Source organism: Eucyclogobius newberryi, unplaced genomic scaffold (assembly GCF_026437365.1).
Source record: "Eucyclogobius newberryi isolate DKJ021-1_F unplaced genomic scaffold, fEucNew1.0.hap1 SCAF_1, whole genome shotgun sequence".
Taxonomy (NCBI): Eukaryota; Metazoa; Chordata; class Actinopteri; order Gobiiformes; family Gobiidae; genus Eucyclogobius; species Eucyclogobius newberryi.
Genome location: NW_027315723.1, coordinates 14,656,836 through 14,728,924, shown reverse-complemented (window position 1 = coordinate 14,728,924; position 72,089 = coordinate 14,656,836). Strand labels below are relative to the sequence as shown.

Genomic DNA, 72,089 nt, shown 5'->3' with positions numbered 1-72,089 from the left:
TTATTGATTAGTTCATAAATAAATTCTTTCAAACAAAAAAAATAGTTGATTCATAAACGGTCTATTAAGGATCATGTTTTTCAAAATTAAGTCAAGTTAAGTCTTAGCTCAGTAAAGCTTAAATTTGCAGTTTTATTCATTTGGAATTTTCTATTCGTCCAGAAGAGAGAGTACATCAAGCATATTGATTGAAAGTTTTTGCTGCTGTTGCCACTTGCCACATACTTACTGTTTCTGATTAACTAGGAGCAATGCAAAAAAACAAACCTAAAAAAAATATTTTAGTACCTATTAATAATTAAATTAAATACACAATTGAGGAATGTGCTGCGTAATAGCAGGAAAGGCTATGCATCATTGATTAATAATAGGACATAGAAATAGTGTTATTTTTAAATCCTGGTTAACTCCTGTCTTTATTCTGCCTAAATGTTGTTTCCTTGATCTTGGTTCAGTAGTGGTCCATTTGTCTCTCCTCCCATTTACTCCGAGTCCCTCCTTCTTGTTTCTCTTTCTTTTTTTCTTTCTTTCATTTAGGAACAGTTATTATTTTGGATCAGACTCAGAATGGAGCAGACGAGTGAAGAGCCCATGGTTTTCTCTGTAAAGGTTTACTGTTTACAAGAGGTAAGTCTAAAATACATACATTTATATCATTTGGGTAGAAATTTGTTACATTTACTTGAAGAAACTTTGAACAATCTGTACATCTCATGCAGTTTTACCATACTTTAAAGAAGAGCTGCATCAATCGCTTGTCTCCATGGAGATGTTATTGCTTTGCCTGGAATGTTCCACAATATGGTATTAAATTTGTCCCTTATAGAATCTCCATGGACACAAGCAAGTGACATTATGTACCTTTAAATTATGGTATTCTTGAATAAGTACAATTTTCTGCTACTCTACCCACATCTGGATACTTCTCTTGATATTGTCCTGAGCCCTGGTTTAGTCCTATTTGCTGTGAGAATATATTGATCGAAAATAGTTGTAGAATATTTTAAGATGCTATTAATTTTTTTGCAGGAGATGCCGGGCCAAACTGAAGAGAATTCAGAACTACATTTAAAAATAAACATGTTCCATGGCCAAGATTTATCCCTATGTTTTAAATCTACATCAGACAATGGACTTCTCTCTGTAGAAAGTGAGGATTACGTGTATTTTTTGCAGAAAATAACTCTTAATGAGGAGAAATGCCATGTGTTTTTAGTACTTAATAATAATCTATGACATAACATGTAGATCAGTATTTTACATTTTGTTAATTGTAAACTGCAAAATTAATAGAATACAGCTGAGTAACAGAAATGGGACTATTGATTTCCTGTTAAAAATGCACAATTGTTTGATTTCATCATAGCATAGCAAGCAGTGGATTTCTATTTACTTGCTTTTATTAGAGTAAATTTTCTGAATTAAACCTGTAAGTATATAAATGTGGGTGTTATAGGGGGTAGGTGGAAACTGATTTTCTGGCAAGCCTCCAATGCAGGACAATACAGGATTACGCAGGGTCAGGGTTAGGCAGATATCAATCTAAATACAACTTTTTGTGAACTAATGGAGGAAAACTGCTGTAACAAGGTTAAAAGCTCATAAATGTTGATTTAGCATAACATAACATTATATCTTTCAGGAAACAAAATCCCACTCTTCCAATTCTCTATTTCTGAGGACTTGGAATGCTGTCAGGTCGGGGGTCAGTCCTTCATTATCACTTTTGAAAAACACAGCTATATTCTTCAATTCAACACCAAAACAGGTTTTTACTAGCAGTTTATGCTCAATTTATAATGTAACTTTTCTGCTTGTGTCTCAGTAGTGATGTTATTGCTTTGCCTTGAATGTTTCACAGTATGGCATTAAACTTCTATCTCCATGGAAATATTCCAGCCAAAGCAACGCCATCTCCATGAGACAAGCTGGCAGAAAAGATACATTGTATAGCTTTAGAAATGATGTTTTGTTTGTTGTAGATATGAAGACATTTCAGCAGCTTCTCAAGGATAAAAGACTGAGAGAAGGAGACTTGAGAGGAAACAAGGAAATAGGACCCAGGAGACACTTCAGACCTGAGACCTCTCGTTCGAACTGTCACCAGGTAAAGCTAATTATTGTATTTTCCCCAAAATTATATGAAATTAAATTACAGTAAATACAGTTTTTGTCTATAAAGTGAACTGTTTTTTATAATAATGAAAAATAATGGCTTCCAATTTTCCAAGGGTGCGTTCACATTTTGGTTTGATATCAGTTCAGTCCTGATTTAGACACTATGTTTAAGTTTAGTTCTTGTGCTGGTTTAGTTCCAGTTTAGTCGCAGTTTTGCTGTGTGAACAAACCTTAACATTTCCTAACAATAAAGTGTACCTTAAACCCAGTGGCGGCTGGTGGTACAAATTATAGGGGGGGCTATTTGACATGACCGTGTTTTTGTTTTTTTTAAATGTCCAAAATAGAAATTTCTAACATTGACTGTATGGATACATATTTTAAATACACATTTACAACTGAATTAATTAAGTAAACACACTTTATTTCCACTTTTGTTAATGATAAGTTTGAAGTTAAGCGATACTCAATGCTTAGCGTTAGCCTTATGCAAGTAATAAACTAAAAAACACTGCGTGTTTGTTGTCATGGTAACGTAGCACCGGGTTTGACAGATCACATGTCTCGGCTCGTATTGATACGAAATCAGCCGCTTTCAACACGAATAAAGCCGGCAAACAGTTGAGCAGCTCATTCTGAGTCGTTTTGGATGTACCTTTTGTCACAGACGTCTGTAGATACAGTTTTAAGACGTAAACACGGAAAACACGGCGTGTGTGGCACTTCCGCATAGACGCGCGCACATGTCTGTGTCTCTAGCGTAAAAAGCGTAGCTCCATGGCGTAAACACTACGTTCAAAAGTCGCTATTTTCCTATGGAGAAAACCATAGTGACGTAGTCACTTTTGACTGTGATTTGATTGGCTAAAAATCCCCATTGATTTTCTATGAGGCTCTGGGGCGCTTTTTAAACCGCCCCACGTGAACGTAGAAAAGTGACGCAGGCTGCGCAGCAGACCACGCGGCGCACACACAAAGTATACATCTATATCTATTTATATATATGGATATATATTATTATTTTACACATTTACACTAATAAGAATATAAGATATTTTTGAATAAATTATATCGTTTTTAGACACAAAAGAAATTGACGTAGTTGGCAGATTGACAGGGGGGGGGGGGGGGGCGGCGCCCCAGCGCCCTTAATGGACCAGCCGCTGCTGCTTAAACCTTAAAACACAGTTATGGCCACATTCTGGAACATGTCCCCTTCTGATTGACTGACACAAAGCTATATTTCCTTTATTTTTCAAGTCGTAGGCTGTGATATGTTGGTCAAATAATAACCATTTTAGGCAATATTTTTGACCGTTGTTTGTTAAGGTGGTCTGTATTGATATAAGGTGGTATTTTTGTTTCAGTTCCACAGTTGTCTGTCGCAGAAGCAGAGTTTACTTCAGGACTACAGCCGAATTGCCACTTATCACAGAGCCATTCTCCTCAATGAAACAGACTTCAAGGACAAGGTACAGACTTTAAAATAAGAAAATATGGAATTGTAAAAGTAATATAGAATTGAAAAACTACAATATTTACTCTTGATATGAAATTAAGTAACATATATTCCATTAACGAAATGTGTTTTTTATAATAAACTACATTTTTTACCTTTGTGTTGGATTGGCAATCAGACAAATCACAAAAATAACCTATGTATGCAAGGATTTATGAATGTTTTTATTTGTATTTGCTTATGTATGCACTTATTTCCCCCTTAGGTAGTGTTAGATGTTGGTGGCTCAGGGATTTTGTCCTTCTTTGCCGTTCAGGCCGGAGCAGCTAAAGTCTACAGTGTGCAGTCTGGACCTATGGTTAAATACACACAGGTTAGATTCATAAGACTCTGCCCCTGTTTGAAATTATATTGTATTATTTATAATTGTATTATGTCAGTGTTTGGCTGAGGTGAGGGCAGGTAAAATGTGTGTTGTTCAGCAGTACATTTTAATATAGCGTGATAAAGACCTTGTTGCTCGTTGTCTTTCAAACAAGGACAAGATCATTTTACTGTCATTTACTGTGGCCTAAACTGGGACTAAACCAGGTCCTGACTTGGAATAAAACAGTACTAAATAAGGCTCAAACTGGTACTAAGTCAGGACTAAACCAGAACTTGTAAACTTATACAAAGCTTCAACATCTGTAGATTTCTATGATTCAATATTTTGTTTTAATTTAGGACTGTGTAATTCCTAATTAATAATTAATTAAATTAAATTATTGATACAATTACAAAAATCTTGCAACAAACAAAATTATATGTGCGTTCGCTGTGTCCCTTGAGCCAATATCTTTTTCTGCAGTGTCTTCAAAAAAGATTGCTAATAAATTATATTAGGTTAAAAATATGTCTTTTACCAGCTAGAGCTTAAATATGCTGACTGAAGGCTGCTAGAATGAGAATATTCATGAATAAAGTACATTATTGATAAACGGCATAAAATGCTGTCTGGTGGTTGAGTGGTTAAGGCAGCAGCACATATGCCAGGCTCCATGTGCCGCTGGCCACAGTGTTGTGAGTTTGAATCTCGGCTCCATTCTAAAGTCTGAAGACATTTAGTGAGAATGTTAGCGCTTATTCCACTTTTACTAGAACATCATTAACATTGTGAGATGGGGCCGATACTAAGAAATAAGTCCACAATTGTAGAATCTATAGCTTTCTTTGTCTTGTATTTGTTGGCTCCCTTTGGTCTGGGCCCCTGATTCGACTGTACCTCATGCTAGGAGCTGCATTCTACAGAGTTAATGGTTCACAGCCACATCTGGACCACAATGCACTGGGGCACAGGCCGAGGGGGAAGACAGATGTTTGGCTGTGAAACCTGCAGGATTAGTTCTGGAGAACAAAGTTACAATCCTACTATCCACATATCACAAATTTACAGTGACATTAGCAAAATATAATATTTTCATGTGGCCACAAGATATTATCACGTTCCCAAATGAACATATATATATAGAGGCAGGTATGGCAGGTACCAAATCCCCCCCAAAAAATAAATAAATATATAAATAAATAAATTCTCATAATATTTGCTTCTGTCAAGTTAAAGTAAAAGCTGTAACTAAAAATGATAGAACAATCATAGCAAAAATGTACATGTCGTCTCTTTCTCTCATAGTCCCTGGTCCGGTGCAACGGTCAGTCTGGTCGAATCCTGGTCCTAAATGGTGATCTGGACTCGGTGGTTTGTCCAGAGAAAGTGGACCTCCTCCTCTCAGAGCCGATGGGACACATGCTGCTGTCTGACCATCACATACAGAAAGTCCTGTCTGTGAAGAAGTGGCTCAAACCTGGAGGCAGGAATAATGGGCATGTCCTAACTGTGACCCGAGGGGCAATTTTTCATGATGTATCTGCTCAAATTTACCATCATACAGTATAGAAGTTATTTTACATGTTTAAAAATTCTATAAAACATAATTGTGTGAAACGGACCTCACATAAAGGTCCTAAAGTCTTAATTAAAGTGGTAACTCGGCCAAATGCAGGACTCAGCGATGTGGGGGGAAAAAATATATCTCATATTGATCGATCTGGATTTTTTTATTTGATTTTATTTGGTCTTTCCAAAAGAAAAGTAAAAAAAGGCTTTTAATAATTATTTGATGAACATAAACTATACAGACCCTTAATCTGTGCAATTTAACACCAAAATCCACCAAAATTGGACCTCAAAACCACATATTTTTACTGAGGATCAACTTGATTCAAAAATCCACCCAAATAATTGACAATTTCACATGAATTGATCTCGATCTGTGGATCTTTCGATTAATTTTCCAGCCCTATTTTATGATCTCAAAATAAGTTAAAATTACAAAATCCATCTTTTGTGAAACCCGAACACTAACGGTTTTACATCGTTTTTTACATTTTATGCATTTTTATGCTGCAGCACCAATGGACTGGCCACTACTGACGAGGTTTAAGATCACAATAATCTGTCCTGATATTTTTATAGATCCATGTGGTTTACCAACACTAATCCAGTTTGCACATAGATAAAGAATAGGAAAAGGATAAGGTTATGAAATTATTTGTTTACTCAGAGTTTCATGCCATTATATTTGTGCTTTAATATTGTTTTTCAGGTTTGACATTTCCCTCCTGGGCCGATCTCCACTTGTCTCCTTTTAGCGACGAACTGCTTTATTTTGAAAACTACGCAAGAGCTGCTTTCTGGTCTGAAATTGAATTTCTCTAACAGATGATGTATTTTACTCTCTTGTTATCTTATCACACTGAATATACATCAGCAGTTATAAAATCCTGGAGACATTAGTGTAAAAATAAACATGAAATCTTTTGGGACCAACATTAGTCCACGGTTGAAGACCAAAACACATTCAAATCCTGTCCCAGTTCTGGGTTGGTCTCTGGTCCGTGTTTCCTGACTGAGAGCTGTAAAACGGTCCATTTCACTCCAGACCTGACTCAGCAAAAGTCCAAGTGATATGGACTAGAACAACAGCTCAAGCCATTATTCGTATCTGAAGTTAGATTTGAGATAATAAACTAGTTCACAATATTAGACGTTATACACCGGTGCATTTCATGAACAATTGCCCCATTGTTGTGAGGTTGTTGTTCTGAATCGTGAGCGTGTGGTCAGGCTCGGTCAGCATCCAGGAATGAACTAAATCTTTGGGAATTCCTGAAAAAAACTATTGAACAAACAGCTTCAAAATCACGCACAATTGGCTTTGAACTATGTCTCAAGTTAAATGCCTACAAAGAAAATATCAAGATTTTCAAGTATTACATGTATTAAACTAAAATTTATCAATGTTTTAGCTGAATAAATTGCAAAATTAGCACCCAAAAATGTCATTGCCAAATATGAACTTAAGGTGCACTATCTATGTCACTTTTCTCATGGACCGATGGTCATCTCACAGTAAGACTGCATGTTTTTCAGTTTGTTCTTTAGCAATTGAAACACCTATAACCAGCAAGATCACCAGATCTAAACCAGGACAAATCAATGTCTAAATGCACTATTGGTCTGAATTTAAGGTTCAAGTTATAGGAAAAAAATATGTTACTGGAACTGTTTTTATTTGGAGATATGCTAAAAAGGTAACGTCAGGTAAATCATCTATAAGTAAATCCATTTTTTATCATCTGTAAAAAGAGCAAAACTTAAATTTAAAAAACTTGCAATGTAATCTTCTAAATAAGGTTTAAAGTGATACGTCTGCACGTTTGGGTTTATTTTTTTCTCTCACTACGTTTACTTTTAACCTCAACCAAGACATTTACAAGCATGCTTTAGCACATTTCTGATGGATTCATAATTGTCTGGATATTGTCATCTGGATAATACAAAATTGTTGTTTGTTGTTAGAATCATCCACTACTAATTTGAATATGTTTCTTCTTATTTTTAGGCAGCAGAGGAATTTTTATGGAATAAGCCTGAGTTCCTTGTACAACTCTGCAGTGGATGAGTTTTTCAGACAGCCAATAGTGGTAATATTATGCACTATTCACTATTTAACATTACAATTACTACAGTACATTTCTGGATTTTTGAATGTTTTTGTAATTTAGGACACATTTGATGTCCAAATCCTGATGTCTCGCTCTGTTAAACATCAAATTAACTTTAAGGAGGCAACACCAGAAGACCTCCACAGGTTATAATCAATATATTTATTCTTTTACATACCGGTAATATTGAACGAGTCTAAAAAGTAATTAAATATTCACTTTAAATAAATATCTATGTCTATATCTATTTTGTCACTTTTGTCAATGTAATACTTCATACCAACTGAATTAATGCATTTTAGGTTTCTAGAGACCAAAATTATTTTCTTTGTGTTAAATTCGAATTTTTCAAAGTGTCATAATTCATTTATTTGGAGGGGCACTATGTAACTTTAAAGTCAGCTTTGTTTTTCAGACTGGAGATTCCTTTTACGTTCACTCTTTCACAGTCTGGATTGGTTCATGGACTGGCCTTTTGGTTTGACGTGGCATTTCAAGGATCCAAGTACAAATCACACATTGCTCTAAAACAAAGTCAGTCATTAATGTGAATCTATGAATATTTTTCTTAATCTTTAGCGCGACCATTTGGATGTCTACCGCTCCTACAGAACCACTAACCAGATGGTTCCAGGTTCGATGCTTGTTCCAGACGCCACTCTTTGCCAAAATGGGACAAACGTTGACTGGGACTGTTTTATTGTCTGCAAATGAAAGGTAATTATTGTAGCAATAATTACTTCTATTTATGTCTTCTACACTTTTCATACGACATCACTCTTGATTTTCAATATCTATCAACATTTTGTTTTATTTGTTATACAAGTAATAGTAATTTTAGTAGACTTAGTTTTATGTATTTAGGTATGGTTCCACTTTATAATAACTATTCTTACACTTAATGCCTTACAACTAAATTTGAATTTGCTTAAACATGTTTTCATTTCTAGTCAAAGTTATGACATCCACATCACAGCTACAGTTGATCAATCAGGGTTCACTTCTGGAAATGTTTTGGATCTCAAAAACCCATTCTTTAGGTAATTTGTTTTATTTTTTTAGACAAATGAATGTTCGTATATGTGTTGTGTTTTAAGGATGCCCTCTTGGTTCCACAGTTAAGGACCAAAACAAGATGTCAGGACGTTTCCGTCTCATTTGAGGAAATATGAAAGCAAAAAAAGGTAAACAGATTATTATTATTGCATAGCAGTTACTTATATCATCTGCATTATGTACAAAACCACTGCACTAGAGGGTACTAAATGCCAGTCTTAAAAAGGCATAAGTCATGTCTCTTTTTTATATAAAATTAAATAAATGAAAATGTAATATATATAGATCAATGTTAAATAAGTATTTCTAATATACATGTATATATTTTGTCTTTAGAAAGGCCCATCCGATGACTGCAAGCTGTCCAACTACCATTAAGTCCTATAGTTAAGCTACTTAATGTTGACATTGTGCCCAAAATGTGTTAGAATAATGTAAATAAATGTACGTCCTACTTAACATATTTTCTGTTTTACAGCAACATTTTTACTGTACAATAAACATGTAAGAAATAAACAACCTCTCTGTTTAACACTCTTATAATAGCCTAGCAGAGTGTTTTATAAATATTAGTTTGAGTGAACAATTGAGCATCAGAGAAAGAATACACCAGAGGCAAAAAAAACCATTAGGGCTTATATTGAAGTGTCCAATAGAAGGAACATACAGTATATGGAATTATAGATTGATAAAGACTGCTATAAAACTTTATGATTTTCAATGTTTATCCCTTAAAATTGTGGTTCCCAACTTGAGGGGCAACATAGATTGTTACGAGTCCCCAGAGATTGGAGGGTGAGGTTATCAGAAATGTTAGTTGCGGACAATTATCCCACAAAAATATGGAAATGGGGAGGAAGATCACAAAATATTCAAATTGTTGTTTATTTATTTGAAATGATTGTTATGGAAAATGTCATAATTTAATGCATTTGTGAGGCAACAATTTTGGATTTGGGTTTCCAGTACAAACAGTGGAGCTTCAAGGAAGCGAAAGCCTTGAAACACAGTTAGAATGTTTGGAATAGTAATAGATCATATAACAACCAGTGATATGTGAAAAGCTGGGATATACTAATGAGGATGATGGACGGACAGGGACCTAAAGGGCTGTGCAGGACAACCAGAAAAGAGACAATTGGTCAGCCACCCTAGTTAGTTATTTTTTTTCTATTATTTGTTGTTGCAGTTGAAGGGGTGTACACTAGGTGGCGATAGTGCGCCTATTACTCGTGTATTCCACCACTTAAACCATGACTTAAACCCATTGAAGCACCGGGCGGGTTGGCGTTAGCATGGTTAGCATAATTTGTGGTGCCGATGTTGTCTGTCTTTTTAATGTAATATTCTGTAACTAAACTCAAATCACACCCTTAAAAAAAACACTGAAGTATTTTTGAACCCGTTCCGACCATTTAACAGGATGTTGGCCACGGGAGCAGTAAGTTTGGACGTTGTTTATGTTAGCTTGGTGGTTCATTGTAGACCAGGTTAGCATAACCTGCATTAGAAACTGGAAGCTAACGATGTAAAGGCAGGATTTTACTGCATGCATAATCTGGGAATGTATTTCTTCATTAGTTTTGGATTTTACCGTAGCAGTAGAACAAAATATGGACATTTAGCTGCCGGGTTACATACAAAAATGACGATGATAGTAATCCTTGTTTACGGGGGACCTTGAGCCAATTCTATTTACACACTTTATGCATCTGTTTTTGCCACTGAAATGCATAGATCTTTGATGTTAAGATCACATTAGATCAATATAACAAAGACCATTTGTCTGGGGGATTTTCTGTTTTATATCTGCTTTACGCCGTAGTCTATACAGTATATGTGGTTCACATACTAACAACAAACGCTATTTGAATATTCGTAATTGTATTACGGTAATCATGCCAAAGATAGCTGCATTATTAAACCAAAATCAATCTCGATGTCACTATATTTGGTTAAAATTGTATTTGTTTTTTTAAAAATCTTGACTAGACGTTTAACAATAGTAACAGTCTAGCTTTATTGACAATTAATACACCAAGTTCTAATGAAGTATGACTGCCTTTAAACTATACATTTGTCTGTGAGATTTTTTTATGTGGTTTTAAGGTGCACTATTTAAGGTTTCTATGGAGAATAGGACCGCCTGATTATGGTTGAATATTATATTCACGATTAGTTGACTCATTTTTAAAAACATCTCCATGGAGACACACTCCCACCAGTTCATACTGCATCTTTAAGACTAGGTTCTAGGGCTGTCTCTAACGATTGTTGTCGACTTGTCAGCTTTGTTTCTTCTGGAGTGGTAACAAAGGCAAATATATTCTGCTTATATGTTGAATTCGGTGTCCTTGATGGAGACCTTTTTTTTTTTACTAAGAAAAGCTGAGACTCTTGTGCCACTGCCTTTATGTGTTTTAGAGTCTTTATCATAGTGAGTATGATGATCAAAACACAATACTTTTTTTATAGTTGTCAAGTCACGATTAGTCAATTAATCATTGCAGCCCTACTTGGTCCAGTCATGTTTGGAGATTGCACTTGTAACTCTCCCTTCTCTGTGGAGGCTGTGACCTCAGCTCTGGCGCAGGTTGACCGGGAGAAGATTTACCAGTGGATAAACGAGCTATCGAGTCCAGAAACCAGAGAGAATGCTTTGCTTGAGCTCAGCAAGAAACGAGAGTCTGTGCCCGACCTGGCCCCCATGCTCTGGCACTCCTGCGGCACCATCGCCGCCCTCCTACAGGTGAGAGAGACAAAGGGAAATCTGTTGTGTTAATTTGTAGGTGTCTATAATATTGTTGTTATGAATTGGATTAATTTGTATTTGCCTTTATTCACACACACATACATAGTTGCCATGGGACTGACTAATTAATGTGGAAGTTGGTACCTCTCCGACCTGTGAATGCAGTTGTGTTAGTGATTGATGACTGATGCTTCTGTCAGTCTACCCCAGTTTTGCTCTCTTATCCATCTCTATTCAAACAAAAAGACAATTGATTGTGTTGAATATGTGTTCTTTTCATCCATAGGAAATAGTGAACATCTACCCTTCCATCAACCCTCCCACTCTGACGGCTCATCAGTCCAACAGAGTCTGTAACGCTCTGGCTCTGCTTCAATGTGTCGCCTCACATCCAGAAACCAGGTCTGAACCACCAACATGAATTCAACTTCTACTGCCTTTTCGCTTCTAAACCAACCTGTAAATATGCTGCTCAAGTGTAGTGGTCCTGTCCAAAAAGCGTACAGACCAAACTGAAATTATAATGATAAACTTATAAATTATAATGTGTTTCCTCATTCTTACTGAGACTACGTTGGCACAAATTATCTTTATTAAACCTTAAATTTGAGCCTTTAAACAGCCCTAATGATTTCTTTTTTTTTTTCTTTGTTTTTACAGGACTGCATTCTTGGCCGCTCACATCCCTCTCTTTCTCTACCCGTTTCTCCACACAGTCAGTAAAACTCGTCCATTCGAATACCTCAGACTCACCAGTTTAGGGGTCATTGGTAAGAGACAAGACTTAAACACGAGACTACTTTGCTTGTATCGTATGCTATTATTAACACAACATGGAATAAGGGTCTAATCATCTTGAAACATGTGCAGCATACATGTCATATTAAACAAGTTTTGCATGCTCAAAAAGGAGTAGGAAGAAGCACAAGCTCCTTGTACAGTCCCGGTTTAGCTCAAAAATTACTTCTGGAGAACTGCACAATTCAGTCGAATCATGATGTCAGAAAGTCTCAAACTACAATGCTTCTAACTACATGTTTAACTTTTATTTATTTTACGTTTCCTAGGAGCTCTTGTTAAAACAGATGAACAAGAGGTGATCAACTTCCTGTTAACCACCGAGATTATTCCACTGTGCCTTCGAATCATGGAGGCGGGAAGTGAGCTCTCCAAAACGGTATTCACAATTCATTTATTTTTAACCAATCACAAACCAAGTAAGACGAAAAAACATTTCTGCAAAATATATTCCTTTTTTTTTCAACTATTGAACCCTTTGTTAATATGGACAAAAATACTATAGAAATAGTTGATTTTCTAATTCTAATTGTATTTATACATTTCCAACATCAGGGCAATATTTAGGAGTTTATTGGGCTGTTCTGAAATGCCACAAACTTTTGAAAATATTTTACTAGCATTTTCAAAGATTCATTTAAAATATACCATCAGCCTACATATTCCTTATTTTGTTTAGTTTAATTAGTTTGTTAATTTAATTTGTTTAATTTATCCTTGTTTATTTTTTTTCTTGTTGCCATTTCTAGGTTGCCACTTTTATCCTTCAGAAAATCCTTTTAGACGACACAGGGCTGGCATACATTTGTCAGACTTATGAGCGATTCTCACATGTGGCTATGATTCTAGTGAGTTTGCCTTTTGTCACAACAAATCTAATTCAAAACTGTAAGTGAAGTCTGTTTTTAATATTCCTTTTTTGTCTCTTTCAGGGTAAAATGGTTCTTCAGCTCTCAAAAGAACCCTCTGCTCGACTGCTCAAACATGTTGTACGCTGCTACTTAAGACTTTCAGACAACTCCAGGTACCTTTTCTTTGATAATTATTGTTAAATTATTTGATAAATGATTCAACTAAAAGCAACTTGATCATTGAATTTAGTGATTTGGTAAATAAAATCAGTTTAGAAAAATCATAATTAACATGAAGTTTTGAACCAAACATTTAACTCCATTCATGTTTTTGTTTTAAAGTTGACAGCCAAAATACACAAATATTAACGTTATTTTCATTTCAGAGCCAGAGAAGCCTTGCGACAGTGCCTCCCCGATCAGCTCAAAGACACAACATTCGCACAGGTTTTGAAGGATGACACCACGACCAAACGCTGGCTGGCCCAGTTAGTGAAAAACCTCCAGGAGGGGCAAGTGACGGACCCCCGAGGCATCCCACTCACCCCTCAATGATCCTGGAATGAACTTTAGGAAACGACCATCAACCAACAAGCACAAGCCAGCAAACAACTGCCCATAAACATTAACAAGGATTAAAAGGACTTCGTCTGATTAGTCATTTGAAGTTACTGTGCTAATATCGAGATCCATTTTAACAAATACTGTATTGTAAACTGCAACAAATGCCAAATGGGAAATAAATGTAAAAAAATGTAAGTCGTTTTTATCTTGTGTTTTAATTTTTAACGTGTGTGTGTGTGGCTGTATATACTGTGTGTGTGTATATATATTTAAAAAATATATATAATATATCAAATCAATGGTAAGAACAAGTCCCAGGCAATAAACAGCTACGCCCTGCCAGTGATCAGATACCCTGCAGGAATAATCAGTTGGCCAAAGGAGGAGTTACAGACCACAGAGGTTAAGACACGAAAGCGCCTGACCATGACCATGCATGGAGGGTTCCATCCCAAATCCAGCACCCTGAGACTGTACACCAGTCGTAAGGAAGGAAGCCGGGGACTAGTGAGCGTGAGAGCCACTATCCAGGACAAAACGCCCAAGATCCATAAGTACATCAAGGACAAAGCTCCTGCAGATGACGTGCTCAGTGAATGTCTCAGACAATGGGGAACAGAGGATGAGGTGCTGGAGGGAGCATCATGGGAGGACAAGCCCCTACATGGGATGTACCACCGGAACATAACTGAAGTGGCTGATATCACGAAATCCTATCAATGGAAAGATCCGGTCTGAGGGACAGAGGCCCTGATCATGACAGCACAGGAGCAGGCCCTGAACACCAGATCAATAGAGGCCCAGATCTACCACACCAGACAAGACCCAAGGTGTAGGCTGTGCAAAGGGGGCCCTGAGACCATCCCGCACATAACTGCAGGGTGTAAGATGCTGGCAGGGACAGCATACATGGAGCACCATAACCAGGTGCTGGCATAGTATACAGAAACATCTGTGCAGAGGACGGGCTGGAGACCCCAAGGACAAAGTGGAAAACACCTCCAAAGGTGGTGGAGAACGACCGAGCCAAGGTCCTCTGGGACTTCCAGATACAGACAGACAAAATGGTAATGGTGAACCAACTGGACATAGTGGTGGTGGACAAGGGTCAGAGGAAAGCCGTGGTGGTGGACATTGCAGTACATGGGATGGAAACATCCGGAAAAAGGAACATGAGAAACTAGAGAAATACCAAGGCCTCAGAGAGGAGCTGGAGAAGGCCTGGAGCGTGAAGGTATCAGTGGTGCCCGTAGTGATCGGAGCACTTTGGGCAGTGACCCCCAAACTGGAGGAATGACTTGAGCAGATCCCAAGAAAAACATCAGACTTCTGGGTCCAGAAAAGTAAAGTCCTAGGAACAGCAAAGATACTGTGCAGAACCCCCAAGCCCGCAGAGGGTGAGAAGGGAATTTCTTTTAATTTACATATATATATATTTAAAAAACAAAACAAAAACTCTTCCTCACCCTCCGCGGGTGGTCTCAATTTATCCCCCTTCAAGCTCGGGTGTGTCAGTATGTATCTGGAAGTCCCACAGGATCTTGGCTCGGTCTTTCTTTACCACCTTTGAAGGTGTTTTGCACTTTTTTCCAGATTCTAAAAAAAACAATAACTTTCCCTTCACTTTCTCCACTCGTAGGTCAGTGTGGTCCAGTAACTTGTCATGATGTAATCTACAATGTCTTCTGGGTAATGTAGTTTCCTTTTCCTTTGTGAGGGAGCGCCTTCATTTTACTCTTGGCCAAGTCACTGTAATTTGATCATTGTAACTTAAACCAATGTTTTTATTATTAATGCTGTGGAACTTGAGCAGGGAACTGAGTTGGACTGTTAAAAACAATAGAAAAACTTTCAAATTTCACAATATTTCAACATTTTCTCATGCATTTTGTATTGAAATCCACAATGGAAATATAGCCACAATGCAATTTATATATGAAACTTTAGATCCTTGCAAAGCATCTTGTCCTGCTACCTGTAGCTTAAATTAGTTTATAAATATTTAAAGAGAAGAAACATTAGCCTAAACTTGATGGTGTTATTTTGTCGCCGGTCGCTCACTTGGCAAAAAAGAAACAAGGTGGTCCTAAGTCAAATCTGAGACTAGATCTTAGTTGTGGAGACAACGCATGAGGAAAACACATTTATAAAAGGAATTGGCTTGTTTTGAAATAATTATTTGATTGAGAGATAGATGCAGTGGTTATTTTATAATAATGTATAAACGATTTGTCATAATTTTGAATTTATATTATCAGTGGTTTGTTTTTTTATCATATTTATTTTTATCAACACATAATAATCTGTTTATTAATTTATCGTAATGTAATAATATTTCCGAATAACTGTAAAATTTGGCGTATTTAATTGCAGTTTTTATAGTAAGTGTGGGAATATTTATAATCAACATTTTATTTTTAAAAGGACGTTTTTTTTTTTTTTTTACCATTTCTACCTTTAAAATGACCAGTAATGGTGCAATATGTAACTTTTCTGAGGGTCGTCTGCTACCTGCTTTCCTCCTTGCAGACATGAAATGTTACATTTCTTTAGGTATTCAATATCACTGCTGTTTTTATCACTAAAAAAACCTCTCCATGGAGACGTATATATTTAATGCCATACCGTGGAACATTCAAGGCAAAGTAATAACATTTCACTTGAACACATATTATCAAATGTGTTCAAGGGAAATTATTAAATGTTATCATTAAATATACCTAGTCATTATAGAATCATATTATTTGCTTTGCTTTAATCTAGTTTGATAAGACCTAGTCAAATGTGCATATCTTTGGGTTAAAGTTGACTGCCCTGAGGCTCTATTGTTCCACTCCTGGAGGTTTGGCAAAGCGTGCAGCCTTTAGAGAGTCGACAAATGGGCCCAAACGTCCCGGGACAGGAGCAACAAGTAACGAGGAGGAAGAGGGGAGGAGTCTGGCTCTAGTTTAACACTGGGTTGTCCCATTGGAGCAGAGTCATTACAGCATGCAACCGACGACCAAGGAACATACAAGCGATTTCAAATGACCACCACCAACAAGGGATACACCTAAAGCTGGTAAGAACTTGGTATATTTTTGATGATTGGAGATGATTGGAGTTGGAGTTTGAAGATGAAGATGTTTGAGTAGACTGCCGAATGTTGCAGAATGACTAAATATGTTATGTAAGCTAAAGAAGTTCAATGAAAGTGGTTACATTTTACATGGAGAAATACATAAGTTGGAAGTTATTGGACGTTTTTTATGCAGTTTATATCGGAATTGTATTGTACGTATTGATTTCTATTGATCATAATTGCTTAAAAGTAGGCTTAACAAATGTCAATAGTTTATTATACTTGGTAAACACTGATAAACTCTTAGCAATGTGGCTATTATAACTGGATCGATTATTAAATTATGATATTCCTTTGACATTGACTTTTAATGGTAATGAGTAAATTAAACTAATAGTAAAATCCAACTATTTTTTCTTTTACAGAGTTCAGTGCTGGACCGCCTTTACGTAATGTTTACATGCACACATAGCTCTTTTATGTTGAAACATTTTTAGTTTGTTTGGGGACTCACTAACCAGCATCCACCTACATAAACTAGGCCTACTAGATCATACAATATATCATACAAATGTATTTATCAATTAAACAAAAGAAAAAAGATCTCCAGCCTTCAGAGTTAGCTATGATTAACATGAAAAAGCATGTCCAGTATTTATTTTAATATACTGTCTTTATGCTCTATTTGACTTGCATTGGCCTATGTATTAAGATGCACGATTACTCTCTTTTAAGTTGATCTAATTTTAATATGAACTCGTCAAAATTAACTTTGAGCTAAGCTAACAGTAGTGTATAGTTTTTTCATGCCACGATGAAACTAAGTGTAGAAAAAATAACTTGTGGCTAAATGTGACACATTACGTTAATGTCTTTACCATGTTATTGTATATGCAGAAGTACCTAATGCAGCTTCATTTATGTTTTTATTTCTCTCAAGATTGGCTGAGGAAAGAAATTGTTTAGGCTTGTTATTGTTCTTTTAGTGTATAAATCATTTGGCTAAATATTTATGGTAATTTTAAGTGATTGAATATTTGTTTGAGTCACTCTTGAGATTTTTTGTCAATTGCAAAGTTACTCAAATTGACAACTATATTGTATTTTATACAGAATCTTTCTGTATTGAGTCGAATGTGATGATCATTTAAATTGTAAACCCTTGTGGACCGCTAAATTGACCAGACAGGGATTTGAGGGAATTGTAGTTGGCTCAGTGTCAGAACAAAAAGTTCAGGATAGACCAGGACTATAACAAACAATAGTACTTTATATTTATCCAATGAGCGTGCATCGTGGACTGTTTAGTGTCCTAGACTGTTTCAGAGTCCCCAAACAGGACCAGGATGAGGGCTAAATAATGGAGCAGGTACAGGTGTGGAAATGCTCTTTGGGTGTGATTCAATACAAGCCTGAAACAGAGCTGAAAGTGTCGTCGCAATTCAAGACATTTAACAAGGGTTATCAAAGTTTAAGGACTGAGTTGTGTAATAGAGGACAAATGGCCGACTGTTATTGTAATAGTTTGACATGTTGTGTTATTTATAGGCAAAGTCTTTGGTTATTTCTGCCTGTAACTTCATCCTTAGCAAAAACATGAAGATAATAATTGTAATAACACTTTCTAGATGGCCCTGTGAGAAGAAAACCAATGGCTTCCACAGGCACTGGCTTCCGTGAGTACACAACTCACTGACATAAATAATAGTACATTTTACTTTGGTTTATAGTCTGTTAGTCTATCTAATGTGTGATGTTTCGTGAACTCAGGGATCCAGTGCGATGACAACCTTCAGTCGATGCTGGTGGGGACGGTGATGAGGAAGATCAAGTCTCGGACCTGGAAAAAGCAGAGATACTTCAGGCTGCAGGATGACTGTATGACCATCTGGTACCAGTCCAAGAAGGCCGGCAACGCCCACTCCACTTGTGAGACACTATCATGACAGAGCAAATATATATGTATATACATATGTTATATAAGTATAACATTCACAATTTTAATATCAAGAGGAGAGGGTTAATTATCTATGATCATCGAGTTACTCATCACATATTGAAGACCTTCAACATAGTCCATATGTACTTTGGGCAAAATAAATTTACCTTTTTGGCAGTATTTATTCAACGAACAAAATGAACTAATAATAATTGAACTAAACCACAAGCCTGTCAATCCAGCTCATATGGTGTCCAGCGGCCAATGGAATCACTTTGCTCTGGTGAAGTGTGTCCTCCAGTGAATTGGCCCCTCCAGGCTCCTGGACCATGTGCTGTGTGCAGGCCCCTCCCCTTATATGATAATGAGGGATCCACCCATACCACATGTGGTCCCTCTGAAGACGTTTCTCCTGAATTGTGCCATGAGCCTGCTCTGCCTGGTGGTTGTAGAGCATCTGCCTATGGAGCGGTACATGGCAGGTTCAAACCTCACAAAACACACTGCAGACCAATACTACAGCTCGTCTAGAAAGAAACAATGATTATTGTAACTCTCTCTCGTTCTCTCTCCAGTCTCGGTCAGTGATGTGGAGGCTGTTCGTGAGGGCCATCAGTCCGAGGTGCTGCTCTCCATCGCTGACGAGTTCCCGGCCGCCCGTTGCTTCACTCTGGTCTTCAGGGGGCGCCGTGGGAACCTGGATCTGGTGGCCGAGTCTGCAGAAGAAGCCCAGTCCTGGATCAAAGGCATGAGAAAACTGATCGAGAACGTGGAGAACATGGGCGAGAGAGAGCGCATAGACCAGTATCCTTTTTAATCTTGAATTCAATAATTGTGTAAAAACACTTTTTATATGGATACAGAAGCACACATCAGTTTTATTTTGACCACAAGTCCTTTTTTTGCGACATAATTCTACTATGCAAGACAAATTTCACTGTATGATAGGAAAAACGGCTTCCTGAAGTACCGTAGTTTACAGTTTTAGTTGTACTAGAGACCTTAATAGTGCCTCAGATGGATTGGAGATTGGTTCAAAAAGGCGGATAAGAATCACGACGGGAGGATGAACTTTAAAGAAGTGAGAGACCTGCTAAAGATGATGAACGTGGACATGAACGAGCACCATGCACACAGACTCTTCACCGTGAGTCTTATGGATCTTAAAAACTGTGGTTTAGAGATTTAATGGATAGAAACAAATTGTTCTTGTAAGGAAAGTGTAATGCAGTGACTGATGAAACATAAACAAAGATGACAAGACGTTTTCACACTAAATATATGACATAAGCAGCTAAATAACAGTAAGAAAATTTGATCTTTTATACTATTTTTTGCTAATAATACCACCAAACAAATTGCCTTGTTGATTTGAGTTCCATTTATTCAATACATTTCTTCTAAATTGTATTAATTCCTTTGTTTTTACATTTTCAGATGGCAGACAAATCACAGTCGGGCAGTCTGGAGGATGATGAGTTTGTTTTGTTCTATAAGATGTTGACGCAGCGCGAGGACTTGCTGCGCGTGTTTCAGGAGTTCTCCACAGATGGACAGAAGTTCTCGCTCAGGGACCTGGAGGACTTTCTGCGGGAGGAGCAGCTGGAGACGGGGGACTGCCACACACAGGCGCAGGGGCTGATGGGGAAATACGAGCCCTCTGAAGCAGGTGATACTGGAGCACACAGAGCTGAGGGCTTCAACTAGGGGTGTGCATTGCCTTAGTCACGATACAATAGTTCACAATATATCCCGATGCTGATTAAAATGGCCATCTATTGCCATCTTTTTCTTATTTTGACATTTCACAAAATTAAAACTTTTTTTTTTCTGTTTTGATGAGTCATACTATAGAGGATTTCTGATATTAGCATTGAATGAATCAGCATTGATACTTAATCAGTGAAAGTATTGATACTTTAGTAACACAGGGCGCATCCAGTTTCCAAAGCGAATAAGCCACTTGTCACATCTTACAAATAGAATCATTTACCGTAATATTATTGCCATAATTACTGTATGTTAATTGATTTTTTTGCTTTAGCAGGAGAGAATGTGAGACATGTGAGTCAGGAGGACATATATTTGTGTAACTACAGGTCTGTCTCACTCATAAATGACTTTGAATTCATAAGATCACATAAAAACAATCTCATTCTTTGCTCCGGCTTGCTGACCACACTCAGATTAGCTGTACATTATACAGAGATCTTATGAGTAAAATCTTCTCATATATTCCAATAAATGAATTGGGGTAAAGGATTATTTAAAAAAAAAAAAAAGGTGCATTCAAACATCACTAAACTAAACCAGGCTAGAACAGAACCAAATCTAGTCTACATCAGTACTAATCTAGACTAAGTGATATGTGATAAGCAAATCCAAATTCTTACTCGTCTTGTTTCTAGCTAAGCAGATGAAAGCCATGAGTTTCGATGGGTTCCTGATGTACTTGGGATCAGCAGAGGGAAACATCTTTGACCCTAAATGCAGAGGGATGTATCAGGACATGGGACAACCTCTGAACTACTACTTCATCTCCTCCTCCCACAATACATACCTGATGGAGGACCAGCTCCGCGGGCACAGCAGCGTCGAGGGCTACATCAGGTCAAATTAAGGCTCCATTTGTACTTACAAATACAGTATGTTCTACTACTAAAGTACTAAACATAGTACAAAGCATGACGATTCCATAGACACGAGCACATTTCCAACTGAATCCAAAATTACAAGTAGGCAGAGTACCCCCACCAGGAAAATACAGTGCACCTCTCAACATAGAGCTTTTTTCACTTTTACTGGGAAAGGAAGCAAATACAAGTTACAAACATTTTATGCCTTGAGTATAAGTAACAAATGGAAAGATGAAACACAAAAAGTACAACTTCTTCATTTGTAACCAATAATTCTTGTATTTTCCATTCTGATTTACAATAAAACATTGGCAAAATATACTTGAGATTGTATGAGCTTTTAGAATTGGATCTGAAAACGGACATTTTGCGTTTATGAATATTTTCAGTCAGAATGTTTTTGCTTTATAATTTCACTTGATACATTTCTGAATACCCCTGAACAAAATAAAATGTATATGATTTATTTTAATTGTTTTTACCCTTGTGAAATAAAAATAGCCCCTTGTGAATTGGTACAGTAATTGTCCAGGATGTACTTTGTCTGTCCTCTGGCTTAGATGCTGACCAGCTTAAATATGCTCCATCGTAATTACTAATGGACAAATTGAGTGTTAAATCTCTTCTTCTGGTCTTTCTCAGTAAAACCCTCCCTTTAATTCACTTCCTCTTGTCCTCTGTAACACTCTGCCTCCATTCATGTGTTCAGTTCATTTATATTAGAGGCACTGACTGTGTAATGTGCTGACGTCAGGCACCATTTAAGAGGCTCTCAATCACATTTACACTTTACTGCTCCATCCAGTAAACCAGGACCAAACCATGAGGCCCATAGAGATACACAGGGGAGGACAGAGAGTGGATTAAACACTTACATTACATGCATTGTGTCAAATAAGGACCACAGTTGCACAAATTAATTAAAGCACTTATTAATTTGTGGAGTGGAGGTCACAAAACCATTTTTGGGTCAAGTCGGGGGGAAAGAAATTAAAGTAATGGAGGAATGGAGAGGTGCAAGGTTGTATATTCTTTATTTATGCAGGCTTGGGACTCTATTGGGACTCAGGATTTTTAATACCACAAGGATAATAGTGCTATATTTGTTCATTAAATAAAGTAAAAGTTAGTTAGTTCAAATATATTGTAAAAGCAGCTCTTAGGGTCAAAATGAGACCATTGTGTGCAGTCTGCATCAAATTATAGAGCATTTATACCGTCCTCTAAACTGAAAATGTGTTGTTAGCGTGGTAGTTTTGTTGTCAATACGGTAAAACTTTGCTGTGGCCTCGGAAAGTTGTGAAAAGCACTTATAAACTTAATAACTTATAATTACTGAATAATTTGAAAGTTTGGAATGGTTCTGTTTTTTTACATTTTCAAGATTGCAAAAAGACTTTAGAGTTAAAGAAATGAATGGCTACGATTGAATTGGCATTAAACCTTGCTTTCCCAAACGCTGGTGCTTTCAAACAGAACGATAAAGTGGTCAGGCTTGTGAAATGTTGAATTGTGTGATGAATGTACAATGGTTTATTACAATCTTTTTGAGCATCTACATAAACCACCTTATGTAACCCCCTAAAGCCTATTACCATAAATGTGTTGATTCCAGGGCTCTAAACAGGGGCTGCCGCTGTGTGGAGGTGGACTGTTGGGATGGAGCAAATGGAGAGCCGATAGTTTATCATGGACACACCTTCACCTCCAAAATCCTGTTCAAAGATGTGGTCAGCGCTGTCTCTAACTACGCTTTCAAGGTAACTACATTTGACTCTTTTGGCACAGTAGTAGAGTTTTCACCTTTCAGCATAAGATCTTGAACAATGAACAATTTGGGCCATCACCTTATTAGATATTAGATGTTTTGAATATGCAAAAGTCATCAAAATATCGCATACGTTACAAAGCTGAAACTCATCAATAGTCTGTGTAGATTTGCACTGGTTTACTCTACTAAAGATACTTTTTCGAGTACTTTAACAATAATAAAAAATAACATACCGGTGGATATAGATTATTACTTTATTTTGTGTTTATTGTAACTGCAATATCGATCAAAATAGCTTAATAGAAATCATTGACCTTCTGTTTCCACACTGCTGAAAGTTTTTAATGTTGAAAAAATGGCTATGTGACATTCAAAGTTTATGCATAATCTCGAGTAAGTGCAGAGTTGTGGGCGGGGATAGGGGGTAGGTGAAAATATATTATTATTACTATTATAGAATATTTCTGTGCACTCAAGCTTCAAATGCAGGGCAGTATAGGATTATTCAAACATGCATGAATCAATCAAAAAATATGAATTGATCGATTTTGCATAGCATAAAAAAATCCAATTATCTTTCAGCTTTGCAATTAACATAAATCCTAAAAAGCTTGTTTAATTGGCTGTAATCCTTCATCTACCAAATCTAGCTCGCGATCTTGATCTTTGGGATCTCACTGCTCCTCACAAGTGTGTCGCAAGTACAAAAGGGCACGTCTGATACTGATAATGGAAAGTATTGGTGAGAATTGTGACGTACATAATTTAAAGTATCTTTCTAAATTGGGAATATGACCCTATATCCCTGTTTTGAATTATTAAGAAAAACAATCAGTTTAGCAGATGTTTTGTCCTTGTAAAACCAAACCAAAAATCCAGAGAAGTGTCAGAAAAGGTGCAGTGTGTAACATTTCTGGTTCATTGCCTTCCCCAAATTAGCATATATTTCCCCACAGGCATTTTTATTGCTAAAAAACATGCATTGCTACTTCTCCACATATCTGACCTGTAACCACCTGCTTGTCTCCATGGAGATAGATGTTCAGTGCCATACTGTGCAACAATCCAATCCAAGCAAAGCAATAACATCTACATGGAGACGAGCAAAAATATGTGGCAAATGTGCAGACCTTAGAAATTTAAGTTTGGATTTCTTTCATGAATAGAGTTGTTTTGTCCTCTGCCGTTCACTTGAAACTATGACCACACATAATGTCCGCACAACCTTTTGCCTTAATTAAAACACATGTAGAAATTGCTTACTTGGCTGTGAATTATATAACTTTTTACTGTAACTGCAACTGAACTCTTCTGTATATAGTGTCCGGTTGACCCTTTGCTCCTCTCAGTCGGGCAGTGCAGTCCACAGGTGCCCACTGGTTTTAGTTTCCCTACAACGTGATAATACTTACCTTGTGTTGAGTTACAGCCCTCTCTCTCCCCTTTTCTCTTCTCTATTTCTCAACCCATCTCTCCCCTTTCTAACGCTCTTCTCTCTCTCCCCTTTTCCCTCTGCCTCTCTCCCTTTTCTAACATTCTCTTCTCTCCTTTCCCCCTCTATCGCTCTCCTCCCTTGTCTCCTCTCTCTTTCTCACATGTTTCTTTTCTCTCTCTTCCTCATCTCCCCCTCTCTACCGCACAGGTATCGCCCTATCCCGTGATCATGTCCATAGAGAACCACTGCAGCGTGGAGCAGCAGCGCGTCATGGCCCAGCACCTCACTCACATCCTGGGAGACAAGCTGCTGAAAACTACCCTGGATGGAAAGCCTCCCATCAGGCTGCCCTCGCCCCAGGTGCAGGCCACTGTCCTCAACGCACCTTTCAACTCCAGGACACAAATATAACATTTAACAATATCCTAATAATCTCAGGGGACATTATTATTGGAACTTTGGCAGGCCAACAGTATTGTAGAGTTCTGAGAAGAGCCGCCAGAAGATGAGACGCTGCTCTCAGCTACGTATAATTGCTATTGGCTATGTCACTTCTACATGGGTTATGATGAAAATTTACAAACATGTATTTTTATTTTCAATACTATGGAAAATGCTTGATACTCAATACCAATTTTAATTCCACAATGATAACAAAATACAACGTTCATTAATGTGGTCTTCATTTGTTCTGATACAGATCAAGATAAAATGTTTCAGAAAAGGTCAATTTTGTGTCCTATGTATATGATTTTGTCAGTATTGAATTATCTAAAAATAAATATCTAGTTTTGATTCAATCAGTATCTGGGGATTTTGGGGCTGTTTAATTAGTGTTGCCCCATTACAGATATACTGAAAATGCAACTCTTAGGATCAAACCACAGACCACTTTGTGTGCATCTGATTATGAATCATTTCTATCAGGTAGAGCTGATGCTGTTGCAGGCGTCACTCATCGTGGTGAATATTTGAGATGTTTGGCTGAATTTAGGAAAACATAGGAATTGTTTGAGCTTTTGTTAACATTTCAATTTAACTATTTGTCACGGTTCGAAAACTTAAAAAATCAAGTTCGAGTTTGGTTTTGAGAAACTGTATTGCTCACCTTTATCTGCAACAAGTCTCTCTAAGGAGCCTGAACAATGCAGCGTATAGAAGCTTTATTTTGTCCCTGTGAATTTCAGGAGCTGAAGGGTAAGATCTTGGTGAAGGCCAAGAAGATCGGAGGCCTGGAGGAGAGCTTCTGTGGTTTGGTGGAGGACCCTTTAACAGCAGAGGTCAGTGATGAAGAAGAGGGAGCAGAGATGGACGAGGACAGTATCCACAGAGACAGCCTACGACGCAGGGTCATGGTGAGTCAGGAAACAACACAACTCTCACTACCATTGTCTAATTACCATTCCTTTAGTATGTGGCCAGCTTCATGTAACCAAACTTTCTGACTGATAAAGTAAAGTTACTGTTACATAAGCAGCCAATTCTTCTTCTTCTTCTTCTTCTTCTTCTTCTTCTTCTTCTTCTTCTTCTTCTTCTTCTTCTTTTTCTTTGGTGTTTTATGGCGGTTGGTATCCAAGTGTTACATTACCGACTTTATTCTTTAGACTTCTCCTATTTCTTCATCTTCTGCAGCCAGTTAAAAAGCATTTTATGAAACACTTCACTGCGACACTTCCTCCTGCATCTCTGCCTGTTAAACACGGTCTGGTAACTTGGACTAATTGATGATTTCATATTTTAGGTACATTTTAAATATGGAATACAGCTACAGACGGATTAAATTCCCAAAATACAAACACTTTCATTGATTATAGTCATTTTGTTAATTACTTAATACACCAAATTCTGTGAAAGGAACATTAATGATTGGTTTTATAAGACAGAGTTGCTATTGTTTTTCAAAGAGTTATTAAGCAACTTTGAAAGGCTGGAATGTTCCACAGTATAGCATTTGACCTATCTTACTTTATGGAGAAGGTGATGTCACTCGGCCAAGTTTTATTTTTACTTTTATTCAACCAGGAAAGTACCATTGAGATTACTATTCTTTATTCTACTACATCAGCACAGTTTAGACAATCACAATCATTTGTTTCCTTAAAATTGTTACAAACCATAGATCCAATTTCCAAACCTGTTCCGTGTTGAGGGTTCAGAATATGAATGAATACGGCTGCTTCTTTACCAGTGCACTGTAAGTGTACTGTACTGACTCCTGAGATCCTGAGAATACTGTGGTTTTGTTGAATATTTGCTCAGAGATGGAGAGCAGACACATAATGCCTTTGTAAATAAACATGTACCAGTCGCCTGCGAGGGTCAGTGCTGCCCAGCCAACATTGCAGTGATGGCTGACACTTTGTGATAAATTGCAGAGATGCATGATAAAAAGAGTCACGAGGCTGATCTGTGGAGAGGCGAGCTCCGTCACATTCACTATATTTTTTCGAGTAGATATATTTGAGCAATAAAAACACTTAAGCACTTAAAACACAAAAGGGCATACTGTGGAACATTCCCGATAAAGCATGGAGACAGGCACGTGTGCACCTTTTAGATCCAAGATGCCCCCAGTTTCATCTCGCAGACACCAGCCACACTTTTGGTCATTCCTGTCTCTGAAACCAGACACAACAGAAATATATCAAATCAAATCAAATCAATTTATTTTTGTAAGGTCCAAAATCACAACAACAGTCGCCTCTGAGGGCCACAGGGAGAAATGAATCAACAATGTCTGTGGTGGCGATGAAGTCAGACAATGTCTGTGGTGGCGAGGGACGATGTCCCAGGGTCCTCTGTCCTTAGACTCTCCTTCTCGGCCAGGAAAAACTACAAAAAAACCTCTTTGGGAAAAAAGCGTAGAAACCTGGAGGAGTTCCAGTGAAGAAGAGATCCGACTCTCACAGACGGACAGACGGACACGAGGGAGACTGGAGCTGGACCCACTCTTCAGGCAGATGAGGGACCGACTGAGGCGAACTGGACCCACTCTTCAGGCAGAAGAGGGGCCGTCTGAGTCGAGCTGGACCCACTCTTCAGGCAGATGAGGGACCGTCTGACTCGAGCTGGACCCACTCTTCAGGCAGAAGAGGGACCGTCTGAGTCGAGCTGGACCCACTCTTCAGGCAGATGAGGGACCGTCTGAAGCGAACTGGACCCACTCTTCAGGCAGATGAGGGACCGTCTGAGTCGAGCTGGACCCACTCTTCAGGCAGATGAGGGACCGTCTGACTCGAGCTGGACCCACTCTTCAGGCAGATGAGGGACCGTCTGAAGCGAACTGGACCCACTCTTCAGGCAGATGAGGGACCGTCTGAGTCGAGCTGGACCCACTCTTCAGGCAGATGAGGGACCGTCGGAGTCGAGCTGGACCCACTCTTCAGGCAGATGAGGGACCGTCTGACTCGAGCTGGACCCACTCTTCAGGCAGATGAGGGACCGACTGAGGCGAACTGGAGCCACTCTTCAGGCAGATGAGGGACCGACTGAGGCGAACTGGACCCACTCTTCAGGCAGATGAGGGACCGACTGAGGCGAACTGGACCCACTCTTCAGGCAAATGAGGGACCGTCCACACAGGGCAGGGACCACTTCACCAGGAGAGGGACATCTGGGTCCACAGGTCCTCAGGAGTGAGAGAAAGAGAAAGAAGGCGGTGAACAGTTTGCAAGTGGAATTAAAAAATAAATATTGTTTGATAGCATAAGTAGTCAGAAGAAGAGGATAGTGCTCAAGCTGTCATACTTCCCCCAGCATAGTTACTCCTAGGGCAGCGTAGCTAAAGCTGTGGGTTTATGTTTCTGTTCCTAACTAGTCTGACCATAAGCGATTTCGAAGAGGAACGTTTTAAGCCTGGACTTAAATGAAGAGACTGTGTCAGCATATTTAACATGGGTCGGGAGCTGATTCCATAACACAGGAGCTTGGTAGCTAAACACTCTACCTCCTACAATACTTTTAGAGACTCTTGGGACCACCAGAAGGCCGGCATTCTGAGAGCGAAGAGCTCTGTTTGGATGATATGGTTCTATAGCATCTTTGAGGTAGGATGGGGCCATGTCATTTATGGCTTTGTAGGTCAAGAGTAGAATTTTAAATTTGATTCTAAACTCGACGGGAGCCAGTGAAGAGACTTCAGCACTGGCGTAATGTGCTCGCCTAAAATGTATTCCAAATGAAAGTGCAATATCTAAGCTATTTTTAGTCTTTTATTCCTTCTGTCTTGTACACGCGAGTATAAAGGTTTAAACACGAGGTTAGAGGGCTGTGACAACCTGCCCCACAGCAGTTATTACACCACATGGGGCCCGGCTGTAACACTCTTTTTTATTGATCATTTAAAAAACTTGGTTCAGACCATGCAGTAAAAACCTACTGTCCAACATACTCACCAAACGTAATAATATGTTAATAAATGGATGATATTTTGTTTGAAATAGTGGTAAAAACTTGCCCTGAACGCTGGGGGCAAACAGCTGGCAAAACACACTCTTTGCCTACAGTATGTCTGAACGTCAGTCTACACTGCGCCCCAGGGTACAAGTAGAAGCAGCTTATGGTGTGGAGTGAATGAATAATGCATGGAATTGTGCTTTGACTGTCTGGGAAAGCGCTTTACAAGACTATGAAATAATTCAAGGACTGTTACGTTATGTTTAGTGTAGAGTGCATTGTGGGTAATTGATCACGATCAAAATGAATCCGAACCTAACAAAAAGAAAATAAGTTTTGGTCTCTATCAGCAGATGTAGTTGCGTTGCAGCAGATTGACGTCCCTAAAGAAAGGGACTATGGGAAGGCGTTGCGTAAAGTGTCTGGTCTCATGAAAAATGGAGCCGAGCCCAGCAGCAGCAGACAGTGGTGTTGGATTGAGAGCTCTGTTTACTCTCAGGGTCAGAGAGACACTGCCCTCAGATGTGGCCCATGTGGACTGGGATGAACCGACCGGGGGAGGGGTTTATTCAAACATTATTCAATATTCAGCTCCAATATGCTTGCCTTGTTGTTACATATGTGTTTAGTCTCAAAAGCCCGGTGTTTTGTTTCATTCCAAATGTGCATCCTCCTCTCTAAAGCTCAAATTAGGGGGAAAAAAGTCTTATGTCCTGTATGTATGTATGTATATAGGGTATGCTGGGGTGACTGCGCTCTCTTTAAGGAGACATTTGATCCTGTCGTGGGGATAATTGAGCTCTGTAATCACATCTACTAATGACACCAGCACATAATGTCTCAGTCCATTCACTCAGAAGACTAAATTGTTCCATGAAGACACAGCAGGTGCTATGTTACAACTGTAGTGACACTGGCCCCTATTTTAACCAAATTCTATAACTTTTTGTTGATGAAATTGGTATTTATTTTTCATATTTGACATCGTTCTCCGTTATTTTCATGACCAGGTGGGGCCGTTCAGAGTGGAGTTTGACTGGGTGGTTTCCTTTTGAGTAATATGGTTCTCCCCATCAACCTAAAACATTCACAATCAGCAGTGTAATCTCGATACTGCATGTACTTCTGACTAAGCCTCGCACGGGATCTGTAGATGGACTGGGAGATCCACTGCTCTTGGCGGGTTTAACTCCTGTGGCACTGAAGTATAGGTCAAATTCATCTTGGTCATTTTGGAATAATAAGAACATTTGACAACTCTCCACTGCTTTTTGCTGACCGCAGGTTCCTGTATCACAGTCCTTCTGCAAACTGAGTGCATAAGGAAGGCTCAGAGCACTTAGCATCATGTTTAGTAATGGTCACCCAATCTCCTCAGGTAATGTGGTAATGTGACAAGTGAGTCCAGTCCGGGCCCTGGCTCAGACCCGGGTTAGGGAGGCCCTGTCTGTTTGACTCTCTTTCGTCCGCACCAGGGTTCACTGCAGTTTTAACGCGTCACTCAATTGACGTTTATTGTCACCCAAGCCGTTCTGATACTGCATGAAACAGTACCTCGGGTCATCTCTTTGTATAAGTGTGAACTCATTCTCCCACACGAGAATGAGCTCATTTCAAATATGAAGTAAACAATGCACTTTAATAATACATTGTTGTTGTTGGTGCAAAAATGCTGGATTGTAGGCCTAGAAAAAGTGGGGACAGCAAAAAATAAATCAGAATACCTAATTTTTTTTTCTTCGAAGTTTATGATTGATTAAAGTTATTATTTTTATTTTCTGCAGAAGTCAAAGCAGCGTCTGTCCAAAGATCTGTCGGACTGTGTGGTTTACTGTAAGAGCGTTCACTTTAGAAGCTTCAAACACTCGAGGATTCACTCCAAGTTTTATGAAGTTGCCTCCTTCACCGAGTCCAAGTCCCGCAAGCAGCTCAAGGAAGCCGGTAAGAGATAGGATTTAACTTTACAAATATCACAACATTCACAACATTTAAAAATAACAGATGCCAAATCAAACCAAACCAAAAATGATATTATTTAGTGGCATTTCGACTCCACAAATTATTGTAAACATTTTCAAATATTTTATTGCATTCTATTGTACATTTCTTGCAATACGTGCATCATTATTAATCATGGTTGGGTGAAAAAAGCATAACATTATTTCAAGCCATGTTGTTTGGTATTACATTTTTTCTATTAATTTTCATTTGCAAATAGAATAATCCATTCAAATCACTATATATATTTTCTTCCTTCTTTGTTTTCCAGGAGCAGAGTTTGTGAACCATAACGCTCATCAGCTTACTCGAATTTACCCCAGTGGCTTCAGAACAGATTCCTCCAACTACAACCCACAAGAAATGTGGAACGTCGGCTGCCAAATTGGTAAATGCATGACTAAACCAGATCTGACCAAGGAAAGACAAATTCAGGACTAAAACGGATCTAATCCAGGAATAAATCAGATCTAAACCTACTTCAGCCCAGTACTAAACCCGGTTCCTGTACCTCTTATAGACACTGACCACTGCAGATCCAGAACAATGCTCAGGAGCTGCACTAAATCTAGACTAATCCAGATCCAACCCAGGGCTCAACCAGGTCTTAGGTTCCTCTGAATAGTTATTGACCACTGCCGACCGGGAACATTCTACAAGAGCGTCCATTTTGGAGATCATTTGGAGACACATTTTTATCATCAAAGCCACTGAAATTCTTGAAGTTTTTCCAGTTTCTAACTCATGAACTTTGGTCCTAATATCACCGCCCATAAAAGGACCCATGATGGAGAGATGATACTGTTAACATGTCCCCTGTTCTCTTGCAGTTGCATTGAATTTCCAAACTGCCGGAGAGGGAATGGACCTAAACGACGGCCTCTTCAGTCAAAATGGTGGGTGCGGTTACATCCTGAAGCCCAGTTTTATGAGAGAAGTTGAAAGGAGGTTTGACCCCGACAACCCACAGAAACTGGATGGATACCGGCCCCTGGTTCTCACTATTCAGGTAAAATTCAAGGTTTTTTTGTCAATAAAAGAGGAGGGAAAGTCTAAAATACGTACTGAAAATGTAAAAACTGGAAGAGACTAATTTTGAGTTGGATGAAGTACTTTAAATCATAGTATAAAATCATATTTAATCATTATGTATCATTTTCATTATGAATAATTGTTGTTACTATGCATATTTTTCTACTATTACTATTACTACTGTTCTCACAATACTTGATTATGCTAAATATATCCATCTTTCTTATTGTTATTGAGTATTTTCCTGTGTGAATAATTCGCCTACACTATAGCAACCATTCTTAAAATCTCACCAAATTAAAAATGTGTTATGGGGTTAGGAATAAGTTATAAACATATTTATTTCTGTTTTGGGAATCTCTTGGTAGTAAAAGTTTAACTAAACATAATTTCTCATTTGCAGGTGATCAGTGGTCAGCAGCTGCCCAAAGTGAACATAAAGGAGGGCTCCATCGTGGATCCTCTGGTTCGAGTGGAGATCCATGGAGTTCCTCTGGACCAGAACAAACAAGAGACCAGGTGGATCGAAAACAACGGTACGGATACAGTTTTAACTTTAACTTGATGTATTCAAGAAAAGCAGTGCCAAAAGGGAATAGCTACATCCAGAATTTAAAATGGCTTGAGTTTGGATGGTTTGATTACATTTATTAAATTTTGCCTAGTAAGTTTAGACTTTTAAAGTATATACGACTTTTTACTCTAGTTTTATGAACTGAAAGCAAAATAAGATTTCAGTGAAAATTTAATCTGTGATAAATAAAAAATCTCCACTGGCATAAAAATGTGCTGAAAAAAATTCCAAAGAGTCAGAACAATGTAGTCCAGCTGGATAAATTATGTTAAACTTATCAAAATTACGCAAATCATGTTACATTTTCTCAGTGTAAGTTACTTGCTGTGTAGTGTGTAGTTAATGAAATACTATTTATCTAAAATGTGTTGTTTTAATTAATATTGAAAAATTCTTGTTATATTTAAGTGTACTGAAGATTCATTGAAATACCATGAGAAACAAAAAAATATTGCTCAGGTTGGTGTAAATCATAACCATTGACTATAAATATAGCTAAATATAGACAAAAATCATGACAATTTTGCTCTATGACCCACTCCTACCAGGTATTAAACAATTTTAATAGGATCGTAATTGGTTGGTCAATGTCACTATGTATCATAATGAAGAAAGGCTCTGTTTTTCATCTCTTCATGGTCATAATTATTTTAATTTATTCATTTTAATAGTTTATTTTTCTCACAGGTTTTAATCCCGTTTGGTATGACACTCTTCGCTTCACGATCCACGCTCCAGAGTTGGCCATGGTCCGATTTGTGGTGGAGGATTACGACAAGACCTCAAAAAATGACTTTGTTGGACAGTACACGTTGCCATTGAGCTGCATGCAACAAGGTACAAGCTACTGACCTTCACTTCTGTTGTTATCAGAGTTTCCACTTAATTCCATTCATTTTTAATAGAGAACCATTTAAAAGTCTAGCCTCTAAAATACAATTAAAAAGTAGGTTGATATACATCTGTACCAACAAGTCAAGTTAATCTGAATTATATTTTACATGACAACTACTAAGACACTCCATATTCAATTTCAATTTGTTTTGCCTTGTCTGCAGTGCATTACGTCGGACTATAATATATTACTGTATAATTTTATGCTTACATAGCTCCAGAAGTCAGCATATTCCCCTTTTCCCAATTGCTTTTGCACTGCTGACCGCTTTGTTTCTCTCGTTGACTAAAAGGCACCAGCATCAGTCTTGTGGGTCTAATTTTACCCAGGGTTATCCAGGTGTGCGGGGACGTTATTAGCATACGCACTAAATGTCAGGTGTAAAATACAGAGGAGAGGAGGTTAACCTTTTGTTTGTGTCCTCAGGTTACCGGCACATACACCTGCTCTCCAAAGATGGAACCAGCATCCCTCCCTCCTCACTGTTTGTGCATGTTCGCATCACTGAGCTGTAGAAATAATCAGAAATGTCTTGACACTTTTATTTTGTGTGTTTATAATGTTTTAAATTTTGACAGTACACAAGGCTGGACTGAATCAGAACAACCTGGATTTGATTTGTTCGACTTCAGAACCCAACTGGAGCCTTTCTACGTGGAGTTTTTTCACATGTCTGGGTTGGTTTCCTCTGGTTTCAATCAAAAACATGCACAATTGGTAAAAATCCTGATTTGGAGATGGGTCCTTGCTCCTGATTCATCAAATGCAGAGGACAAATTTACCTTTGGGGATAATAGTGTTCACCTTAACATATGTTTCAAACTGGCAGAACATGTAAAATTTGGTTTAATTATGTTTATTAGAGTAGTTCAATGTGCTATTTGAACTTAAATCAGTAATATATTTTGCATATTTTAAAATCATAATTGATAACTGGTTCATCTTTTTTCTGTTTATATGTTGCAAGTAGGGAAATGTGTCCTATTTAGAAAACCTAATTTATTTTAAACTAGCAATAATGTTTTTGTTGCTGTTTTTATAATAAAGTTAGCATAGTAGCAGTTAATCCTGTCAAATCTAAGTGTGCAAGGTCCGCCCATTCAAGGAGGGTTAACGTCTTGTTTTCTCTCTTTAAATAACCTTTTATAGCGCAATTATTTCAGATCTTAATTTTTTATTGTAGTAAAATAATAATGCCAAATGTGTGGTGTTTGCATGTTGTGGAGCTGTGGTTTATACTATATACTTGTTTGTGATTGTGAAATTTGTGCCATGAGTAAGTTTAGCTACTACTCCATCAGTATTTATTGTAAAATACTTCACATACAATTCTTTAATACATATTTTATTTTGTTTTTGCTTCATCACTAACATAGGATATCATATTTTATTTTAATGGCAAATTTACTGCTGTTGAGCCCAGTTTTGCTTACATTACACAATTCCCTTTCCCCCTTTTTTAACCCTACATGTGTCATTGTATTGTTTTGTGAGCTGTGTTGTATATACTGTATTATCCATATTGAAATTGTGTTTTGATATGTCTATTTTTGTATAAATCCCATGTACAATGTTTAATTTGTGTCTTGTGTATTTTTTGTTGTAGAACATTGCATAGGGAAGAAAAATAGGGAAGAAAAATCTTTGAGTGTAGTTGTGCATAGAGGTTATTTAAGGATGTGACTCAGTTTAGCTTTTGAAATTAATAGATAGACCTGATTCCATGTTTAAACTAAAATAAGAGCCCTCCTTGCTTTTTTAACACATTTAAAAATATATCTTATTATAATGATCAAATTGAGAAAAATGCTTTGTAAAAGTCTCAATGATAGAACGTAATTTACAATGAGATCGGAGTAGTAGATAAATAAAATACCGTAATTGTGAAGCGGAACGTTTCATCGTACTAATTGCGTTATTCGGAATCTAAATGTGTTGCACTCCCAGAACAGCTGTTGAGCTAAACGCTAACAGCAATAGCATTTCCTTATGTTTTTCATATTAAAACATACATTTGGACGATTTTTGAGCTTTTGCGTTTACAAAGTCACACTGTAAACTGCATATAAGCTTTAATGCTTCTATTTCCAATACTAATATCTTCGTTAGTTATCGTTTTATTCTTATTTTAGCAAACAAATATGGCTTCAGTCACTCTACTTCCGGTAGTAACAAATCCGGTTTGCTGTTTTGTCAAAAACACATGTGGTGCCTCCATCTATAATCCTGCTAGTGGTTTGTTTTAGGCAAAGTTTAGAGTAAATATTAAGAATGGTGGGTAAAATAAAACACGTCCGACAGAAGCTGCATCAGGAGGCGGTGAAGTTGGATCCCAGTAGCCGCCCTGAGGCGCCTCTTCCTGTTCTTCTGACAGAAAAGCCTCCCGTTCTCTTTGGGACCCAAAACAATCCAGCTGAAGTGAAGGAGGAGGACACTGCTAAAACTACTCCACAGGTTTGTAACAAAACAAATATGCGCATTAAAATGTCACGGTTATTTCAAATCACATTTGTTTAGTTTTTTATCAGAAACTTCCCTAGAATATTTATTTTGTTTGTTATGTTTTACGATCTGTGCAAATGTTTCGTGGTCCACTCTCAGAATAAAAGCATTTTATACAATCCATTCATTGAAAGGTCCTATAAAGCAAATCACTAAATGCCCAAGACAGCAATCAATCATAAAAGAAGGCAGCAAACACACTAGTTTAGAAAGTAATGCTTGATTTGCATTAAGCATTTAGCATTATTCCATTTTCAAACGGTGATTTATTTTATTTAAAAGCCAACATGATTATGTATTGGTATAATTTCTGGGGGGATAATGTCATACTATTTGTAGATTTTATGATCAAATCTACAAAGTACTCTACATATAATATATATATATATATATATGCTATATATAATTTGCTTATAAATGGTTGTCTACTATAAGAATGTATGTTATTAATAAAGGACATACTAATTTCAGTTCACCCACACATTAGTTTATAGATATAGATCCATATAAGTACGATGATAAAACATACATTTTGAGAACTACATATTTATTATAATTGGGAATATGTGATTCCTTTTATTGGTAACATTCATTTTACTTTACTACAAATTTTGTGGTATAAATCAAGTAGGTCTAATGCATGAGAAAGTCGTAAATACCTTTACGAGGAGTTACCTGCCTTATCTTTACCTTTTTTAATTGTCACCTCATGTGTTTAGACCCAGTTTAAAGCCCAGAGTTCGTTTCCATCGGGAATATTCTCGGGCACAAAGATCTCTGCAGAGGCCCTCAAACAGACGCTGAAGTTTGAACAACCTCCAGAGTTGCCGCCACCGCCCCAGAAAGGTAAAATCATCAGTGACACTCTTTATAGTTACACCAGGGGATGTGTGCATTTCAGGGTTCCAACTAGCGATTATTTTGCTATCGATTAATCCAGCCATTGTTCTTTTGATTGAGTTGTTTAGAACACAAACGCCCTGTGAACATGATATTTCTACAAAATTGGACAGAGATAAAGATTAAGTGAAGCCGCTGGATGACTTTCTGATGGAAAGCCAAAAGAGTGTTGTCATCAAAAACACCAAATGTGCACATTTTTCATGTCATTTTCATTTATATCCTGAGTCATAAAACCTCTTCACTACAAAGGCATGTTTTGGAGTCTTTCTATAGACCAATTAACCATTATTTGATTTCTAAATTAGTTGACAATTATTTCAATAATTGATTAGTTGTGATTCGTGATTAATTAAATTGTTGCAGCCCCTTTCTTTACTGTTCTTTATCAGTTGACCATTTTAGGTAAAGAAAGCTGCTTTTTAAATACTCCAAGTGATTAACAATTTCCCTATTCATAATAAATGCCAATACAACGTATTTAAGTTTGTGGTTGTGACGTGACAAAATGTGGAAAAGGTCCAGAGGTTTGAATACTTTTGTAGAGCACAATTCGTACACAAGGCAATTCAAAGTGCTTCACACAACAGGAAAAAAGGTATTAAAATCACAAAAACCCTTTAAGACATATGCACAGCTGAACAACATCTGCTGCTAAATCAATAAATAAGTGATTGGTTGAAGTTATTTTAGATCAATGATGTCCAACGGTGCTTTTCTTAAAATTTTTATCCAAACATTGACAATTTTTTTTTTTTTTACTAAATGTAAAATGGTGATCTACTTAGTTTGACGTTTAATAAAATGTCTTTAACATTGAGTTTCCTCCATATATTGTACTTTTCTTCTTGCCTTTTGCTTTGAATCGGTTTAAAGCAAGTTTACATAGTATGTGGCTTTGTATTTGACCATTCAATAACTTAAACATAAACCTATAAAATATATTTTTTTAAAAACTCTACACCAGTATGTTTTACTGTCCATGGGACTGTTTTAACCTTCTGAGGAAGTTCACCACTCCAGTGCAGAGGAGCTGCTTTTAAGAAATTGTTTCAAAGGAAATGGGAGTTTGCGTCTTTCCTTCACATCCCCTCTCTCTCCCTCTCGCTCCAAACACACTGGAGCCCGCTGCCACGAGCCCGCTGCCACGAGCCCGCTGCCACGAGCCCGCGGCCACGAGCCCGCGGCCACGATCCCGCTGCCACGATCCCGCTGCCACGATCCCGCTGCCACGAGCCCGCTGCCACGAGCCCGCTGCCACGATCCCGCTGCCACGAGCCCGCGGCCACGATCCCGCTGCCACGAGCCCGCTGCCACGAGCCCGCTGCCACGAGCTCGCTGCCACGAGCCCGCGGCCACGATCCCGCGGCCACGATCCCGCGGCCACGATCCCGCGGCCACGAGCCCGCTGCCACGAGCCCGCTGCCACGAGCCCGCTGCCACGAGCCCGCTGCCACGAGCCCGCTGCCACAAGCCCACGGCCACGAGCCCACGGCCACGATCACAGTGTGTCAGATCACATCGCTGTGAGAAAGCCTTTAACAGCAGGAGATCAGTCTGATGTCTGTTTTATTCGGACTGAATAAGAAAGAAGCGCAGCGCTGACTGACGAGAGAGTTCTATTTGCAACACTTTACTCTTCTGCTCTTTAGAACAACAAGAGGAACATAAAGGTTTTTTCATGTAACATCAACCAGTCACTCACATCTCTGCTTTGTTCCGTACAGAAGAAAGTCAGAGTCCAGTGTGTGACGTTTTGATCAAAAGCAGAATTCTGCTCCACATCTCATGTTAGATTTATATTCTACCTAAAATCAACTTTTAAAAGAGCAATAAAAAAATTCATTTAATTTTAAAACCATAATGACACGATAATTGGTGGTCAATTGTGATAACTAAGCCTATTATAATACTCTTTACGAATGTTATAATTTAGTCATATTTATTATGTCGGTCAAATCCCTCATTCGTCCTGGAGTGTTCCATTGTAGAAAAAGATTCACTTGTATCAACATTTTATTATAATATGAAAGTGGCAGAAACACTGAAGTTCCAGACCTCGGCTTGTGGAGATGTTCTCAAACTGGAACTCAGTGAATGTTTATTAGTGAAAGTAAAGAATTTAATTATTTAGGTCAGAAAAATGCATTTGTCGATTATTTAAAAAAAATACATGAATGATTAGTGAATACCAAACATATTTAAATATCAAAAAGCGTAATAAAATAACTGAAAACCAAAGTATGTGTTTGGCAGAATTATTTCAGGAACTTTTATGTATTCTATTTATTTTTGTGTGAAACTTTTATTTTATTTGTATTCATTTACATACAGTTTTGCCTGCATTAAGAAGGCTAGTATGTTTTCACAAAATGTCCAATAACATCTTACAAGTCTTAAATAATTAATTCACATATTTGACACAACCTTTATTACTTTTTTTTATCCCTCTACTCAAACTTGAGAAACACTAAATCCAATTTTAACCTAGATAAAACTGGACTGAGCCAAGTCCAAACCAGTGCCAGTTTTCTTCCTTACAGGATTAAACCCACATCTGAATCAACATTTCTCTGATCTTGTACACTTTGATCCCAATTTCATCTCAAACCACTGCCCATCGCGTCCACTAGATGGCGATTCCTCCTTTAAATCAATCCCCCATTCGCCACCAATGCGCTTGTGGTTTTTGGAACGCTTATAATTAATGTGCGTTTCCTCGTCTCCTCTTTTTGAAATGACAGATTTCAGACGAAGAGGCTGGCGAGGGACCCAAAATCCAGTCCAAATGATTTCACTGCATTGACCACGATGAAGGATGAGAGCCTCGTTGCTAAGCACAAGTAGAGAGCACGAATCCTCTCCAGACGAGCTATTTTTAGACGCTGTACAAATTTAGCACACCCATGGATCCAGGCTTTATCGCATCATCACTGTTTGCTGACTTTGCCATGCAGACAACTATAAGAACCATCATAATAACATAAGTGTGTTGAAGAACGAGGTAAAGCAATAGAGATAATAATTAGAGAAGAAGAAGAAGAAAAGAAATGAGAGAGTCAGGTTGATGGATCATGGAAGTAGTAGTAGAGTAAAGGAAAATCTAGGACCAAACCAGGAACTAGTCTTCATTTTGACTATGTTTTATTTAATTTTTCTTTGTTCAATGTTTAGTCAAATTATGTTTTTTTTCTTTCAGCGTCTAAACCAGGTCTATATTGTAGACAAGGCAAGGTATCTTTATTTATAGAGTACATTTTCTGCTCGAGGTGAATGGAACCAGCCTCAAACCTTCAAATCAATTCTTTGTGGAACCATGAGCCCCAGGAGTACTTATTGTCTTCATAGGAGGCCATTGCCAGATATGTACTGTCTGTATTAGTCCTGGTTAAGTCTTCGTTACATAAGGTTTAAGCCTGATTTATTCTAATTTTAATACAGATGTAGACCTGGGCTTTAGTTCTGTTTTAGTCCTGGCTCAGTCTTGGTTTAATCCTGGTTGGTTAAAGCTGGCCTTGTTCATGTTCATTTCTGGTTTGGCCCTGGTTTATACCTGGTTTAGTCCAGATCTAGTCCTGGTTTATTCTGCTTTGGTCTTGATTTGATCATTTTTTAGTCCTGATTTTATGTAGCGGTCCTGGTTAGATTATTGTACCCATGTTTCAATGTGGGACAAGTGGAAAAAAACAGTCTGTTGGTCTATTGGGAATTGACCTAGGACTAAAGAGAGTTACCCTGTGGCAGGTCAAGCCTTTGGAAGGAAGTCTGAGGGGCCGGGCTTCATCCTGGTTTAGTCATGGTTTGTTCTACAGTCATTTGAGACCTGGGATTAGCCTGAGGACTGAGCCAAGACTGTCAGCAGTCTCAGAAAAAAGAGAAGAAATGGGAGACAAGTATTGATTTTTATACAGAAAACAGTGACAACTTTCATTCAGCCTTTTGACAGGAGTTTTGACAGTTCTCTTAGACCTGATTTAGTCCTAGTTTGGTCCTGATTTAGACCTGGATTTAGTCTTGTGTTATTGTCACCTTTCTTTGAATTTCAGAATCATGTGTTTAGCTTGGCTTAGTCCTATTTAAGTCCCTGTTATGTCCTGGTTTAGTCTTTTTCTTTTTTTTTTTAGGACGTCGCTGTTTTTGTAAGAGATCGATTTTTCTGACTTAGAGTTGTTAGCTCTGAGGTCAACCCCCAGAAACTTGGAGGCCCGTGGTTTTCTGTCGGGGTTTTCCTTTCCTTAGCCACCAGTTCCAGATATTTAAAGGCGCCTGAGACTCTCCTTTTGCCACTGTCACGCTGCTGCCGACGCATTACCAGGACATGTGACCTGCTGGCATTGCCTATGGAGGGTTTTGTTGGTCACTTAGTGACTCTTAGTGACCCCGCTCCAGGCCCATGCCAGCCTTTGGCCCCACACTGCCCTACACACCAAAAGTGTAATGGGCAGCACGTCAGTTACTAACATAGTTCTGGTTTACTTCTATGTTTTACACTCGGATTAATGGTTTGTATCTTATTTAGTTTAGTTTGGTATAGTCATTTGGATAAAGCATCATTATATTAGATTGTGTAGTTTTAGTTCTAATTGTTTGATATTTATTACAGATTTAGTCCTAAAGTCTTTCATTTCTGTATGATAAGTTCTTACAATTATTTAAAGTATCTTTGAGTGTCCAAAAAGCATAATATGAATTTTAATTCTTATTATTTGGTCCTATTCTTTAATCCTAGTTTAATCCTTGTCTAGTCCTGGTTTAATTATCCTGTAACCTGTAGACCCACAGTACCTGTGGTCATTATCCTGCTCGGCCTGTTCAGTGTTTCTTTGCAGTGGTTTCTCTCTGTGGATTTGCTTGTTTGACCGTGCAGGGCTGTCAGGTTGGCTCTCGTCAGCGCGGCCCGAATGCACTCGACGGACCATCCAAGCATGAAGTAGAAGGAGCGGCCGGATACGGTTATATAGTAACCAGGGCAGTTACCAAACCACAACACATGCTGCTCGCTCAGGGCGACGCAAACGGGCACAAATCATAACTCAAATAATAACTGTAATTAATAAAATAATTGAATCTCTGTAAACCGATATCGATGCCATCATTTATATTGCAAGAAAATATTACACTTTATGTGACATTTGCCTATTTTTAAAAGTAAAATAAAGGCAGATTTTATTCAAGATTTTCTGTATTATGTCTGTATTAAGTCTGTATTAAGCCTTGTTTTGTTCAAGGTTTAGTCTCTGGACACATGTTTAACTAGTAGTTTAAGTCATGTACATTTTTGTTTTAATTTAACTGAACACATTGTCAAGTATCTTTTTAATTTTGAGCTCCACAACCTATCAAAGTACACGGAGTTCAGAGTTGGAAGAAAAAAATGGTCTTTTTGTGTCAAATGGCTATGATTAAAAATCTGTATTGTTGCTGTTTTGAAGATTTATTTGAAAGCCATTATTCAAGTCAAAATTAAATTATTTTTTTCAGTCAATATGAGGGGGGATTTTTTGTTAATTCTTGTCATTGCCCAACCTTATTTTCTTTATTGTATTTTTGGCATATTATTTTCTCTAATTTATTCTAACAGTACTTGCACATTCTCAATTCTAAATGTGTACTTAGCGACGCGTGATGGCCAACTCTAATACCTCTATTCATGGGTTTTGGGCATTAAGATTCTTTCCTAATTTGAAGGATTTGTCAAGACAAAGGTCGTTATAGCATCAGTGCAATTCGAATCAGGAAGGAATTATTTGCCTGAAGCCCATGAATATAAACTGCATGATTTGTTTTTTTCCTTCCAACATCTGTTCCCCAGTGACCTCTGACCTCTTCACACTTCACTGTACATCTCCACTGTCCCCAATGGAAACTCCTCCTGCCGTTACATTCTTGTCGCTACGTGTCGCTAATGCTTCGAGCTACGCTATATACGTTAGCGTCCGCATATGGAAAAACTCAGATAGCATCCATCAGGCTATTGCCGTTAGCGTAGCCCCTTTTGTCTTTATGAAAAATGAGCATGCAATTGTCTCCAATGAGGCGTGAATGTCATGACTTTCTGTGGCTCTGAGCGAGGCGAGAATCTGCTCCTACATCTATATGTCCAATAACGAGCGTCTGTCACTGCTGATATGGTCAAATGCACTCTTGCACTATGGAAGCACGACACGCCAACATACCGGGACAATTATAACCCATTACATACTACTAATGTCACATAATACCATCATTTCGTACCATTTATGAATGTTTAACTTAGTGCTTTGTAAAAGCTAAAATCATAAATAAATGACCTTTCTCATTGATCAATCCCATTTTTTATTTGGTTTTATTTTTTCCTATGAAAACTAATAGAAAATTGATTTCAATATTATGACTTAAAGAGTTTATTTTTTACTTTTTAACACAGTCAAAATTTGATTTAATTTAAGCTTCTCCTGGCTCTGGACAATCGGAGCAGGACTATTGAGACCAATAACTTCTATAATTTTAAATGTAGCTAATTACAGTTGCATGTTAAAATAATATATACAAGTATGATGCATGTCAAAAAATGCACACACAAATTACAATTACACTCGATTACAACAAGAGTATTTGCAGTTAGTTACTTTCCACCCCTGAAAGTAACAGCTCTGGAAAAATAGATTCCTTTGCAGATTTTGTCTGCAGACCCGCAGTGCCCCGAGCTGAGTGTAACCGCACACACTGATATGGTTTCTGGCTCTTTCTGGCCCCATAGTGCGCCATTAAACAAACTCAAATTAAATCAAGACAAAACCAAGCAGTTCCACTTGTTGGTTTTCCCCGTACACGGACCTCCAATTTAAAATTCCCCTTTTGCAAATAACATGCCTTTTGTCTCTGCAGATGCTCTTGTGCTCCTTTATGGTCAACTGCACTTTTTATGGGTCACGGACACAAAACGAGAAATCCATACATTATACAGTACACCATTACATCAATATGGAGCTCTATGTGTGATGGATGTCATAGGAATAATTACCATGTTGTGCAGTGTTGTCTGTAGGAGCAGAGAGCCAGGAGAGGAAGTGTTTGAAAATAGTGGCACTTAAGTCTCATTTGTGTGTTTCTAAGTGAGGGAGTGAAGTGTGAAGGCAAGTTTTTGACACTGAAATGTTTTAGAATTTTCTATTTGGAACCAATTATTTCTAAGAGCATTTCTTTAACTATTTGTTCAGTAAAACCTGAAACGCAAAACCGTCATTATAATGTTTGTGTACTTTAGTGTCAATTTTATCCACATTTTTGTCCTCCTTTCTGTAAGTTTTTGGCTAGAACTAATGTAGCAATGGTTTAGTTTTGTTTTGGACCTGGAATAGTCCTATTTCAGTCCTGCTTTAGAGCCAAATTGTTTCATAGATGGGACTTGGTGTGGAAAGACTGAGAGCCAGTGATTATTCCTTCTGCTAAAATACCAGGTGAGCTATCTGGAGATTTGGGAGTGAGTTGTGAGTTTATTCTGCCTTTTTAAATACAGTATGTTGGTATATAGTGCTTCTGTATAAAGACAATTCAGAGGGCAAATGTATTCTCTTTGTCGCCTCTCGTTTCATTGACCCAGTTAAGTTCAAATCTGGACTGAGATGTTGCTTGCATGACGCACAGGGCTAATAAATCTTTAGCAAAGGGAGAGACAATTAATTAAACCACTATCACTCCACTATTGTGTTTGCATTGACCAGAAATCGATTTTTTAAATGCAGCCAACCAAAATGTGGCATATGTTAGCACACAAGTTTAAAGAGTTTACATGTTGACTTTAAACAGCTGTATGAATGCAGATGTATTTAATGATGTAATTTATCTTATCTTTTTTTCTCAAGTTTTAATCGTCGTGATCTGTTCACAGTGCACATTTTCAACACGTCCAGAAGCATTCAAACCTGAGAAAAGACTGAAATATTAACTGAGTGACAAATATACATACTTTACATATATTTCAGAACTTTTTTGTCGTGGTCCAAACGAAACGTAACAACAGTTCTATTAGTCTGAGATGAGGCAGTTGGATGTCAGGCTGCAAGGATCTATCAGAACAATCATGAATACCGGTAGTTAATTATCAGAATAATTGTAAGCATATTTTAATCATCATAAACGATTGGTTATTAATTGATGATTAATACAGACTTAAAAGACATTTTAAGCTTGCAGCAATATCAAATCAGCATTTTTTTGGTTAAGAATGTATTTAAAAATTTCAATGTACAACAGAAATACATATTTGACAAGCCAACTAATGAAATAGACCTTGTTGACTAGTTGACTACTAAAAGTTAGTTAGTTCCAGCCCTAATATTGCAGTGGAAATTGCAGTGTTTCACAATTCGTGACCATTTAAATTGCATTATTAATTCCATTGCCTGAGGTGTCTTGCAAGAGAACCCCAAATGACAAGAACATTTGTGGTTTGCAGTTTGGTGATCTCTCAAGTCAGAAAATACATTAGCTTGAAAATATCTTGTGTCTTTCAAGCCCTAATCACTGGTCTTTGCTTTCTGTTTGAGCAAACCGATGCCCCCTATGGGAGGTTTAAGGCCCCCCCTGTCCCAGCCTCAGATAGTGTTTCCCGCTCATGCCCACATCTGTAGTGAGGAGCAGATGCCTATCTTTCTGTGTTCCTTTGGTGAACATTATTGAGCCTGCCTGGTTTTTGTGTGATACTGAGATAAAGATGAGAGCGAGACATGGAGAGCGTGGAGATGAGATGCAAGTTTGAACAAGAATTTGAGTGGAGAAATGGTGCAATGTTTTAAAGGAATTGTTGACTTGTTGGCATTTGCCAAATTAATCAGTTTTTTCATCGTTTGTCACTGTACAATTAAAAAAGAGTTAATTTGCAAAAGAAAACAATATTTCCATATTGAAAATTTGTCACAAGGTTGTTTTTTTGTTGTTTGATGCCATCTTCTACACATATTGTCAATAATAGTTGAGGGGATTCACTCAAGAAGTGAATAATAAAATTAAATAAGATTTGTATTGCGCTAAAATAAAATTTTGCTTTTGAATAAAATGAATTCGAAGCCTCAATATTTTTTCAAATGTTTTTACAACTGTCATTTTTTGTTCAATTACTACAAAAATAAACCTACCGGTACTTTTTAAAAAGCCATGCGATGCACAAAAATGAGACTAAACCAGAGGCTTTCGTCTAAAGTTTAAACTAAGTCTCACCCAAATTCAAACCAGGACTTAAATGGAAATATAGTCTAAACCAGTCCTAAACCATTTCAAAATACCTGCATTCAGTTTAACTAAAACAGACTTGTGCTCAGTAATTGTTCAACTTGCCGTCATTGTAAGTTTTTGCTAGTGGAGTCGGCTTCTCTGGCTCTTTTTACTTCTTTACTTGTTTGTATCAGATCTGTCATATAATATTACATAATTATTTAAATACAAGTTGGTGATTAAGTTATAGCAGTATTTAAAATGACACAAAATAATTATAGTGGTTGTGCTTGTATTTGAGTGTGTCCCTCTTGGTGCATGGTGGCACTCTCGCGTCATAGTTATAATTGATAGCAGTTTGGTTTTAAAACTAAGACTAAATTGTAATGAGTGGGTTTTGCCTGTATTATACTTGTCTTTGTCTTGGAGCTCAGAGGCAGTGAAAATAAAGCCATACAGTAAGGATCAGCAGTAGTAGGAGTTGCCCACACAGATCGTTGTGCTGAGGATTTTGGCAGGTTTCAACAAAAGCTGAATTTAATGCCAAGTCAAACACACATCTGTCCTCATTTTGTCCAATATAGCTCCTTAATTGTTTTAGTAATACTGTAACTAAACTGCGTTAAATAGCAGTTTGCTGAGTCAAGAGTGTTGTGGACCTACAGATAAAGCTAAATACTCTTTTAAGCTAAACTTTAAGCTACATTTAGCTCATTGAGATGTTATTGCTTGGAAATTTTCATAGGTGAAGGTATAGGTCCGATCTGTGGGGAGACATTTTTATTCATTGTTAAGCAATGATAAAACATTCATAACAGGTAAAATCCTCCAGCTAAGGTCCTGACCAAGCCAAGCTCGAGATGTTCCTGACAAGTTTCCCCAGCGCCATTGAAAGGTGGGTCAAATGCAGAGGATGAATTAATAAAGTATATTATAACCTTAAGAATCCTCTGGTGACATCAAGTCAGGTGCAACATCAAGTCAGGTGCAACATCAAGTCAGGTGCAACATCAAGTCAGGTGCAACATCAAGTCAGGTGCAACATCAAGTCAGGTGCAACAATTTAACAATAAAGTTGAGCCTAGGGTACAACATGTCACTTTACAGTAGAATAATATACGTTTCAGTTAGTCTACAAAGTCCAGTGCAGCCTTATCAAACATGACTTCATCTGGTCTTGTTATTCTGTAGCTTTTGGCCTGATTTCTTTTCATTATACACGCCTTTCATTTTGTTTACAGAAAAATCCATTTGTAAGTTTAGCTATTTGTGTAGAAACGAAAGAGCAGTATTTGTTGATATTCTCAGCCAGAAAAAATATATTTGACAAGAGAAAATTGACATAGCAATGCTTTCCTAGTTTTCATTTTGAGTTACATTTATAGTCATAATCAACACACTAGCAACTGGGCATATCTAATATGATTTTCTGACTAGTAGTATAGCATATGTATTAACGTCAATATTCTGTTCACAGTGCATCTTTTTTGGAGCATTAACATTTACAGAGAAATTTGCAATCTGAACTGCTTAACTTATACAAGAATCATATTTATTTCAGAACATTTGTAGAGGTCTACAGGGTTTGCAGATTTTAGTCAGACAGAATTGGGTTTTTATTTTGGCATAACATTTTACCGTAACTGAACTTGTCAAAAAGCATTTTAAAGTATTGTCTTAATAATCAACATCCAACACTACTATTTTCTCATTACACACAACAGTACAGCAATACTTACTGATAGCGTTAATTAATATTTATTTTAATTGATCAGTGAATTACATTTAAATGTGCTTATATTTGCCTAGCCTCTCATTGACCCTGTTACCTCCGGCTCCTCTTGGATTCAGCCGCCGAGGTCAAAGGTCGGAGGGCACGTGTCATTACAATGAGCACCGGCGCGTGATGTGAACCGCTCAAATCAATCTGTGTGTAGAGACAAAGGAAAGCAAATACATTCAGGAGGCTGATGTTTGTTGGCTCCAAAATAGGCTGCAAATTTACTGTCATTGTCCTAATAACCTTTTGCTTCCTGTTCCTGTATAGCTGCCATTTTGAGGCCTTTCATCGTTCATCATATTGTGGCAGTAGTTGATTGCCATGGCAAAGATGCTCATTTTAATCACACTGAAACCCGTGGTTAATCTTTACATTTCTTGAACTTTTTTGTGTCCTTTCAATAAACAACGGTGGGAAGAAAAAGACACCATATTGCATCCAAAACATCACATTTCTTACACTTGATCAATATTTTTAATCACAATCATAAATAAATAAATCAAGATCAGAAAATAGGTTAGCGTCAAAGTTGCTTAGCTCTAACACAGATGAGTACTTTTTATTATTATTTTTTTAATGAGGAGAAAACATGATTTAGAACAACTTTAGCAAAGCATTTAAATTAGGAATGGGCGATATTATGGTTCCAGTATCTGTATTATTATGTTTTTACTAAAGTGAAATGTAATTGGTGATCTTTATTTTAAAATCTATATAGGCTCAAAAAATTCAGACAGTCATTAAACTTCCCAACAGCACTTGAACACATCACTATTGAACTCATAAACAAGAGGAAATCAAGGAGGAAGTTAGATAGGCCCAAGCACACGTTGTGGAAAAACTCTTATTTGTCAAGCTATTTTTGTACCTCAATTATCTCTATTGTCTTTCAAAGTTATCCTTGTGCGTCTCTCTCTAAATGTTTTCTTAGTGAAATCTTTCTAAAAAGCAGAGATATCCCAGGACTGCAGTTCCGTAGAGTTGTTCATTGGTGCCAGTGTTTTGTAACGTCCGGACTCAGGAAGCGCAAGGTGGCTAAGCTGATAAAATATCAGAACTGCCCCAGAGAATTACCACAGCAAACATGAGGCTAATGCTGTTCAAAAATATATATATATACGTTAATTTGACCCCTGCATAAAGGGAAAAATATAGCAAGAATGATGAAAGAAAAGTTTTTTTTTACAAAAATATTTCCTTACAAATTTAGAATTTTTTAATGTAGTTTATTTTCTATTTATTTTTAATCTATATATATTTTAGATTTGTTTAATACTTGCTTTTGTAATATTTTTTATACAGATTAGTTTTTTATATGGGGTGCCCTTTTGCTCTGAAGTAAAATTAGTTATTTGACAAATAATATGAATAATAATAATAATGATGATGATAATAATAGTAATCCAACCAGCTGTTGTGTGCATTAAAGGCTTAACATGCTCTAAAATAGATTCAAACATGACTAAAACATAGATCTAAAATGGACTGGACCATGAAAAGCATTTCACACAAAAAAACATTTTATTTGCCACACATTTTGCCTGAGTTGGTTTGAAATAAAAGTTCCTAAAGTAAACTTTTTGATTGACAGGTGCAGAGGAGAAGAAGCTGAAGAGTAAGAAGGAGAAGATGAAGGAGCGTCGGGATCGCTGGCTCAACAGTGAGAACCTCTCTGCAAATGTCTGTCTGTGGGCTCTCAACAGAATCTATACCGATCTGACAGGACTAAGAGGAGCACAGGGGGGACTTCAGGCTGTGTTAGGCTTCTACACACACTAATCCACACTTCTAACACACTTCTAACATTCTAATTGGGACTAAACCAGGGCTAGAACAGGACCAATCCAAGTCTACATCAGGACTAAACCAGGATAGAGTGACCATCTCAGATAATACTAACACTAACACAAGGATAAATTTGGCTGCGTGGGACAGACGTGATCAATTTAGACTTATAGATAAAGGTTAACTGTATGATTGTCAATGTTTATCCCCTAAAGTTAGAACATTTAGAGACTAGCAATAGACAGGGCCTCCCAAAAGTGATTGACTGGGGCACCAGTGAAAAACATGGAGAATTCTCTAAGTAAGAGGGACAAGGGAAAGATGGGGAAAGTATTTCTGGTATTCCGCAATTAACAAAAAAAAGATGATGTGATTTCTTTAGCACCTTTGTCACAATATCCTGATTCTTTTACATTCAGTGTTTTATATTGTCTAAGAGGAGGAGTGGGTGTTGAAACGCACTTGTGAAAAGTACTGGACATTTATGTGGCAACTGGATTTCATGAAAAAGTCTTCAAAACTTGAAAAAGGAGCTAGTTAATTTTAAACTCTCTGCAGAGGTCCACATGTGTCGCTCACATACCCAATGCATCCCCTTAGCATGGCAATTATTCACCACAATGAGTTTATAAGCTCCTTTCTCAACCTTCATCACGGTGAAGCTAACACCAACTATCATGCAAACAGTGCACTTGTTGCTTTGCTGAGAAAAATGCAAATAATTAAATGCAAACCGCACACAGTGGTCTCATTTTCACCCTAATCAATTTATCTGTGGAGTGCAAAACAGATTTGACTTGATTAAATGAAAGAAAACGCTAAATGTGATGTTTTTTAATTAACCAGCGGTGTAACTTTGTGATTTACATGTTTCAAGGCGAAGTTAATCATCCAGGCTTTCTATATAAAGTCCTGATTTCCTACTTTACCTGTTACATTGATACATTCTAGTCTACTTACATGCGATCTAAAACAAAATATTTCTAATAATATAAGAACAACTTTAGTGAGAGATGGAAGCCGTGCACATGTGGCTTACCATTCATTTTTGGTCTAAAAAACTGAAGTTTGTTCCTGTATGTGGTATAATTGTGACCGGTCCCTCCCGGGACGCTTCCCCCACCTTCCTCCTCCTCATCATCATCTTTTTCCATAATTGCCATCAGCCTGAAACTATAGCCTTGTGCTGAGACAATCAATTCTCTGTAAGACAACACTATCCCTGTCTCCTGCTGCAGAGGACGCTAATTAGGCGCTAACGCTTCGATCGGAAACTCAATCTCTCTGGATGACGAGGGTTTTCAGGAATTAAGATGAAATTATAACAAAAGGAGTGGCCATGTTGAGGATTTGAGCTTGTTGTTATGTTCATGCAACATTCTTTACTCTAATCTGTGGCATTCACAGGTGGTTGTTACTTTGTATTTATTTTTGTGCCAGGGGCTTAAATTTTAATGTTTAGGGTCCATAGATTTACCGTATTAATTTTAAGGCTTTCAATTGACAACTGCCTCACTTTTTGACTAGTCAATAAATTATTTTAAGTTTGTCAAAGATAGATTCTAAAAACTGGGGGGGGGCACAAACTGGGCACAATTAGAGTTTTTTTGGATAGTGTTGAACGATATCAGCACTTGTTTAAGACTAGTAGACCACATAGTAATATTAAAGCAATTAACATTATTTCTTGTTGAAAATTCTATTGTCTAAAGAAGGCGTGTTTTTAATGATTTAATTTTAACGATTGTGATATCATAATTGCTATCGAGTTTTTGAATATCGAATAACACTACTTAAAGGTAGTATGGACGTTTTTTTCCAGCAAATTTTTTATCATATTTCCTCGTGGCGTGGATAAATCATTAGTCCTGCCACGTATCAATCATAAAACGCACCTACCGCTCACCTGCAGCCGCGTCAGGCTAGTCCTCACGTTTCCGCGTCCCTAAGCGCATGGATCTATCATAATATAGATCCCTCAGTGTACGGGGCAAAATGAAGACGGAGAAAGACAGGTCGAGCTGACTCAGAAATGGACAGAAATCTACGGGAGACGAGCGATGCGTTGCGCTAATAAACAAACGCACGTGTGTGTTGTATCAGTCCGCACGGGGGAGGGCGCATGCGCACTTCCGCCTGCGTTCTCAAATCGCCGAAAAATCGTCCATACCGCCTTTAATTTTGTGACGTGACCTGCCCACCTGCTTAGTTTCAAACGCTTTTGAATGTTTACATTCATGAACCCAATTTTGTTTCTGTTTTACAAAACCCTATTATTTTTTGTTTTGCAGAGATCAGCTCCATAAAGCAGACCCGAGAGAATGAGTTAGCCGCGGCGCGCAGGAAGAACACTCCGGTGGTGGGAGACCTCAGGCCGCTCGTGGACGCTCTGCCAGAACTGAGCCAGCTGTTAACGCCTAGTGCTAACACGCTAACGGCTAACAGCGAAATGAGCCGGAAGAAAAGCAGAAAGAACAGCAGGTGAGGCCCAGGCCTACATAAAATGCTTTTTTAAGTCCTCTGGGTCACCTTGCTCAGACTGCAGCCCTGGCTGCTGTGGAGCGGTGTTCTTGTGGTGGATGCCTCACATCAGGACCAGAGCTCTGCAGTGCTGTTGCGGACACAGGATTGCGTACTCTTGTACTTTTAGCGCTACGGAATGGCTGCAGTCACCGCGTGAGCCCGGTGTTGGGATACTGTGATATGTGTATTGAACAATATTGCTGAGGACCATTTCTGACTTTAGTGTTTTACCAATTCCTGAACATGCAACAAAAGTAGTAATAATATTAGCAGAAATAAGTTAAGTATCCAATTTTCAAACTGTGAAAGGAGGATTTAAAGGCATTTAAATCAAACTAGTTCCTAGCTCTCACAGACATTTTGGCTCATCACTAATCACATGCATGCATTTTTGGGCATATGCACAGATTTAGAACCGATTTCTTCAGATGGAGAAGTGAAGCGGGGTAGACCACCATCACACAGCACAATCACCTCATATTCCAAAACGTCAGGGCTGGAAACAGTTCTAAAACTTGGTACTCAAGTATAAGTAGAGTTACATGGCTAAAACCGAGCTCAACTACAAGTACAAGCTGCTGCCCAGTATTTACTTAAAACTATAAAGTACACATGAAAAATACTACTCAAAGTACTAATTACTAGTTATCTTACAATTTTGAAAATTGAAAATTTTGAAATAGATTTTTTTCTTCCATTTTTGGGTAAAATGGTTTACCCAAAATGCACCACGGGAGAAGAGGGGGGAGACGCAACGTGCTGGAGTGTGTAACACTAGGTTTAGCATGTTTTACATTAGTAGAACTGACACTTCTAAGTGTGCACCCTTAGTCACGGCAAAACGCGCTGGAGAAAATGTGGCAAACGGGTTTAAAATGTGTATTTGCGATATAAAGGAGTTAGCGCTTCGCCTAGCAGACAAAGAAACGGGCGCGTGCGTCTTCTCATGCTCTCCCGGGGCCGCGCGTTTGGACGGACTTGCTTCGTCCCAGACTCACGCAGGATTAAAAAAAAAAAAAAAAGCTTCACTATTTTGTGTTGTGTTGTTACATTATAAAAAAAAAAGATAATTTATTTTATTTATATTGTAGAAATCAATAATCTAAGTGCGGAGAATCCGTAAACATCTACTTACAGTTTCGCCTACTTGTAATGACTTACTTTCCATCCCTGCAAAACGCCATATAACGACTCGCATGACTTTTTCACAGCTTTGTGTCAAGTGCTGCTTGAGCAATGCACTTTAAAGAGGAAAAAACAAAGTTGGGTGTTGCAGTATTACTGGTTGATTGCATTACGTTCTATTATTTTTACTTGATGGCGACCTCGTTACTTTTGAACATCTCCATGGAGACTCGTAGGTAGCATACCCTCAATGAGAAAAGTTACGCAGTGCACCCTTAAGTTTCAGTTGTGTTGCATGCTTTTTATGATAATTTATTTTTGACATGCATGTTTTCATCTTCTTTTGCATCGAATGAAAAATTGCTTAGACCTAGACATCTTGAAATATAAATATGTTTCATAGACTTTGGATAAACAACCAAGCTAAACACAGCTTGTCCAAATATGTGAGTCGGTATAAAACAAATATTAATTTCCTTCATCCTTAATTTCTTCAAGGTTGAGGCAGTATTTGGTAAATCACATTTATAGCAATTGTATTATTATAACTTCAAATACAATCACAACTATGACTTTAGAATATGACGTAACTTTTGCTTATATGCTTATAACATTGCTTTTATGTTGTCAATCTTACACAACATTAAAAAACGGTCCGACAGAAGTCTTTATTTAAAAAAAACTTGTAACAGTTTTTTGAAAGTAGGATAATCCCAAAAAGTACCTTGCTGTTGATGTCTACGTTACGTAATTGTTAGCTCAAATTAGCGCCCCTCAGCCTCCTATTGACAAACTCATTAATGTGTAATGGCTGCAGCACTAAAGGTCAAAGGTCAGACTCAGATTAATTCACTATCGACTCTTCACTCACCTGTCTCTGATGCAGCAAGTGTCACTAATGACTTGTTTGTTTCAAATGTATTGGTTGTTTAAGTTGTTCATTTTGATCACATTATTTAGTATATGTTCTATTATAAGCGTATTGTCATAGTATTGAACAAAACTTTACACTAGTGGCAGTCATACTATAGTGATGCGTAAGCAAAAACTATGTTTTTAAAAAAAAGTAAACGAAAGCTGGAACAACACATAAAGCTTCTGGATCACAACAGATAAATGCGTTTATCACACTCCTGTGTTAGAATGTGTTTTAATGAACACTAAGTTTAGTATTTTGCATCTTAAAATCTCCATTGGGTGAACATTAGGCGAACATCAAATTCTGTGCTCTATAATGCAGAGTGAGGCACCAACAACTACTTTACTTTACTCTACTACTAGTTCTACTACTAGTAATCTTACCATTCTGCCAAGATGCGTTTCTTTTAATAGTTACTAGAAGTGGGATATTGACCAAACCGATTATAGAAAGAGTTGTCGACTATTTAAGTAATGGAATAATCGTTAGCCGGTCTATACACAAACTCCAAAACATGCCATGAATTGAGAGAAGAGGTTCAGACGGAGCAGAAATAAAAATAAATAAATGTGAATGAATGTAAATGTGTTTTAAATAAAACACCCTTTTGTCTGAAAATATGCTCCATCAAGATGTCCTCAAATGGATTAAGTTCAGCTTTATCTTGGTAAAATTGTGTAAAAATCTCATTCACTGGCTTGTCGTGTTCTGCACAAGTAAGAAGAAGAATAATGGCTAGAGTAATTGATTACCAAAATAATCATTAGTTGCAGCCCTGAATATCTCATTGTTGTTATTCCAATGACTGAAAATATCATTGTAATCCATCAGAAATGAGGTAAAGCCTGTAAATGTCTTTGTTGAAGTTAAAGAACCACACAAAAGTGAATGGATTGTAAAATTAGTCTGAAAAGGGCAGAAATGCCACCTTATTCTCTTGTTTGAAAGTTTTGTGTTTGACGAGCTCTTTTTTGTTGTTGCCTTTTTTGATTCATTTTTATTATAGAAGCTATCTTAAATAACCAAGTTTTAAAAAGGAACCATTGCATTTAACAATAACGCATTTTGCACCACAAAAACTCACTTTTATCACTACTGCTTCTACAGCTTTTTGTACTATAATATACTGTACTACAATAGTCTTCTATCTACATTGAATCATCTATTGCTCATGGTTTTACAATAAAACACACTGTTTTTATTTGGCATTCATCACAAAATTGCTTTCCAAATAATAATAATTTTCTGTGTAGACGTCACCAAATAGTTGAGTAAATGTGTTCCTGTAAAGCAATAGCAAACTACTAAAATGTAATACCAAAAAATCAAGGTCAAATGTTACGCTTGTCATTGTTTGGGGGGAGAGACTTGAAGCTCTTGTCATTCCGCTGCATTTGTTTCACTTTTCTCTCGGGACAAACATTTCGACAGGACCAGCTCTGTGTAAGAGCTGCTCGGCCTTCTGGATAATGAGGCAGATGACATGTGATGCTCTAAAACATTTGGACAAGAGTCAGAACGTATTTGGGACAAAACAATGCTTCATAAAGTGTCTCAAGTGTTGATTTATATTTATTGTATCAAACCTTTTGTAGCTTTCATTACAATCCATGCTACTGTATATAAAGAAATTAAGTTATACTATATTTATATGTAGGCCTACTTTCATTCATTCAACATTTTAGATTTTTTAATAGATTTATCTCAGTTGAGTTATACTAAATGTTTATAGTAGTTTTGTCTTGGTTGATTCTTTGATTTAATCAAATTTGCAAAATGTAATAAAAATTGCAACAGTGGACTAAAGCGGTTTTAATAGAAAACTGTATAGCCCCGGTTATAGCCCCGGTTATAGCCCTGGTATAGCCCCGGTATAGCCCCGGTATAGCCCCGGTTATAGCCCCGGTTATAGCCCCGGTTATAGCCCCGGTTATAGCCCCGGTTATAGCCCCGGTTATAGCCCCGGTTATAGCCCCGGTTATAGCCCCGGTTATAGCCCCGGTTATAGCCCCGGTTATAGCCCCGGTAATAGCCCCGGTTGTAGCCCCGGTTGTAGCCCTGGTGTAGCCCTGGTGTAGTGTGAACACTGCTTACGGTGACATTTTTTTCCTCGTCGTTCTTTTGCTCCTTCTATTCATGATCCCAGCATGTGATCTTGACGGGCAGAATAAGAACAGACCAGGTCCATGTAAAGCATGTGAGCCTTGTATTACCACAAACATAAATCTCTGTTCTGGGCAGCTTTTTCAATTATCTTTGGAACCCGTCTTCGTCTCTGCACTGCACCATTTCACCGCCGTTTGTCACCTGATCGTATATATGTCCCAGGTTTAAGCTTTCTCATCAATGCAAATTCATCAGGAAAAGACTGGAGACTTGGCAGCATTTTACAATCTCGTAGATTTACTGCATTGTGTCCTTGGGCAAGGCACTTCACCCGCTTTGTTTAAGTTTGTGCTGTGTGCGTGTGAGGAGTGATTGGAGGTGGTCAGAAAGGTTAAAGGTCAGTAGCCACTGATTCAAAATTGTGCAGTTTTATTATCATATATAAGGCTGTGGCTGCAGAGCCGCGGCGCGGTCAAATAACCCAGCCGTTTCAGGGGCTGCGGGACAAAAAAACATGCAGTTTCGGCCACGCGCCGCGGCTCTGTAGACACTCCCTATTTATAAATGGCTAAAAAAGATTATTCAGTTTAATTTGTTAATATTTTTGTACATAGGAATTGTATTATTATTAATTACTCATGTATTTGACTAACATTAGGGATGTCAAAACATCAAATGTATGTGTTGCGCTTCTCACAATTTAACAATCACAATTATTGACCAAACAAAATTGAAATCCATTATTTTTCATTCCCATTGTCTAATATTAGTAATTGTCAATGTTATCATCCCTCTAATTGGAAATCAGCGTTATAAAATCTAATTTTCTGAATGATAAAGCAAAGTTAACGTGACATAAATGGACAAATAAAAAAGGGCTTTACAGTAACCATTTTAGAGTGAAGATTGAATTTGTAATGCTTCTAAAATGTTGACAAATAATATTTAGTTTGTACAATTATATTTCGACCTGAATCATCACTATCACAGTTAACAAAATAATCTTGACATCCATAACCAGCATTCGTTTATATTTTACTTGGAGCTTAGAGCTTACTTGCATATTACTGTAATGTTATTGTGCTCTATTTCCAGACCAATGAAGAGAACCGAACCCACCGATTTCAGTCAAATGAAGCAATCTCAGAAACGCAAACTCCTGTAAGACAAATTCAACGTTTTCTTTTTGTAAATATTTCATTTCAATCCACATCCATTTTTTACATTTCTCATTTTTGTTGCAGAGAATCAGAGACAACCAGGTTTGGTGCTGCAGTGAAGTCCCTGAGCGCTAAAGCTAACCCGCTCTTGGACATCGAAGAGGTGCTGAGGAAGAAGATGAGACAAGAGGAAGAGGGACAGAGCTGACAACACTGAATTACTATGGACTATTAGAAGAAGAAAGAAAACAGGAAGCTATAACTGTTCTGGTAACACCGCCTGAAATTTCTACACTGGAAAAATAAAATATTGCAAAAATAGCAACAACAAAAATTCTAGAATAGTTAAAAGGTTGTTGACAAAGATGTACTATGTGACTTCTCTGCTCCATGGAGTGCTTTGCCTTGATGTTTCACGGTTTGACTTTAAACATGTCTATCTCCATTGTCTAAGCCTATTTCATTGAATTTCAATGAACCAAGTCTGCATTGATATAGGAATTGTTTGGGTCAATTCAACATTTTAATAATAAATTATTGGTGTAGACAATGCAATTTGCCCAATATAAATTATGCATAATTCCCTTAGTGATGAATTGTTGACAAAAATGAGTGTTCAGTTGGCAGCGTGCAAGCCATTGATTTAGCAAAAAAATACAAAAAAACTCCATTCAAACTGTGACCAAGATGCTGCTAATCTGCAAAAAAGAACTGTCAAAAGCTTTGCACACTTTGCAGAAAATATTGTCACTTTTGGGGAAAACAAATGTCGTGTGTGTTAAAATCCTGTCACAGCCAATTAGTCACGGAGCCACAGTTTGACCACAATAAACAGACTATTAAAAAATACAAATAAAAGCATTATTTCCTAAAAACAATTTCACATTTTGGAAAATATAAGTGTTCGTTTGATGTTTAGAGAAATGTTTTACAGTGTACTAGCTCTCTATTTAGTCGTAGTGATGGTAATGGTAGCAATATGACAGTATATCAGCACTAATATCACTCGGATATCTTGAATGGCATTTTTTCAATTACTAATGGAAATAAATGATCAATGAAGCTGTATGTTTGTCATCATAATAAATACAACAAATGATATGTCTGTGAAACTACAGTACAATTAGACACACAAAACCAAGTCCGCATAAGGGTTTGTTCATCATGAATTATGTCTTTGTTCATGCTTTATTAAGGCTAATTAAAGTGTAGTATAAGTATTTCCAAATAATGTTCTGTACAAGTAAAAAGTCTGTCACAATAAAGACAAATATTATTCATGTCAGCTTGTTTAAAGGCGATATTTTGGGGATCATTTCAAATAAAGTATATTTGTTTTGAATTGTTAATTGCTATGGTAACACATTTTTCTTCCCTCTGAAACCATGGATTGCGTCCCATAATGTGTGTATATTACTGCTTATGGAAAAAACAGTAGGTGGATACCATCAAATATATAAATATAGCCTTTAGTGTTACATGAACCCAGTTCTATTATATAACATGCAATGAAACCCAATCGTTTTACTTTTCCCTTTTATTGTGATCACACCACGCACTCGAATAACATTGTCTTTAAATAAGTGTAAGTGGGTTTGAACCGCTCGCATCTCTAGCCCTTAATGCTATTCACACCACCTCATGCTCTCACTGCTATTCCCAGACATGTTGAAAAAATAAATCTGACTCATCTCACCATAGCAACAAATCTTTTTTGCATGTAAATGTGTAAACAAACATCTTGTCAAGCCATCGGAGGCAGAAATATTGTCAAACTCGTAATAAAAGGACAAATAGAGGATGGAGTGGGTGGTTTTTGAATGGCACATGTATCAAGGTAACGAGATGGCATTTTAATAGAAATTAATCACTTGGATTTTATTTTATTGAAATAAAACCTAATCTAAACCAACAACAAAAGTCTAAACCTGGGGTAAATCACGACTTGACCTGGCCTTGAAACAATAAGACTGAACGCCAGAACTTAAACAAAAACTGGTCTAAAGGTCTGAGGACTGAAACGGGTGTGTTCTCACTTGTGTTCTGGTTTGAGTCCTGCTGCAGACTTCGATTGGTCCTGTTTTAGTCCTAGTTTAACCTTAATCAAGTCTAGTTCTGGCTTTATTCCCAGATTTGTCCCATTTTTGAAGTGGTGTGATTGTGTGAATTCTTATTGGGACTTAGAGCTGAACAAGGATTTCAACAGAACTAAAGCCGAAAATACTCAAATTAAACCAGGACTATACCAAGACTAATCCAGGTCTAACTATATTAACCACAACGAAGGCTAAACTTTGTCTGAATGGAAATTAAAGCAGGTCTAACCCAGCTTTAAACTAAGACTAATCTCATTTCTTCAAACATCTCTGCTTCTTTGACCTGTATCAGCTCTGTCTTCTCCTTTTCCTGTTTGTGTTTCTGACGCACTTTAGCTGTCAGCACCTGTCAAGAGCACCTTAAAACCTGGAATTCAAACACACACGAATTACTCATCACATCTTTTTGCACTTCATTCACAAAAATCCACAAAAATGTCACAACCTGCCAGCATTCGCAGAGGGCCAAAAATGACTACAGGAAAACTACATTCCAGTGGTTGTGACCTCTTTATGTTTTAAATAAATTGCTTCTTATATAAAGCAATCAAATGTATAGATTCATCTTATTTCAAGCTAAATTGTCTTGGAATTACTGCAACTGCAACTACAAAAAGCAACTGCATCCAACCTTGTCAAAATACTCAAATCCAAATAAAATATGGAATTTAAATCATTAACCCTTACCCCTGACTTGGGACTTGACCCAGACTTGTGGGCCCCTGACTTGGGACATATTTGAGACTTGTTAAACAAGGTCCTCACTGCTCGTACATTCATACTTACATATTTTTCAGTGGCAGTGAATTGAAAATGGCTGCTCCGTCTCATATCTTGACTTTGCAATGTCGTCTGGTTTTGCTCAGTATGTAAAGAGATCTGTATGTGATAAGGCTCAGGCTATGATTAGATTTAGGTAAGAAAACCCCAATCAATAAGAAAGGGGGATGAAGCCCATTAGGAGCCATTAAAAATGTATGGGTCAGGCTCAATGAAGACAGTCACACCACCATTTATTATCAGCCAGAATAAACCAATGAGAGTTAATAAAGTAAAGAGGCTATGAAGAAACAGTCAAGTGGTGAGTTAAAGGTACTTTTCTTTTCTCAGAAATCGTATTGTTTCCTAATTTACCAGAGTATGGCATTATCTATCTCCACAAACAGGGGCGCCATGCCAGACCTTTTCAGAGGTGACGCGGTTGAATCCATGTTTGTCAATGTATTTTTTTTGCATCAGCCCGCGCCACACCACAAAAATCTATAGTTCAACCTGCCCCACAATAAAATGATCCAGATGCCAGTGGCGTGCGTTCAGGGCAATCAGTGATTGGCCAATAAAATCTAAAATTACCGTGTGCCACAACTATATTTAAATTGTTCCAAAATATATCCAAATAAACCCATTTTCCCCTCTCGTCTGCAGCCGAAGCTTGGCTGAAGTCAGTTTTCAGTGGCCTCTGCAGGCCGTTGAACATTACTGTGGGAACTGGGAATCTTGATTCCCGTTTATCTGCTCAGTCTGTGACCGTTTTCAGAGGCCCGTTCATGTTCCGCTCTCTAACGTGAACTTTTAGAACCAGAGCAGAAAACAACAGGACAACACAGGCTTAAACTGTGCTGAATAAACCTGTGTGAAAACCAGTCAAGTCAACAGATAGTCATCCTGTGCCCAAACTGGCCATGAGCAAGACTTTGTAGCTTAGGCTGTTTGTTATGACCCCGGAGGCAAAAACCCAAAAGCAGTCCGGATAAGGCAAATAAGAATTTATTTAACAAAAGTTCAAAATCCAAAGATTGGCACAAAGGCTCCAAAAAGTCAAAAAACACAAAATATCCAAACTTCCAAAAAGCCAGAACTGAAAAGTACAAACTTGCTCAGGTAGACAGATAAACAAGGCAGGCGCAGGACAGGGCAGGAGTACAAGCAGGACAGACATGAAGTGACGAACAGACACAGAGCAAAGGGGAGACAGAAGTTAAATACACAGAGAAGCAGGTGATCGGTGGGAAACAAACAAGTGGCAGGAGAAACTAATTAAGGTAATGAGAAGACTGACAGGTGTGGTGGGAGGTTAACAATGTTTGTGTTTCTAATGATTTAGATGTTAGTTATAAATACAGTCAGTAATTTAATGACATAGTGAGATAGTTTGGTGCAAAGGAGGATCCCAGGCTGACAAGTGAAATGACAGGAGCCTTACTCTGACACAACACTATTTTATGAAGCAACAACAGCAACAAAGGAATAACGGGACATTTTATGAAGAGTGAGTGAATCGGTGGCTGTTTTGGACCAACTCCACTTCAGGTAAAAGCAGGACGTTTCTTCAGGAAAGACGTGGTTTGATTTGCATCTGGGAGTGACAGGTGAGATTTATCACGAATGTTGTAAAGCATAGATGTTTTTAAGGTTAAGTTTGTGGCAAATGAAGCATGATTATAAGTGCATCTGTCTGAACAGTACACTGTTATTGTGAGTATCTCGCCATAAATGTTGTTTTGTTACCCGTAGTACTACAGAAAATCAAGTATTTCCTTTAGTATCGAAATCGAGTTTGAAATTATAGTATCGTGACAACTTGACTTTCTGCTTGACTGAAGGAAAAAGTCACCGCACGCTACTGCCAGATTCCATTCCAGACAAAGCAATAGCATTTCCATGGAGACAAACACTAGAATGTTACATAGTTGAAATCGTTTTCCCCCAAAGAATCTTACAGCCATAGTACTGTATGGGCCAAAATTGTAAATCATCTAATGAATTGACGCGTTTTCAGGTTTTAAAACTGAATGGACACTACTACTATTACTATTACTACTACTACTACTACACTACTACTTCTACTACTACACTACTACTACTACTACTACTACTATTACTATTACTACTACTACTATACTACTACTACTACTACTATTACTACTACTACTACTACTACTACTACTATTACTACTACTACTACTATTACTACTACTATTACTACTACTATTACTACTACTATTACTACTACTATTACTACTATTACTACTACTACTATTACTATTACTACTATTACTACTACTACTATTACTACTACTACTCCTTTTGCCACTATTGCTGCTACTTGTACTTTACTGCTACTACAACCACTGATACTTCTACTACCATCATTCACTCGAACTACTTCTGGCATAGTATTTTTCTAAAAACAGGAAGCTCATTAGTTAAAATCTCATTAATTTTCAATATATTTTACTGGATTCAGGGTTAAACATTGGGTTAAAGTACAATTTCCTCTCAAATATATGCAACTGGTTCACTGTGTGGTGGTCCTTGACAAAAAAAAAAAAAAAAAACTATAATTGCCTAACCAAAAATAGAGTAATGTCGTCTTGAAATAACACCACTAGTACAACTGTAATTATGTTAATGGTTCAACTGCACTGTAAAACAACACTTATTTGATTAACTCAATTGCTCTTCCCTTCCCCCTCTCCCCCTCTCTTTCTCTCGTTCTTTCGCTCCCATGTCTTCGTCTGTTGATAATGAGGCAGATGTATCGTAGCTGGGGGCCGTTCCTCTCGCTTCGCTGCCCTCTTTATTTCAACACAAAAATGACATCCAAATGTACAGTAATGAGTCAGAGTTTATCCAAGCACAATGGCCCCGACCAAAGATCTGCCTCTGCTGTTATCAAATCAAATCACACACTGATCTACGCAACACATAGCCAAGCAGATGGATTTAAGACCACTGACTTTCTCTAGATGAAAACGAAATTCTGATCAAAGAACAACTGTATATGTCACATTTAGTGTTTTCCCTGTCAAAATTTGCATAAACATAAAAAAACACCCTAAAACGTATGGTCTATAGTAAGTGATTGAGCATGTAATTCAAATCTTTACTGTTTGTTCAAATTATGCATCGTAAATATTTTTTTACTTCACATTTGACCAGATTTCAATCTTCATCAAGGTCCAGTAGTTGAGAACATCTATTTCCAAGTACATTATATATATATTTACCATTTTACATTCTAAATATGATTAAGTTTCACCACCTGCTTGTCTCATTGAAATGTTATTGCTTTGCCTGAATGTCTTAAACATAATCTTACATTTATTGTCTTATGTGTTTTTAAGGTCAACATACTGTAACATGAGGCTGTATGCGTGCGTACATAAGAGGCTATTGCATAAGAATGTAAGATTATTCATGTCCCTTCTGATGATACAAAAATGGCACCTTTTGAAGTTGCATGTTAAAAAAGCCCAAATTGTACATTGGATTTCTCTGGGGGAGAGACTTTGATCTCACACCTGCCATGTTTTTGTCCAAATTGATCAAAGTGGATTGGTGGCTCAGAATAAATTGTAAACGATAGATTACATTTTTCAAGTTTTGGGGATATATTAAGGTTAAGAAAGAGTGTATAAGGAGTAGTAGTAGTAGTGGTGGTGGTGGTAGTAGTAGTGGTAGTAATAGTAGTGGTAGTGGTAGTGGTATTAGTAGAGGTCAAATGTTGATTTTTACCTCAAATGAGAGCTAATCATATGTTGTGTAAGACCTTCATACATGTTTAAATTATGTTGATGATAAAGTGGTGCCATATGGCACTAGAGTTATTTTCAAGGTGAAATTTGCATTTGGATTCTGGGGTCAATCTAACAACCCCTTTTAATCGTGTTTTTAAAAATCACCAAAGACCACCTTGTTAGAGTATCAGATTGCTCGAATGTAATTGAAGAATGCAAAGGCAGTGTAGTGGGGAGTAGTAGGAGTAGTAAGATTAGTAGGAATGGGTTTAGGCACTTTATTGTCCCCATAGGGAGATTTTTTCCTCTGCATTAGACCCATCCTTCAATGCCACTGGAGCATCTCCTCAGGAGCAGAGATTGGTGCAGTGCAGCATCCGGGATCTCATCTCTCCATCTTTGTGCTAGACTTAGCTGGAAGATTTTACTTGTCTGTGCTAATGGGGGGTGGAACAACCAGAGGTGAAACATGCAGCAGTAGTTGTAGAGTAGGAGTTGTAGTAGGACTAGTAGAAGTAGTAATAGTGGTAGTAGCAGTAAGAGTGAGAGTAGGAAGTGTGGTACGCTGAAGCCACAGCCAGGGATAAACAGAGACTACATCGCATTGTGCGCTCTGCTGAGAAGGTGATCAGCTACAGACTTCCATCTCTGCAGGACCTGTACGTCTCCAGGACAGTGGGATGAACAGGTCGGATCACAGCCGACCCTTCTCACCCTGGACACAGACTATTTGAGCCACTCCCCTCAGGCAGGAGGGACCAGAACCTCCCGCCATAAGAACAGTTTCTTTCCCTCTGCAGTTGGACTCATGAACACTTCTTAACACCTGCTACTTTATCTATAATCTAATCAATCACTCACTGCACTGTTCACTTTCTGCACTACATCTGTCAATTTAACTGTAAATGTTTGTGCAGATACTGAGTCTATTTTTATCTTACATTAAATTTAATTTGTCTTTTTAATGCATGCATGCTTGTTTGATTTGATATATCTTGCTTTATTATTGTTCATTGTTGTATGTTTCACTGAATCACCAAAGCAAGTTCCTTGCCTGTGAATTTTGTTAATTGGCAATGGCAATAAACTGATTCTGAAGAGTAGTAGTAGTGGTACTAAGAGAAGAAGAAATAGCATTAGTAGGAGGAGAAGGCGTAGTAAGAGTAATAGTAAGTGTAGTAGGAATAGTAGGAGGAATAGTAGTAGTGGGAGTAGTAGTAGGAGGAGGTGTAGTAGTAGTAGTGGGAGTAATAAGAGTAGGAGTAAGATAAGATATTCCTTTATTGTCCACACATGGGGAAATTTCATTGTTGCAACGCAGGTAGATACAGAGGAAAAGGACAGATAACTTATAGGAAGTTTAAAAAACTTAATAGAAGAACTCTTATAAACAAAAACTCTTATAAACAAAAACACCTATAGACAGAACCTCTCATTTCTTAATAAGGAAATAATCCTTATCATCCTTAATAAGGAAAAATAAATAAAGATAAAATAAAATAGAAACAGCTAGCGTAAGACCTAATAATGGTAAAATAAACACTCTATTTACATCAGTTTAATGCACATGAATATGACATTATTGCATGTGAGTACAACAGTAATTGCACATGAATATGACGGTATTGCACATTAGGTCGGTGTTTCACATGGTTAAGTCAATATTGCACGTGTTCAGGACTAACAGTGTTTGTTATAAAGTCTGACAGCAGCAGAAGGAAAGACCTGTGAAACCTTTCCTTCACACAGCGAGGTTGGATCAGTCTCTGAAGCTGCTCTCCAGAGCGGACAGAGTGTCCTGCAGGGGGTGAGACTCATGGTCCAGCATAGATGTGAATCTAGCCAGGACCCTTCTGTCCCCCACCTCCTGCACCGAGTCCAGAGCACAGCTGGACTTCTTGATGACTTTGTCCAGGCTCTTCCTCTCCCTCTCTGTGATGCTGCTGCTCCAGCAGGCCACACCGTACAGGAGGGCTGATGCCACCACAGAGTCGTAGAAGGTCTTCAGGAGTGGCCCTGTCACTCCAAAAGACCTGAGTCTCCTCAGGAGGTAGAGCCGACTCTGGCTCTTCCTGTACAGTGCGTCTGTGTTATGAGTCCAGTCCAGTTTGTGGTTCAGATGAACACCCAGGTACTTGTATGAGTCCACTCTCTCAATGTCCCGTCCCTGGATGTTCACTGGTGAGGGGGCAGTGGGGTGGCGTCTACGGAAGTCCACCACCATCTCCTTGGTCTTCCCCGCGTTGATGAGGAGGTGGTTCCGCTGACACCAGTCCACAAAGTCCTGCGCCAGTCCTCTGTACGCCGCATCATCGTCGTCCGTGATGAGTCCGATGATGATGATGAGTCGTCAGAGAACTTCTGCAGGACACAGCTGTCCGTGTCATGTCTGAAGTCTGCAGTGTAAAGGGTGAAGAGAAAGGGCGCGAGGACAGTGCCCTGGCGCGCCCCCACACTGCAGGTCCGAGTGTCAGACACACAGTCCCTGACTCTCACAAACTGGGGTCGGTCCGTGAGGTAGTCCAGGATCCACTCTGTCATACTCCACACCAGCCGTCTCCAGCTTGTCCCTCAGGAGCTGATGGTGTTGAAGGCGCTGGAAAGATCAAAGAACAGAATCCTCACAGAGCTGCCAGGCTTTTCCAGGTGAGAGAGAGAGCGGTGCAGCAGGGAGATGACGGCGTCCTCCACTCCGATGCCAGGCCGATATGCAAACTGCAGCGGGTCCATGGCTGGGCTCACAGTGGAGCGGAGGTGTCCAGGACCAGCCGCTCCATGTCTTCATCAGGTGGGACGTGAGAGCCACCGGCCTGAAGCTGTTGAGGTCTTTGGCGCGTGGTGTCTTAGGCACAGGTACCAGACAGGAGGTCTTCCAGACCTGTGGTACCACCCTCAGCTTCAGGCTCATGTTGAAGACATGCTCCATAACTCCACACAGTTCATCTGCGCAGGACTTAAAGGCGGTATGGACGATTTTTCGGCGATTTGAGAAAGCAGGCGGAAGTGCGCATGCGCACTCCCCCGTGCGGACTGATACAACACACACGTGCGTTTGTTTATTAGCGCAACGGAGCGCATCACATCGCTCGTCTCCCGTAGATTTCTGTCTGCGTCAGCTGAAACTGTCTTTCTCCGTCTTCATTTTGCCCCGTACACTGAGGGAACTATATTATGATAGATCCATGGGCTTAGGCAGCGGAAACGTGGGGACGAGCCTGATGCGGCTGCAGGTGAGCGGTAGGTGCGTTTTATGATTTGATACGTGGCAGGACTAATGATTTATCCACACCACGAGGAAATATGATAAATTTGCTGAAAAAAATCGTCCATACCACCTTTAAGGAGCCTGGGGCTGATGCCGTCAGGTCTTGCTGCCTTCCTCACTTTAATTGTACTTCAGAGTAGACATAATAGGAGTAGGAGCAGGATTAGTAGGAGTAGGAATAGTAGGAGGTATAGAAGTAGGAGTAGTAGAAGTAGTAGTTGTAGGAGTAGGAGCAGCTAGCCAGGCTAATCTATTGCTACAATTGCTCATAAAAAATAATACCCAATGGAGTCCCACTTCCAGACACAATAAAGCCTTGCGTTTTCCTCATGCAAAAACTGTTTGAGTAATATTTAATTTTATTGGGGATCTGGAGTTGTACAAATGTCACATGAGCAGAACTTGAAAAGTCCATGAGCCGTGAACGCTTCTCGTAAAGTTTAACAAGGTGTGTGTTTTTCCATCGGGCCTAAAGTGGGACATAAAACGGTGTGTCCATGAAACACAACACATACTATATATTTACATTATATAAAGTTTAAAGGTGTTTCTGGTGATAGTCTGTCTGCTTTTCTCCACATAAAAGTTATTGCGTTGCCTTGAATGTTCCACAGTATTAAACATATATCTCCCTGGAGACAAACAGGGGGCACATTCAAGCCAAGTTACAGGTCTTGTTTGTGGAGAGGCAACCCGGCAATAAAAACAACTGCAATAAACCGGCAAGTTTAATGCCCTATTGTGGAACATTGCAGACAATCTCCATAGAGACAAGCAATTGGCAAACCCCTAACAAAAATGTTACATAGTACACTAGTACAAAGAAAACTGCACCATCAATGAAACAAACCAAAAATATGTCTGCAAGTACGCACACTTGTTCACACTTGTTGAATGGTTTAGTCCTATTGTGGGTTTTGTTTAGATTCCAGTTCAGATCCTATTTTCAAGTGGCATGTGTGCCTGAAAACACAAGGCAAACTGGTACTTCTGCTGGTGTTTCTCCAACAAATGGCAAATGATTTTCTTTCTTTTATTTTTGGGTGAAAAATGATTCCAACTCGGTAGCATGCTTTCTTAGCCCTATAAACAAATATACACTTTTGGAATTATTTTTTCCAAACATTTCTAGACCATGTGTTTTTTGCATGTTTGCAGTGCACATTGTTGTTTACTTCACTATAAAAATTTTTATGAGTTTCCTAAAGTTTATGGGCCAAGATAGAGGAGGAATTTTAATATACTGTTTGTAGGTCCAGATGTGAACAGGCATTTGGAGACTTGTACCAGACGATATGGGGATATGAAATTGAAATTCATGAGCAATTTCATTCATTCATTCATTTAATTTGTTTATTGGGACTAAATATATAATCCTGTTGAAAGATGGAAGAGTTCACATTTTAAACCCGTCCAGGTGAATTCACATTTGAGAAAAAACTGAAATATGAACGGCTAAACTACCGGTAATACAAGATACAATTTCTAATCATAAATCCCTTTTGTTTTTTGCAAATTGTAGCTGTTCAAATATAAAGTTGAAACTTCATGATTAAAGTTTCAACCATATTATCCTATTTACTCTTTAAATGTTAATTGTGCAGTAATTCCACATTATTAGGCAGAAATAATGTGATTGTACTTTTAAATGTGCTTTTCAGCTGGAGGCTACACCACCTCTCTCCATTGAGATGTTGCTTTGCCTGGAATATTTCACAGCATGGCATTAAACGGATCTATTTCCAAGGAGACAAGCACGTAACACCACCATGGTACAGTAAGAATACATGATTTTCAAGGTCATTTTGAGAAATAAACACCTAATTGGATACATACAAGATAAATGTTGTAGCTACATTGTTGTGTTGTAGTGGCTCTAAACCTGATGCCACGTTGAAGAAAAGCCTCAGAAATGGCCCCTCCCTGGTTTGATTTCCTCCCACACAGAAACATTCCCGGTCTTTGGTGCAGCCGGTCAGAGATGATTCTGATCTGTCTAAGCATGAGTTATATTTATAGAATTTGTATTTGATATCTTATAGGTTTCAATTCAAAAGTAGAAATAACTGAAACAGGACAAAATGTTACTCCTACTTGTATTAAATGAATAACTTGTTTGCCTTATAATAGCAACATGTAATGATATAGTAACAGTAAAAACTTATTTTTATATTTCTGTTATTCAAATAATACTTTTTTCAGTCTAGTTCGACCTTAAACATGAGTAAACCAGATCTAATCCTTGACTTTACCAGGACCAAACCTAAAGTACAGTAATGCATGCTCAATGCTATCCAATACAAGCATGGATAAATAGTGTATAATCCTTGTATTGTAAACCCGAATTAAAAACACAGGAAGCAGGGTATTAATAAACTACAGTAATCCTAATACAATGGAAATCCCTTTACTCCTCTCCCACAGAATTTGGATCCACAAAGCCCAAGTTTGAGTGAACAGCTTTTGTTTACATGGACACGGATACAACAGATCATAGGCTAAAGCAGGAACTGCAGTATTATAGTATTCAGGTAGATGTAAAGTATTCAAACTACTACAGTTTCACACCTATTTTTGATATTCTGCAACTAATAGAGTTATGCTCAGAACTAGTTAAAGGTGCACTATGTGACCTTTCTGGTGAAGGGTGAGCCACCTGCTTGTTTTCATTGGAGATGTAATGTTCCACAGTATGACATTAAACATATCCAGACATAATTCTGCTCAATGTAGAACGTGTGCTTTTGGAACTCTTTTGTAGTGTGTGAGACAAATTCAACAGGACACATACCTGCTTGCCAATGCTCAATTTCATCAGCACTCTGAAGCTAAGCAGGACAGAGCCTGGTTAGTGTTTGGATGGGAGACCACAGGAACACCAGGTGCCACAGTGAAAAAGCTTGAGGCAAGACAATATACCCTCTTTGCCCGCTGCCTACTGAGGCGCTTTGAGTGCCTTGAAGGTGGACAAGTGCTATGTAAATAAATATATTGTATTAATAATATAACAAATAGTGACAAAACTCTCAAGCTGAGTTAAATCCTTATTGTTTTAGACCTGCTGAAATGGCTGATCATCAGGACAAATCTTTATATTTATGTATGATTTTATTTATGTAATTAATTTTACATAATTAAATGTTTCTCAAAATCTGTATGAATTACTTTTACTTTTTACTCTTAAACTCATTATTAAATATATACTTGGGTAAATACTTTTGCAAAGTAAATTTTGTATGTGACTTGAGCAGTTTTTTGCTCCTGTATGTGTACTTTTACTTACTTACAAAATGGGGCACTTCTTCCATCACTGTTAACAAGCAAATACATTTTATTTTTTTAAACAATACAAAGGTGCACAGGAGCCAGTGCATTGAGGAATGGGGTAAAACAAATAAATGCATTATGAGCAGTATAATAATATCAAGCTGTAATAAACTTTTTGAACTGTTATTTCCAGGCAAAGCAATACAATTTCTATGACATTTTTTTCATCTATATCATTTATTTGAGCAGTTAGGAAATGTCATACAAAGAAAAAGTACAAAGATGTATGAAAGTTTGCCCGCTATTTCATATTTACTATAGTCTCCGTAATATGGGGATACAATTTTGCACTATTATGGATGGATTTTGGTCTTGGCACTAATTATTTCATTTAGCACCCTCCAAAAACCTTTTATTTTGTTTTTGTTGCTGTCAAACAAGATCCTATAGCAGTCTTTTCTTGCATTTCCATATTACATCAGTTATTTTTGTACATGTTTAATTTGTTTAACTGCACTGGTACTGCTGCAACACTACATTAAAAACAATTACATTACATTGGAACAGCACTATTTTGATCTGTGTGGATAAAAGTAACTTGCTACTTTCCACTTCCAGACTGTATACAGTTCTATAGCATACAATGTGGCAGATGGCTGTACACCACATGAAGGTATGTCTCTGATTGCTAAATGAAAATACAGGGCAAAGGGGCAGGATTGTCCATAAATATGTAATCTGTAAATGGTGGATATTGTGCCTAACCTTAAAACCTATAGAATTATCACTGGGATAAGGTAAGCACTTAAATACTGTACATAGGATACAATATATTAGATGCCATTTTAGGGTCATGGTCCAACCGATAAGAACTAACAACCTGCTCTTGACAAGAAGCAGTAGACACAACCATTGAATCTAAACCAAGTTCTATTTATTTGTATTTATTTTTTATTATTCATTCATTTTAATTTATCTTTAAAAAAAATAATCTGCTCTCCTACCACCACTACTACCACCACCACTTCTACTACTACTTACATAAAATTGATTGTGTGATTTTTTTCTTCTTCAATTAGTGATTAATAAATGCATTAGAAATAGGGCAAAAATTGAAAAGCTGTTGTAATCCTATGTCATGTTTTTTTTTGCTAAATAATACAATGCAACACAATGTAATAAAGTATTCTAGGTACTTAGGTATTCAGAAATCAGAACACAATACTCTGATTGGACCATGTAAAGGAATAAGGTACAAATTGCATTTTAAAGGTCCCATAACATGCAAAATCTGTGCTTCATATATGTAACCAGAGTGTTTTTTTGATTGATTCTCGCAGTGTTTAGCTATATTACAGACTATCTCCTTTCAGCAAATCTCCAAACTTACGGGCGGTGGGTGCAAGACCGCGTCATAAGGGCAAGCACGCGTCACCATCACAGATTGCTCTTCGCAAGGGTGGGGGCGAATATCAAACCAAGCCGTTTGCATTTCTGGGTTGGTGAGGGGGTCCAAGGTATGGGTGATATTTCTTAACTATTATGTTAAGGGTGTTGCACAACACTTA

At 37.9% G+C, this 72,089-nt stretch overlaps 3 protein-coding genes and 1 pseudogene across 5 annotated transcripts; all 4 read left to right on the top strand.

Annotated features, from left to right (window-relative positions):
- The first annotated feature begins 519 nt into the window (after positions 1-519).
- LOC140363309 (histone-arginine methyltransferase CARM1-like) lies at positions 520-8,686 on the top strand (annotated as a pseudogene).
- A 1,245-nt stretch (positions 8,687-9,931) lies between these two features.
- Positions 9,932-13,724, top strand: cnot9 (CCR4-NOT transcription complex subunit 9). Of its 2 annotated transcripts, none has more exons than XM_072433173.1 (8): positions 9,932-9,978; positions 11,250-11,429; positions 11,719-11,834; positions 12,093-12,202; positions 12,500-12,609; positions 12,980-13,078; positions 13,163-13,254; positions 13,468-13,724. In XM_072433173.1, exons 1-8 carry the CDS (start codon positions 9,976-9,978, stop codon positions 13,634-13,636), a joined length of 879 nt encoding a protein of 292 aa, XP_072289274.1. In that variant the 5' UTR covers positions 9,932-9,975; the 3' UTR covers positions 13,637-13,724. The 2 variants fall into 2 exon arrangements, with proteins under 2 accessions (XP_072289274.1, XP_072289198.1); XM_072433097.1 differs by having other exon boundaries at positions 9,964-10,121.
- A 2,904-nt stretch (positions 13,725-16,628) lies between these two features.
- On the top strand, positions 16,629-34,959 carry plcd4a (phospholipase C, delta 4a). Its single transcript, XM_072432986.1, has 16 exons — positions 16,629-16,706; positions 18,335-18,382; positions 18,477-18,635; positions 19,221-19,449; positions 19,663-19,792; positions 20,083-20,314; positions 21,054-21,255; positions 22,897-23,041; positions 24,695-24,847; positions 25,675-25,842; positions 30,667-30,823; positions 31,152-31,268; positions 31,711-31,889; positions 32,316-32,448; positions 33,174-33,323; positions 33,808-34,959. The coding sequence occupies exons 2-16, from the start codon at positions 18,358-18,360 to the stop codon at positions 33,894-33,896; spliced, it is 2,268 nt and encodes a 755-aa protein (XP_072289087.1). The 5' UTR covers positions 16,629-16,706; positions 18,335-18,357; the 3' UTR covers positions 33,897-34,959.
- A 582-nt stretch (positions 34,960-35,541) lies between these two features.
- On the top strand, positions 35,542-57,613 carry slx9 (SLX9 ribosome biogenesis factor). 2 transcript variants are annotated; one of them, XM_072432800.1, is made up of 6 exons: positions 35,542-35,835; positions 36,603-36,729; positions 49,347-49,415; positions 51,832-52,021; positions 57,309-57,374; positions 57,458-57,613. In XM_072432800.1, the coding sequence occupies exons 1-6, from the start codon at positions 35,653-35,655 to the stop codon at positions 57,579-57,581; spliced, it is 759 nt and encodes a 252-aa protein (XP_072288901.1). In that variant the 5' UTR covers positions 35,542-35,652; the 3' UTR covers positions 57,582-57,613. The 2 variants fall into 2 exon arrangements, with proteins under 2 accessions (XP_072288901.1, XP_072288981.1); XM_072432880.1 differs by having other exon boundaries at positions 35,561-35,835; positions 36,609-36,729.
- Positions 57,614-72,089: the final 14,476 nt, after the last annotated feature.

Bases quoted from the DNA above. Each gene is read 5' to 3' on its own strand.
- cnot9 (XM_072433097.1), top strand. The intron at 12,610-12,979 runs GTATTCACAATT...TGCCATTTCTAG, and splicing joins GAAGTGAGCTCTCCAAAACG to GTTGCCACTTTTATCCTTCA. The intron at 13,255-13,467 runs GTACCTTTTCTT...TTTTCATTTCAG, and splicing joins AGACTTTCAGACAACTCCAG to AGCCAGAGAAGCCTTGCGAC.
- plcd4a (XM_072432986.1), top strand. From the start codon at position 18,358: ATGGCTTCCACAGGCACTGGCTTCC. The intron at 24,848-25,674 runs GTGCAGGCCACT...TGTGAATTTCAG, and splicing joins TCAGGCTGCCCTCGCCCCAG to GAGCTGAAGGGTAAGATCTT. The intron at 32,449-33,173 runs GTACGGATACAG...TTTTTCTCACAG, and splicing joins CAGGTGGATCGAAAACAACG to GTTTTAATCCCGTTTGGTAT.
- slx9 (XM_072432800.1), top strand. From the start codon at position 35,653: ATGGTGGGTAAAATAAAACACGTCCGACAGAAGCTGCATCAGGAGGCG. The intron at 35,836-36,602 runs GTTTGTAACAAA...TCATGTGTTTAG, and splicing joins CTGCTAAAACTACTCCACAG to ACCCAGTTTAAAGCCCAGAG. The intron at 49,416-51,831 runs GTGAGAACCTCT...TTTGTTTTGCAG, and splicing joins TCGGGATCGCTGGCTCAACA to AGATCAGCTCCATAAAGCAG.